General features: G+C 44.9%; 1 protein-coding gene across 1 annotated transcript; it reads right to left on the reverse strand.

Annotated features, from left to right (window-relative positions):
- Positions 1-724: 724 nt before the first annotated feature.
- RHOJ (ras homolog family member J) lies at positions 725-51,118 on the reverse strand. The gene is made up of 5 exons (XM_040412076.1): positions 50,549-51,118; positions 7,845-7,903; positions 3,925-4,089; positions 3,028-3,123; positions 725-1,380 (listed from the first exon to the last, which is right to left on the reverse strand). Exons 1-5 carry the CDS (start codon positions 50,724-50,726, stop codon positions 1,234-1,236), a joined length of 645 nt encoding a protein of 214 aa, XP_040268010.1. The 5' UTR covers positions 50,727-51,118; the 3' UTR covers positions 725-1,233.
- Positions 51,119-72,089: the final 20,971 nt, after the last annotated feature.

Raw genomic sequence — 72,089 nt, forward strand, 5'->3', positions numbered from 1 at the left:
AGGGGTATCCCAATTGTATCACGTTATTTTGCGTTCCCAGAATAGGAGATGGCTATCATCAGTAGAGTGCGACCACCACTGATCACGAGAACAGGGGCCCCGTTTCCCATAGGACATCATCTCTACGGGACTGCCAGAAATAGCAGAGCGCTTGTCCTCAACTGTCCCTGGCAGTCCCATAGAGATGAATGATACTGCAGCTCCATTCATTTCAGGGGTGCGAGTGAGATTTGGGGGTCCTGTTCTTGCTAAGGGTGACAGACTGGTGGAGGGTCCAACTGCTAAGTCGTCAGCTAGCCGCTGGATAGGGGATAACCTGATTAGACCCAGAATACACCTCTGTTACTAAACTGATATTGTCATCATGGCTTATGATAAAATAAATCAATTTTAAGTGCAATTATTTGGACTATTTCTTTATTTCATACTAGGTCAGCAACCTCCGGCACTCCAGCTGCTGTGAAACTACAACTCCCAGAATGCTCGGCTGTTCTTGTAACTCCCATAGAAGTGAACGGAGCACTCTGGGAGTTGTAGTTTTAGAAGAGACGGATGGAGTGCTAAAGTCAGCAACATTGATATGATGCTAGACAGACGCCTCTGGAGGTTTCCTGGCAAGGGGGAAAAATGGAACTAAACCCCTAATTTCATACAATCTCTTGGGTTCTCCATAGTTCTAGATCTTCACCCTAGCTGGACATTCAGCGACTCCACAACATTTTGGTTCAAGGGTTTTATTATTCTTACATATAAATCGGGTAAAGTCAACTACAAATGTATAAAACAGAATCAGAACCGGCTCCGTTCAATGATGTATTACCTCTCCTTGGAGCTCGGCCATCATGTGGGCACCTTGGTACTGACTTCAGTGTTAAGGGCAGATCAGAAGTTCATTATCTAGAAGAGAGCGCTCATTACTAGACCTGGCTGCTTGGAAGTCGTACGCTCAGGGCGTTCACTTTTGCAGTATTAGTCTTAAGCCCATCCTATTGAATACATATTTAGGATGTCCACCGGAAAAGAAGGCACAAATGGTATATAGAGACAGTGAGTTAGATGTTGCGTCGTGGAGGCGTCGCAGATCAAAGGCTCCAGACATGACAGAAGTTCTTCTCTCTGGTCATATCCTCCACTTTGCTTTGTTCGTGAAGGGCCGACCACACATCTGTCCGCGTTCTGTGGTTTTCCTGAGCCCTGTACAATAATAGCACCAGACGTCTTGTAGGAACGAGCTCAGACAATTGTGCAGGAGTTGCGACACTTCCCGCAGCCTTTCTTCTTCTTCTTTGGGTGGAACACGGTGAGGATCGCTTCATCAAACACATTCTTCAGGCCTTTTTGAGTCAGGGCTGAACACTCCAAATAGCATTGTGCTCCGATCTGGGGTACACAAAGATGCACAAAATCAACCCATGATGTCACCGTCAACCATGGTTTCTCACTATTATGTCCTACTAATCCAGCCTTAGGTCCAAGCAATCTCCAGCTGCTATAACACGCCAGTATAGATGCTACTATGATTAATTCTGTCTTATGTTAAATCTAGGGAGCCTCCGCTGTCAGCCCTGCAAGGTAAATGTTGTTGGGGGGGTTGTCCAAAACATGGCCGCTTCTTCCAGAAAGGGCACCACACATGTCCATGGGTCATACCTTGGATTACAACTCTCATCTCTCTTGTCGTGAATAGGGCTGAGCTGTAATACCACACACAACCCATGGTGGACAGGCGCAGTGCAGTTTTTGGAAGAAAGCAGCCATTTTTTTCATATAATGGACAGTTCCTTTAAGGGTAACCAAGCACATATTGTTGAAAGTAGTTTTGAGAAATGGAGTTTTCAGAGATTTCAACTGATGACTTGTCTTAAGACCCTAGTAGGTTTGGAAGAACTGAGAGTCAAGGCCCCTTCATTGCATATTTTAGTATCGCGCCATACAGGCAGGTGTGGTTATGCCTGATCATCCCATAGGTCAAAGCCACATGTGTCTACATGGCGCTGTGCCAGAACATACATCGACTGGTATTGGACCCCGCCAGTGACCCACTAAGGATCTTAGATCATTTAGGTCCCTTTAAGAGAAAGCAGGTCTAAAGGCCATTTTAGGGCGGGGGGGGGGGGGGGGGGGGTTCACAATGGCCCAGATTTCCTAATCCTGTAGATGGTGTAAGCTTAGATGGTCTGACTAGACCTGCACCAGATTTATCACATGGGCTCAGGCCGGATGAGAAATCTGGTGTAGGGACAGATACTTTCTCTGACTCTACACCAACTATTGGTTGGCTTACTTTCAGACAGATCTGTACACCAGAATTGTGGTGCAATTTTTGGCCACCACTCCTTGTCGAGTGCGTCAGAAAAGTGCAGAAACCTTAGATTCTCCAAATGGCACCATTTCTTTAGACTGCTTTTGGCGTATGTGCATTGGTAAATCTTGGCTTTAGGTTTTTGCTGGTGATTATCTGCTTTTTAGTGGCATCTTTTGCGATAAAAAAAAATTACAGCTAAAAGCCTACTGGAAATATAAAAACGCAGAACACACTTTTTTATATGGTTACTAGCGTTCTTGTTAATTAGGCAGTGTTTTTTTTGGGGCTCTCTGGCTTTTTAAAAAGGCACGCGTTTTTTGCATCTTTCACAATTTTTTTTTTTTTGTGGTAAATAAAACACAAATTTGTGCGTGCGTTTACATCAGCAATCACCTTCACTGTAATGGGATGAGCGGACACTCATCCCCATACAGATTCAGAAACAATGATTTTTGATGTCTGCTTAAAAATTTTAAATTCAGATGTGTATATGCTGTGGAATCCGTGGCAGAAACCCCCGACCCTCCTATTTCTGCCACAGATTTGAAATCTGTGGCTGTACGAACGGCAGATGCCCAGCGTGGGATCTGCCCCCGAATCTTCATGAAATGTAAGCCGTGTGAACTGATCTTTGGGACATCCGTACGTTGCTGCAATCTGCGGTCCCATACACTGCTCGGAGGAAGGAGCACAGGCCACACAGTCCTATAACTACCGCTTACCATTTTGGCGAGTTTCATCCCTTGCTCGTAAGTAATTGGTTTTTCTTTCATGTGAAGAAGTCGAGCCAACGTTTTAGGGTCGTCTCGCAAATCAATCTGAGAATTAAAGGTAAGAGGAATCAAATGAAGAACGTTTTTCCTTTTACCAATTTCTTACTTTCATTATGGATATTACATAAAGTAATTATAGCCTTTTAGCGAATTTATGCATCAGATTAGGAAATACGTCATCAGTAATTCCCTCATATGTCCCTATTCTAATATCCGGAAGACAGACGATTTTGAATGCTGCCCAACTTCAACCAGAATCGCCCCTAATGGGGGGCGGATGGTGCATGTGCGGACGCCCTCTATTCATTTCTATGGGAGTGCCCAAAATAATTAAGTGGCACACTCGGCTATTTTCAGGAGTCCCATAGAAATGAATGGGAAGGGTAACTCTGGCCGCCGCTCCATTCACTTCTATGGAGCTGATGGAAATAGCCGAGCCAGTGCTCGGCTATTCTCGGCAAAACCATAGGAATGAATGGAGGCCGGCCGCGCCGCGTGTTTTACTCTCCTTCCTCTGCAGGAATAACATTAGTTTTGCCTTGTGTGTTCCTTTTAGCTTTGGGGGTTTTACGGTCTATTATTAGAAAAACCGGACCGCTTTCTTCCAAAATGAGCGCCACACCTGTCCACAGGTGGTATTGCAGCTGAGACCAGTTTCACTTCAAAGGAGCTGAGCTGCAATACCAGACAACCCATAGACAGGTAGGACGCTGTTTTTGGAAAAAAAATCTGCCATGTTTTTCTCATCTAGTCCAACCCCTTTTAAGATCTGGTAATAGATATCGATAGATGTTCACAATGTGAGAGAGAGCTTATATTAGACAAGGCGATGAGATGACCATTTACCTGTGTACCTATTAGGACATAGGGTACGTGTGGCATACAAGCCCTGAGTTCCGACACCCATTCCTCCTGGACGTTATGGTAGGAGGCTGGATTGACCACTGAGAAGCAAATCAGGAACACGTCTGTGTTGGGGTAGGAGAGAGGCCTGAGCTGGTCATAGTCTTCCTGTAGAGAAGCAAGCAGATTGAGAAATGTCATTTATTCACCTAGCCAGTGTCTACAATTATCTCTGTTACCAGTCTCCATAGGTTAGTTGTGTTCAACTGCTCAGAAAATGGAGATAATGGCTCAATAGAATTTCAGTTTGCAGCAAAGAAAAAATTCAATATCTTGTTTAACCACTAGGTGGCAGCAAATACATAGCCATGTAGTACTAGATCATAAATGATCTGGGAAGCTCAGCTGTCACGGCTTGGTGGTAGTTTGCCATGACACTTTCACCGCGCAGGATGGTTTGGCAACGTGTTTGTTTTGCATGCGTGTGCACTTTCCCTTTAAGACTGTTTCCCTTCCCATTTCTGGTGTGTATGGGGTTAAGGTGTGTGCAAGGTGGAGCTGGGTAGTGGCCTCTTGAGTTGTGAGCCTGAGGTCAGATTGTCTTCAGTGTCTTGAGGAGCTGGTGCTATTCCATCTGCCCAGTCCTTGAAGGCCACCTCACCTCATGGGACATCGATGTCATCTGATGTCACCCCTTTGTGTCTGTTTCAGTTACCCTACCTCACTTGTTGTATGTTTGGTGTGGGTTTATGTTTGGGGGCTTGTTGTTATGTCTTGTTTGGTCTTTCATGTCTGGCCTGTTTGGTGTTTCAGGTCAGCATGGATGCCAGACATATCCTTTGTATGTCCTATACCTCCGGAAAGGGGGTCCCTGGAGTTCCCCGGAGGGAGAACTACAAGCAGCGCAGCATGGTGGTCCAGGTTGTTTCTACTAGATTCTGTGTTTGCTGTTCGTGCTGGGTCCTTGTTTGGGCCTATGCGCATTACCAGGATCCTGTGGTAGCAGCGTGGACGGCTCGAGTTCCTGGTTGCAGTCGTGGCAGGTAGCTGTCCGTGTTGGTCCTGTTGGCAGTGGTGTTTTCTGCCTCAGGACACTTACCTGTCGTGTCGTCCGCTGATGGCTGCTTTCATCCCCTTTGTTGCTAGGCCTGTTGGAGACTCCGGTTCCTCAGTGTCGTGGAGGAATCTGTAGTCCCCACCTTCTGATGCCATATTGCAGGGACCGATAGGGTCAGTAGGGCCCAGGTTCGAGAGTATGAGCCCCCCCTACCATTGAGGGCGGCTCATATAGTCAGGGATAGGATTTAGGGATGCTTAGTTTGTTTTCAGCTCCCTTTACCCTGTTTTCAGGCCTAGCTGCTACCCTATAAGCCCCACATTGTACGGTTTCACCCACTCCCCACCGTGACATCAGCGCTGCCGCAGGGGAATGTAATACTAGTGCTAATATCAGTCCTTATAATTGTGGCCTAGAAGTATTCCATCATCCAGCATGTTGTGGTTAATCTGCCCCATTTTCTGTTGCGATCACCGATATCAACATGTTATATAAATGAGAACAGATGCCGATGGAGTGTTCTTTAGTGCAGCAATTTATATCTATTATAGGTACTATTGTGATAAAATACCCCAACCACTGGTGTAACGCACAGCAGTTGTGGACAGCTACTCTCATCTTGCGGACTCTGTCCTTCCCCGTATTGTAAGTGGCCGTGTCACAATGTGCAGGCAGTGGGATCCTTGGCGCCAGGGTGTCAGTATAATTAGTCTCAGGAAGGAGGACGTGGCGGTGTAATCCAGCCCGAATCAGTTACAGCAATAACCTTCTAACTCCACAGGACACTGTAAAAATGCAGTCTTTGCGTTACAGTGTGCACGGAGCAGGTTGTCCGACTATAGGGAGCGGCCAAGGGCTAGAGCAGACGCCAGCTGTTGTAAAACTACAACTCCCAGGATGCTCCGTTCACTTCTATGGAAGTCTGCATGCTGGGAGATGTAGTGCTGGTGGTTGCCAACGCCTCTTCTAGAGGCTGGATTATTATTCCAGGATAGCAGATAATATTTGTAGCACATTCAGAACCTGACGATCACACAGAGATAAGCAGCATCAACGATGCTGCTTATCTCCGACTGCAGGAAAACTGCTTCCTTCACAGAATGTCAACCATTGACAGACCTGCGGCCCTCCAGCTGTTACAAAACTACAATTCCCAGCATGCCTGGACATCCTACAGCTATAAGGGCATGCCGGGAGTTGTAGTTTTGCATCAGCTGGAGGGCCGCAGGTTGAGCATCCCTGCCCTACACCATGGGTCAAGCAGCTGTTACCAAACTACAATTCCCAGCATGCACACTTGCTCAGCTTGCCTTGAAGCAACCATAGAAGTGAATGGAGCATGCTAAGAGTTGTAGTTTAACAGATGGTGTGCCAGAGGTTCCCGGGCCCCGACACCAGGGATCAGCAACCTCCGCCACTCCAGCTGTTCGGAAACTACATCTCCAAGAATCCTCCTTTCACTTCACAAGAACGACCAAGTAAGTGTACATGCTGGGGGTTGTAGTTTGAAAGCAGCTGGAGTGTCAGCCTTGGATTTCTACCATGAAAAAACTGGTTGTTTGTTCCCAATGCCTTTATCTCTATTAGGCCTCATGCACACGACCGTTGTTCGGGTCCGCATCCGAGCCGCAGTTTTTGCGGCTCGGGTGCGGACCCATTCACTTCAATGGGGCCGCAAAAAATGCGGACAGCACTCCGTTCCGTGGCCCCGCAAAAAAAAATATAGGATGTCCTATTCTTGTCCGTTTTGCGGACAAGAATAGGCATTTCTACAATGGGCCGCCCGTTCCGCAAATTGCGGAAGGCACATGGGCGGCTTCCGTTTTTTGTGGATCTGCGGACCGCAAAAAACGGAACGGTCGTGTGCATGAGGCCTTATACTGTGACCCGTATAGAGTCATGTGGCTGCACAGCCTCAGAACTCCATCATGTACTTTTCATCTACAGTATGGGGTACATCACAAACTCAGCTCTGCTACTCCCATATCTATCCTCCTGCATTCATTTTTTTTTTTCGTATGTTCGTGGTGATTTAGCAAATATATTGTATATCATTTCTTTAGGCTATGTTCACACAGAGGACGTTTGGAGAGGAATTTGCGCCAAAACCCATTGATTTCAAGGGGGAATCCACCGCACGACGGACAAATAAAGGGTCTTGTCCATCCGTGTGGAATCTGCGTCCAGAATTTCCATTGCAAATGGCAAATCCTCACCAAAAGCTGCGTAAAAATTCCTCATCACGTTTCAACCCTCTGTGTGAACATACCCTTAGGAGCATTTGCAATATTCTATTTGGGAACTGCCATTTTTGCAATATTTTGGTAAATTTACCAAAAAATGGAGCCTACGTTTTAAAGTAGTTTTTTTTTTTTTTTTTTCTTCCGGAAATTCAATATTGAAGACTTTATACCCAGGATAGGTCATCAATATTTGACAGGTGGGGGTCTAACTTCTGTAACCCCATCCAATCCGCCGTCAGAAGACAGGAGGAATGGCAGCCCCCCCTCCTCTTGTCAATCATTTGTATACAGAGGAATAACAGAGGAACAGCTCTAAGAAAACAGGGTCCAGACTGGTTCTAGGATGTGGAATCCGAGTGTTTAGCAGCCTGACGTTTTCCCTTGTGGCTGTATAGCGGCACACTGGTATTGAGCGACGTGACATATTGTCTTACAATACTTTAGGTGTCAGAAATGGAAATGCAGTAATTAAACGCGATGGGACTCCGGTACGGATTATTATTATAACTCTGACAGCTCTTTACGCCTTTTACAGAAGAATTTTATTTTTATTTTTTTATATATATTTTTTTCCCTGCTTAATTGACAGTTGTGAAATGAAATATAAAAGCGGCAGCAAATACCTGTCCTGCAGTGTCGTAGAGCCCCAGGAGATACTGCTTCCCTCCGACCGCCACCGTCACTGAAAAACAATACAAGAACAGCCGTCAGCATGGAGGCTTGGAATCTTCTGCTAGTCTCCATGGTTAGAAATGAAGCGACAGAGATCAGGTTTCATCGGAGGCCGCACTTAAAACAGATGGTCCTAGCCAGTGTGCGGGGTGAGAGCGACATGTTCCTCGCTGCCGGCCTCTGATTAGCCGTTTAACACCCTCCAGAGACGACGCCACCACCGCTCATTTGTATCGTACAGAAAGAGCGTTCATTAGTCAGAGGAAAGGCACAGATAAGACGTCCGGGTCCTAATGAGGACAGGGGTTCGGAGCTCTGGATGTGTAGTAACGGCAGTGATATTCTATAACCACACGCTATCGGGGACATATACAAAATAGAGAGCATCTGCCCTATAGAGATGTAGATATGCAGTATATATATATATATTTAGATATTATACAGGAGAATGGATCAGTATCCTGAGGTCTCCACAGAGTCAATGAAAAAAATCTGTCTGCTTCCAGCCACCACTAGGGGGAGATAACTACATAATGAGTTGTAACAGGTCAGCCAGTTTCATAGGTACATGTGCACTTGGCAGCTGAAGACATCTGTGTTGGTCCCATGTTCATATGTGTCCGCATTGCTGAGAAATGATGTTTTATTATATGCAAATGAGCCTCTAGGAGCAACGGGGGCGTTACCATTACACCTAGAGGCTCTGCTCTCTCTGTAACTGCCACACCCTCTGCACATTCATTGACAGGACCAGGTAGTGTAAATGTGATTATGCCCGGTCCTGTCAATTAAAGTGCAGAAAAAGCGGAGCCTCAAGGTGTAATGGTAACGCCCCCGTTGCTCCTAGAGGCTCATTTGCATATATTAAAACATGATTTTTCTCAGTAATGCGGGCTCATATGAACATGGGACCAACACAGATACCTTCAGCTGCCAAGCGCACATGCAACAGGTCAGCCAGTGTCATAGGTACAAATCTGCTGACAGGGTCCATTCACACATCCACAAAATGGGTCCGCATCCGTTTGGCAATTTTGCGGAACAGGTGCGGACTTATTCATTTTCAATGGGGCCAGAATGTGCTGTCCACATCCGCAACTTCCGTTCCACAAAATATAGAACATGTCCTATTCTTGTCCGCAATTGCGGACAAGAAAAGGCATTTTCTATGAGAGTGCCGGCGATGTGCGGTCCGCAAAATGTGGAATGCACATTGTCAGTGTTTTGCGGATTCGCAAAACCCATACAGACATGTGAATGGACCCTTAAAGGGGTTTTCTGGGAGTACAATATCAGATCGGTAGGGGTTTGACTCCCACCACCTCCGCCAACCAGCTGTTTCAGGAGGCCGCAGCGCTGTGTCCTGTATAGTGGTTGTGCTTGGTATTGCAGCTCCATTGACTTGAATGGGACCAAGCAAGGTCATGTGACAGATCAACATGATGTCACTGGCCGAGGAGGAGGACAACTAAATGCTCCCTGGAGCCTCCTTGAGGCAGGGTGCCAGGAATTTAACCCCTACTGGACAGATATCCTGAGGAGAGGTCATCACTATTCCTACTCCCAGAAAAACCCATTAAGGATCTATAGTCTGATTGTGCGCTTGAAGAAATGAATATTTAGGTTTCAGAAAACCCCTTTAAACAGCTCCCCCTGGTGGAAAATGCAGGAAGCCTACTTCCCAACTTTTAGTACGGTCAGAGGGACACTTGGTCTAGGGCTACATGGCGACACTGGTGGCATCACGTGTCGCGGCCGGGATCGCTGAGTAGCGGTGATCCCATAGAAATGAATGGGATTGACGCGACCGTCGCAAGAAATCCAGGTTGCCGAGTAGCTCTAGCCGTAAGGTTCAATGTGTCAAAGTCAGTTTTTTCTGTATATTTATACACTTTACTAGTTTTCAAAAATTATCTGAATATAGAAATTTCTAAAATCCAAATTGCATCAAATAATCTACAAGGCTAAAGCCAAATACACGGAGAGGAACCAAAAACACTTATTTGATCAATATTGTAAATGTAACAAAGAGGGAAATCTAAAGGGGTTTTCCTATCTCAGACAATGGGGGCATATCACTAGGATATGCCCAAATTGTCTGATAGGTTCGGAGGGCGCAGCCGCCGTCCATTCATTTCTATGCGGCTGTCGAAAATAGCAGAGCAATGGCTCGGATATTTCCACCGCTCTGGTGGCCGACTCCGGGAAACCCAGGGTCCTCCTGCCACCACTTTCCCCGCTCCGTTCTCGGTGTGGGACCCGCACCTATCAGACAATGGAGGCATATCCTAGCCATATGCCCCCATTGTCTGAGATGGGAAGATCCCTTTAAGCAGAAAAGCGGGACAGAGGGACACATGGGAGGTCTGCAGGGAGCTAGAATTGTGTAGGTTAGTAAGAAGCATGGCCTGTAGTAGTAACTCCTATCCAGGGGCTGCACGGCCCTCAGTAATCTAGAAGAATGCACAAGTGACTATATAAATGATGCAGATAGGGGGCGCTCACCCGCTGCTATTGGAGAACAGAACCGCAAGAAAATAAATCCTGGGAAGAACATGGCCGTGTATAAACCTTAGGGTTCATCCAGTTGCACAGATTCAATACATTATTAAAAGACCGGTTTGTAGATTTGGTTCCGATTTGCGCGTTCGGTTTTTCCCGGATTCGCACACATTGCGGTCAGATGTTCTCCGTTCCTCACAGCGATTCTCTACAAACCAGCGGCGTTGCCAACTTTTATCGAGCACCTTAAATAACTGTCAGATACGTTTTTTTTATGGCTGTGAAGAATGAGAGGACATCTCCGGTGAAATGTACGCTATAAAAGGACAGTGTTTGTAGGCGCTTACGGCACGAGGCGTTTCCTGGCGGAGAGGACGCTCCCCGCATCTAATGAAAGGATTGGGAAAAAGCATAAAACATGTCATTCTAGGCCTGAAAGGGGCTGTCCCATCACAACACAAAGAAACTCACCAAAAATATAGGATTATTATAGTGCCTGAAAAGCCCTGTGTTCTTACTCCTCCTATTCCTATATTTTATTTATCCTCCACGTTTTCTGCGATTAATACAGCCAGAACCGATTAACGTACGCGTGCCAGTATTCACTACTATTTTATAAGCTGTGTTCTACGATATAGAAACACTTGGTGTCAGTATACACTGCACCTCTAGTACTATATTCAAATAACACACACAAAACGCATTATTAGGCCTCCTGCACACGACTGCATCCGTTTTTGTGGTCCACAAATCACGCATTCACAAAACATAGACACCGACCGCGTGCATTCTGCATTTTGCTGATCGGTACGTTCCATCCTGCCTACTGTTAGAACATGTCCTATTCCTGTTCTTGTTGCAGACGAGAATGGGCATTTCTTTCTTTTTTTGCTGGCCTGCGGAACGAAAATACGGACTTGGACTTGAAAATGAATGGGTTCGCTTCCAATGCATAAAAAATGCTGAAGTGGACGAAACAAGACATGTCGTAGTTTTGTTCCGGCCTCCTCTCGGCATGTTTGCTGTGCTGCCACCGGAACTCCGGCACGCCCCCTATTATAGTCAGTGAGGCCGGAGCGGACCGCCGGCGGCAGCACGGATCTGCCAGAGAACGCTGCCGCTAACAGGTTACTCAGGGTGAAATGTCCACAATGTGAAACAATGGCAACTATTTATTTTTCTATATTTGCAACACAGAAAAATGTATATAAATTACAAAACAGCATTAAAAAAAATGCAACTTATCTCACATAAAACTAGGCTTTATACCGCCATAAAAAAAACTAAAACATTATGGCTGCTTAAACATGTAGAGGAAAAAACTGAAAAATTCTTTAAGAGGTTAAATAGGCTGCATGAGATCAGAACAATACGACTGCTTTCTTCCAGAAACAGCGCCCCTCCAGTTCGTGGGTCATGTCTGGTATTGCAGATCAGATTCATTAATTAAAGTAGATGGAGGAACAGGTAAATAATCTTTCCTTTACAGGTCTGGGAGGGGGGGGGGGTGCCAATTCATGCACAACCCCTTTAAGGCTCTGTACAACTCAGAGGTTGTACTGGGCCTTCGAGGGGTTCTCCCCACAGGATAAAGAATAAGGAGGACATTTATGAAGACCTGCGATTTAGACACCAGTCTTCGTCCCTCCTGTGCTGGCGGTCCATCCTGCGCCGGCCTTCACATAGCTTAGGCGGACTTTACACTTGTCTAAAATGATAAATGAGACCCGCCCACACCCCCTTTTTTTTTTAGACCCGGTCTGAGTGGCAAAAAAAAAAAGTTGCAAATAACCTTTGTGCCACAATCTGCGACTGATCTACGCCAAAAAGTGGCGTATATCTGTTCATAAAGGGCCCCCTAAGTGTCTAATTGCTAGGCCACAGACCACTGGGAACCCCAGCAATCCCCAGGATGGAGGTCCCTGATCTCCCATGTGACTGGAGCGGTCGTGTGCATCTATGGAATGGATGGAGAGGACGCTCATCTTCATCTCATGCACTACCGCGCCATTAAAGGGCTTGTCCAGGATTAGAAAAACATGGCTGCTTTCTTCTTCAAAAAAAAATAAAAAAAAATAAATGGCGCCACCCCTGTCCATGGGTTGTGTGTAGTATCGCAGCTCAGGCCCTGTTCACTTCAGTGGAGATGAGCTGCAATGCCAGATGGGGGTGGTGGTGTCTGATAGAAAGCAGACGTGTTTTTCTAATCCTGGACACCCCCCTTATACTTGGGGAATCGGGGTCTCCATGGTCCTGACCACTCAGAGTCCCCAGCGATCGGACACTTATCCCCTATCCTGTGGCGGCATGCTGGATCCCTTAGCGTTTCTGTTGAGGAGTATCTTCCAAATACCCTACAACAGTATTCTCCGACCTTGCCAGGGCATGCTGGGAGTTGTGGTTGGCGAGCACAGCTCTTCGGTATACTGCGCTTTCCCATCATTGTGAACATCTGATATAAATCCAGTAAATGAAATCGCCGTGAATCCCGGGCGTGGCGGGGCTCCTGTTAAACATTGGAATCTGGGTGTATCACTAACACTACAGATATTTTTTGTATTTTTAGTCGGGCTTAAATACACATATAAGAAGCTGGAGTCCTGACAGCTGCATATTTAACCTGCAGGGGGCGCAAACAGTTAAAAGCTGGAGAAGGTAGGCTGAAAAAAAACAAAAAACATGGAAATAACCATCTGGATGATGAGAGTCACCAGTCTGGACTGTAGCAATGGATATAAAACCTTCTCCTAGCACAACTCCCAATATCCTCAAACATCAAGTAGCCGCATCTTCTGGAGCTTGGGCTGATTTTTTTTTTGGAAGAAAGCAGCCATGTTTTTCTAATCCTGGACAATCCCTTTAACTGACCCGATTCTAATTCCTATATCCTGACATACATTTGGATGACCACTAGAGGGAGCTTGCTGCATACTGTTATACACTAATCTTGCAGTGAGCTCCCTCTAGTGGTGACTGCAGGCTGCTGGGATGTTCTCTGTTATGATGTATGTCTATGTAATGGATTTGGGGCTGTGTTATAGCAAAACAGAGACATGACTGATAACTTAATAAGCACAGAATTTTGGACTAAAAAGTATATGATAAAAAGGTAGAGATTTATTTTAATGCAAGTTATCCTTTTCATTCTTAATGTAACCGGTGAAATAAAACACTCTATATAAAATGTTGCCCAACTCTGCAAATACATGACATTACTAATCTTCTTATCATGAATGATGACCTGCACTCTAGTCCCAGAAATCCTTATGGTTTTGAGGTCTGGGATTCTAGTGAGTTACATTCTGGGAGTGGAATCGTTACTTTGATGTAGCAAATACTAACTTCAGTCCCTGCATCAGGGAACGCGTCTGACAACAAGCTTGCTGACCGTTTCCAATGACAGCCAGCAGAATTGCGAATGCAGCTCTGGACTACAACTTATTATATTTGTTAAGATTTTACTTGTAGTTGTATTTTTTCAATGAGCCCCCCCCCCATTCCCAGGATATGAAGGTCCCCCTTAGTTGGTGCTCTATATGATAATTTACTGTGATTTGAGTGGAGTCTTCCCTGCTTGGTCTCGGGAGATATGGGTAGAGGGATTTCGTGAGACTTCATTGCTGGCACAGCTAAACGGGACATCAGATGGAAATGTCACAAGAGAGAAGATGAAGTGGACAGGAGAGGAGGCAGATGCTGCAGCACAACATCCAGGTAGTTCCCCTGAGATATCACTCAGCCACCGCCAGTCTGACGCTGTCCACAATGAACGAAAAAAAATACGGACTACACCCTAGGACAGTGATGGCTAACCTTGGCACTCCAGCTGTGGTAAAACCACGACTCCCAGCATGCTCTATTTATTTCTATAGAGTTCTGAGAGCAACCAAGCAAGGGGGCATCTTGGGAGTTGTAGTTTTACCACAGCTGGAGTGCCAAGGTTAGCCATCACTGCCCTATGAGAATAGCCGTGATTGCCACCCCATGGCAAACCACAGTCAAGGCGCCACAACTTAATGGGGGGGGGGGGGGGGGGGAATTCAACTGGCCATCAGGAATAAGACTAATTACATTTGATAAACTGATGACATGACCTCTTTAAAGAAGCACTCCCACAAATTTTTTTATTCCCTGACCTGTTATAAAGGAACATGATGTAAACCATAGTGAAGATTATCTTCTTACCAGTGACTTATAACCTCCCTTCTGATCCTCAGCTGTGTCAGGTGACCAACACTCTGGTCTCCAACTGACACAGGGGCGGGAAGTCAGTTACTTCTTTATTCATTCCCATGAGACTGACATTGAGGCTCCCATAGGAAGTCACAGAGAGACTGTCTCTCCAAATAACACAGCTTCTTATTTGTGGACAGGAAGACAGAGTGTTGGTCACATGACACAGCTGAGGATCAGAAGGGAGGTTATAACTCACACCTACAGTTACTTGTAAGGAAATTACCTTCACTACAGTTTACATCATGTAGCTTTCTAAGGCTAAATGCACACAATCAGGATTGCGTGTGGAAAATCCGCACTGTAGGTCATGTATATTTTATTCTATGAGAATTGGAAATTCTAAGTGCACACGATGCTGATTTTTTTTCGGCGCGGATTTTAAAATCTGCAGCATGTCAATTTATTTTATTTTTCCTGACCGGATTTTCTTCATTCACTTAGGAAAATCCGCACCAAATCCGCATGCAAATGTGCAGCAATTGATGCGGATTGACCGCACAGATTTGCCTGCGAACACCTGCGGATTTCGGTGCGGATGCTCCGCACATGAATCCTGAACGTGCATGTACCCTAATAGGGCACAGAAAATATTTTGTGGGAGTGCTTCTTTAAAATGGGGTCATATAGTAAAACAAAAAACAAAACGCAGATTTCGTTATACAATTTCTGATTCAACCGCCCCCTCAGGACAACAAGCTCCTGTTGGGCGAAAGGTCCTCTTGTAGTGGGCTTTATTCTGGGCAATCGCGGGTGACATTTATGGGGGCACTGCGGTATGTGAAGGGGAGACATCTGCAATACATTGCCTTCTCATCTCCTGAACCTCGGATATGCCATATGTAAGTACATCCATACCTGTGTAGGACGACGCTATATCTATATATATGTAGATCCTTTACAAGTTATTCCATAGGGATTGGGATTCCCCATGTGTCTTCTTATGTGGCAGTGATGGCCCCCTCAAGCACCAAATCTGCCACCCGCCTGCCCATTCTGACCAGTATATATCGCTGAAGCTATTGGGCTTGCACCAGTAAATGACCAAGTATTTCCTAGAAAGCGAGATCTTGGATCTTGAGGTCTCTCTCGACATTGAGGGTTAAAAGCATTAGCCTCAGATTTCACAGTTTAGGATACTGGAATTGAGGCGCGCTCCCATGTAACGTATGCCAGACGCTCCCTCCTCAGCTACACGTCTCTCTTGGCGGAGATCCCAGGCTTACTGCATGGTAAAAACACACAGAGGCGTCCAGCACTTTGTGTTGGGCTGGACCCTATAGAACTTAATTGAACAGATTAGTCGTGTGACCTGAAGTCCTGTCCAACCATAAGTCCACCACATATTCAGGTGACACGTATTCCCACGTATTCTGTTACTATGCCAAATTTCTATATTAGAGAATAGGAACACTTCCTATTGACCTCAAAGAGAACCCATCACATTGAACTTGGCGCCCAAGCTGCAGGCAGCTTGTTATAGAGCTGGAGGAGCTGAGCAGCCAGTAAACTCTCCATTACAGCTGCGGACGTAGCTCTAGTATGCACTGTCTACAGTAGGTGACCACATAGGTAGAGGCCCAGTCCTGCTTCAACTAAGGATCCTTGCAAATCATTGCATGATGCATGCAACATATTTACATTACTGCAGGAGAAGGGACACGCCACCCGAGCTGCAGCAGAAGGGACCACGCCACCCGAGCTGCAGCAGAAGGGACCACGCCACCCGAGCTGCAGCAGAAGGGACCACGCCACCCGAGCTGCAGCAGAAGGGACCACGCCACCCGAGCTGCAGCAGAAGGGACCACGCCACCCGAGCTGCAGCAGAAGGGACCACGCCACCCGAGCTGCAGCAGAAGGGACCACGCCACCCGAGCTGCAGCAGAAGGGACCACGCCACCTGAGCTGTCAGCTTGATACATGATGTCCGTTTAATTTCTTTTTATATCAATCATGGCATAGCCTCTTTATAATATTGTAACTTGATGGACCTCTGCATTAAAAAAAAAAATTGTTACATTTTTTGTCACATTTTGACGACTGTATAGCGAAATATGGGAAAACTCCTGAAAAAAATGGCACACCCAGAGAATTCTGTGATTTAAAAAAAAAAAAGAAAACTGTCTTAAAGGGGACCTGTCACATTGAACATGGTGGGTGAAGTGCAGGCAGCATGTTATAGAGCAGGAGGAGCTGAGCAGATTTATATATAAATTTATGGGAAAATATTCAGTATAACCTGTATTTCATTTATTTAAGTTCCTGCTCATTCTGGGCTGTGAAGTCCTGGAGGCGGTCCTATCAGTGATTGACAGCTCTCTCTGTATACACAGGCATAGAGGGAAGGCTGTCAATCACTGATAGGACCGCCTCCTGGACTTCAAAGGCCAGAATAAGCAGGAATATAAATAAATAATATTTTCCCATAAAACTATATATCAATCTGCTCAGCTCCTCCTGCTCTATAACATGTTACCTGCAGCTCAGACATTGTGTTCAATCGGACAGGTTCCCGTTAATATGCCCCTACCATAAAGGAGTGCTTTAAGGAGCTTTTATATTTTCATACTGGCCAGCATGTAACATCCAGCCAGAGACAAAAGTGGGGTTTTTGAAATAAAAAGAAAAACATATTGACACCACCCTAAATGACACGGAAACAAATTTGGAGCCTACAGTATTCATGTTTTTCGTCATGTTCTTATTTAGGTCTACAGACTTTCAGAGGACCACAAAGTGCCATGGTGATGGTGACCTATAAAAATCAGTGGTTGACCAAAGAGTTTCATCTCCATCCACGTCCTAGAGCCGTCATCTATATATCGTCTAAGCTATAGACCATCATGCAGCCTGAGACATCCTAGCCAGGAATGATTGGTGCCAAGGATGGAACCAGTCGTACATGGGAGATCTCACAGATGAAACTGAGAGAACGGCAACCAGCTAATGGGCACCATGCTGTGGATTGTGGCCAACATAAATTTAGCTTATAAAAGGGGTCATCCTGGATTCGAAAAAAAAATTAAAAAATGTCTGCCTTCTTCCAAAAACAGCACCAACCCTGTCCACAGGTTATGTGTAGTATGGCAGGTCTGCCCCATGGTCTCGAATGGAACTGAACTGCAGTACCAGATGCAACCCATGGACAGGGGAGGCGCTGTTTTTTTTTTTTTTTAAAGCAGCTATGTTTTTCTAATCCTGGAAATGTATTTAAAGGGACTGAACATGAAAGTGTTTATATACTTTATACAGTAAGACAAATGCGGCCAAGCCCAGGGACTATGGCAGCTGTCAGGGGGATATATGAGCCGCACTGGACAAGCAGTCCTATTCTTCCCTGCAGATGGATCCGCGCGCCTCGTTTCCTCTGCTTTGTTCTGTGTTTTGTCTGATCAGGTACCTGTATAAACAAATGGGCTTTTATCTGGACGCAGCGTGTGTGCGCGCCGTCAGTGTGTTTACAGACATTTTTCAGCGGTTTCTCGTCTTATTTTAGATGTGTTTTCAAGAAGGATCGAGCCAGAGATCTTTAGGAAGATGCGTCAGGGGGCTGCCAAAGTAATGGCAAAAATTCTCTGAAAAATATGCAAACCCTTCATAATTTACTAAGCAACATTGTAAATAGTCTGCATTGAAAATCTCCTATTGTTTTGTGTTTACAACTCTTGTGCAAACCTTTGCGTCTCCATGGTAACAGACTACAAACAAGCCCTGTGTAGTCGGATCTGTGCAGCCAGGTTTTACTCCATCTAATCTGTCCCCTTCTGAATGTATTTTAGGAAAGGAGTATGGGAAAAAACGGAAAGGGGTATTGATTGCAGGATCAGCGAGGATCCAGAGTGTGAGACAGGACTATCGAGATGTGGACTTGTGACCAATACTGCTGTGGATCTTCACCAGAGTCCACAATCTTGTCTCCTTAATATAATAAGCGCAAGATTGACGGCGCATGAAGGATATGGGAGTCCTGCAGCTATTAGAGGTGCACGAGAAAGAAGGAGATGGCCCCAAGGAACGAATTAACAGCTTCTGGGAGTTGTAGTTTGAAAGCAGCTGGAGTGCGGAAGGTTGCTGATCCATGCCATAGACTATAATGGGATCCAGCCAGAATCTGGGCACTTTTGGGTGAAATGCTGGATATTTGAGATCTTTTGCCCAGCTGAAACCCGGCAGTCATGCCAAAATGTGGCCAGATCCCATAATGGGGGCGGTGAACGGCAGTACTGGTTCCAGTGTTTTTTGCTGGAACAGCCTGCCGGATACGTTTAATGGAGATGTGATCGAAGCCTAGCTCGATCTCCGTGCTCATAGTGTGAACTCGCAGCGAAACTGTTCAGTTTAACCATTCGAATACTGATTGCAGGACCAGATTACACAGGGTTGGATACCATGGAGATACATAGATCTGCAGAGGAAATGTTAACTGAGACTTTTTGCAAAGTTGCTTTTTTGTTTGCAAAGGCGAAGATCATGTTAAAGATATATTATTCTGAAATAACTATTTATGCAAATTCTCCTTATAAATTCCCTATTTAGTCCTAATAGTAACTTCAAGAGCTGGTTATAGATGTGACAGTGTTATACTGTCCCCCAGGGGACATTTTGGACACTGGTTGCAAGTTTGTATATCGACCTGATCTGCGCTGTGATTTGCAGAACCACCTGAATTTCCCACGGCTGCATTATTCTGCATGTAAAGGCTGCAGTATTTAGAGGCCTAATTTAAAGGGGTATCCTGGTTGGTACAAGTTATTCCTTATCCACAGGATGGTGGATAACTATTAGATTGGTGGGGGTCATACTGCTAGGACTTCCACCAATCACGAGAATGGGGGCCCCGTACCCCCTGCAATGACCGGAATAGCCAGTTGCACATATGTGCGGCAGCTCCATTTACAGTTGCAAGAAAAAGTATGTGAACCCTTTGGAATGATATGGATTTCTGCACAAATTCCATATCTGATCTAAGTCACAACAATAGACAATCACAGTCTGCCTAAACTAATAACACACAAATAATTAAATGTTACCATGTTTTTATTGTACACACCATGTAAACATTCACAGTGCAGGGGGGAAAAGTATGTGAACCCCTAGACTAATGACATCTCCAAGAGCTAATTGGAGTGAGGTGTCGGCCAACTGGAGTCAAATCAATGAGATGAGATTGGAGGTGTTGGTTACAGCTGCCCTGCCCTATAAAAAACACACACCAGTTCTGGGTTTGCTTTTCACAAGAAGCATTGCCTGATGTGAATGATGCCTCGCACAAAAGAGCTCTCAGAAGACCTACGATTAAGAATTGTTGACTTGCATAAAGCTGGAAAGGGTTATAAAAGTATCTCCAAAAGCCTTGCTGTTCATCATCAGTCCACGGTAAGACAAATTGTCTATAAATGGAGAAAGTTCCGCACTGCTGCTACTCTCCCTAGGAGTGGCCGTCCTGTAAAGATGACTGCAAGAGCACAGCGCAGACTGCTCAATGAGGTGAAGAAGAATCCTAGAGTGTCAGCTAAAGACTTACAAAAGACTCTGGCATATACTAACATCCCTGTTAGCGAATCTACGATATGTAAAACACTAAACAAGAATGGATTTCATGGGAGGATACCACAGAGGAAGCCACTGCTGTCCAAAAAAAACATTACTGCACGTTTACAGTTTGCACAAGAGCACCTGGATGTTCCGCAGCAGTACTGGCAAAATATTCTGTGGACAGATGAAACCAAAGTTGAGTTGTTTGGAAGAAACACACAGCACTATGTGTGGAGAAAAAGAGGCACAGCACAACAACATCAAAACCTCATCCAACTGTGAAGTATGGTGGTGGGGGCATCGTGGTTTGGGGCTGCTTTACTGCGTCAGGGCCTGGACAGATTGCTATCATCGAAGGAAAAATTAACTCCCAAGTTTATCAAGACATTTTGCAGGAAAATTTAAGTCCATCTGTCCACCAGCTGAAGCTCAACAGAAGATGGGTGTTGCAACAGGACAACGACCTAAAGCATAGAAGTAAATCAACAACAGAATGGCTTAAACAGAAGAAAATACGCCTTCTGGAGTGGCCCAGTCAGAGTCCTGACCTCAACCCGATTGAGATGCTGTGGCATGACCTCAAGAAAGCGATTCACACCAGACATCCCAAGAATATTGCTGAACTGAAACGGTTCTGTAAAGAGGAATGGTCAAGAATTACTCCTGACCGTTGTGCACGTCTGATCTGCAACTACAGGAAACGTTTGGTTGAAGTTATTGCTGCCAAAGGAGGTTCAACCAGTTATTAAATCCAAGGGTTCACATACTTTTTCCACCTGCACTGTGAATGTTTACATGGTGTATTCAGTAAAAACATGGTAACATTTAATTATTTGTGTGTTACTAGTTTAAGCAGACTGTGATTGTCTATTGTTGTGACTGTGATTTTATGACCAATTTGTGCAGAAATCCATATCATTCCAAAGGGTTCACATACTTTTTCTTGCAACTGTATTTCAATGGGAGTTCCATAGATAGCCAAGCGCTGTACTCCCATAGAAATGAATGGAGCGGCCACGCACATGTGCGACCGCCCGCTCTGGTCATTTCAGGGGAGCTGCAGGGGTTATGGGGTGCCAGTATTAGGACCCCCACTGATCTTAAAGTCATCCCCTTTACTAACTGGAATACCCCTTTAAAGTTTCTTGGCCCCAATGCAATCTGTTATGGGACCCCTAGGCTACTGGTGTCCACCTTTGCTGTGGAAGGATTATTGCTCCCCCTAGAGGCTCCAGTTGTCACTGCAACTTGCACACCCCCTGTAGTTACACCCCAGGAGTACCCCAATACGTAATATGTAGGTTCAATGATTTGGGTGTTTTAATGTATGTGTGAGTGTCTAGGAGCAACGGGGGCGTTACTGTTACACCCAGAGGCTCTGCTCTCTCTGTAACGGCCGTGCCCTCTGCACTTTGATTGACAGGGCCAGGCAGCATAAACGTGATCACTGCCTGGCCCTGACTTTTCCTAAAATCAAAGTGCAGATGGCACGACAGTCGCAGAGAGAGCAGAGCCTCTAGGTGTAATGGCAACGCCCCCATTGCTCCTAGAGGCTCATTTGCATATATTAAAACATCATTTTTCTCAGCAATGCGGGCACATATGAACATGGGACCAACACAGATGTCTTCAGCTGCCAAGTGCACATGTAACAGGTCAGCCAGTGTCATAGGTACAAATCTGCTGACAGATGCCCTTTAATAAAATTGTTCTTGAAGGGGAATAAAGGAAGACGTCAGTATGATAAGTGGCAGGTGAGGGGCCCGTTACAGAGTTTGCACTGCGGCTCCAGGACCTTTCATACAATTATTTTTGCCTGCTGATTAGATCACCGTTTCCAAACATAATTGGAGACCAAAGCAGGTTACGTAAGGCGAGCCTCCAGTAATCGCTGGAAAACGTATTCCGGACTGTTCTCAGAAACCCAGAGCTCATTAAACACCTTCACCTCCAGTTTGCAGGAATAGATACGTATTCCAGCTTTTACATGTTCAGCCGCAAGGTATCTCCATTGCCCAAAGGCTAAGCAGATGTTACTTTGGCAGCAAAAGTGAGCAAATCAGGACAGTGTGCCATGATGGGAATAACAGGATTCTAGTATAAAGATGAGAAAATAATATATATCACAGTACATACTGCATATAAGCCATAAATAGGAACCTAGTTAAAGGGATACTCCGAGCTGAGCGGACCAGGTCCTAATGACACAAGGATTCTGTCTCTGGACTAATGTGAATCCCTGTGTCACAATCTACCTGCTCAGGCTTTGCACTTGGCATGACGTTGCGTCAGGTTTACCAGCAGTGCTCCTAAGGGTGAAAAAACACAAGTTAAGGGTCCATTCACACATCCGTGTGTGTTTTGCGGATCCGCAAAACACAGACACCGGCAATGTGCGTTCCGCATTTTGCGGACCGCACATTGCCGACACTAATAGAATATGCCTATTCTTGTCCGCAATTGCGGGCAAGAATAGGGCATGTTCTATATTTTTTTTCAGGAACGGAAATGCGGACCCGGAAGTGCGGGTCCGCATTTCCGGATCGGAGCCGCACACTGTGCGGCCCCATAGAAATGAATGGGTCCGCAATTCCGTTCCGAAAAATGCGGAACGGAATTGCGGATATGTGAATGGAGCCTTAAGGGCTGTCCCATTAGAAGAGTTCCTGTGGATGGGGGATAAGCAGGGGTGCACCACCAATGAGGCCAGGTGAGGTAGCACCAGGTAGGGGCAAGAGGGCGGGGGCACCCGAAGGGTTATGAGCTGAAGGGAAAGGGTTAGGTTAAGAAATTGGCATGGGGGGGGGGGGGGGGGGGGTTGCACTATTCAGTATTCGCATCAGGCAGCAGAAAGGCTAGGTGCACCTCTGGGGATAAGTGTCTGATCGTCATGACTCTGCTGGGGCCCGTGTTCTCCTGTTTATATGGCACAGTGAACACACATGCCAGAGATGGAGCGCTTGTACTGTGCCATCTCCGATAGTCCCATAGAGATGAATGGCGCGGTGGAGGTGCATGCATAGCTGGCGCTCCATTCAGACAGAGGAACATGGGCCCCCAGCAGTCGGACGTGGATAGGGGATAAATTGTAGTAATGGGACAGCCCCTTTAACCTTGTGTGTGACAGTGTTGATCCAGAGGAAAGGGAAAAAAATAAAATGAGGTAGTAGTCAACTTTCCCCAAAATCAAATATGGAAAAAAGAATAAATCCCTGGATCGATGATTCTCCAAATTCATTTAAGGGCTTGTTGGAATTTAGAAAAAATAAAAAATAAATCTCAAGTGAATGAGTTTGAGCTGGCAAGAGAGGCGTCATCTCTAGGGACCCCTTTTCTAATTTCTTGGTGCCGAGACCTCCATTGATCACCTAAGGCCTCATGCAAATGACCATATTTTTTGCAGATCGGATGTGGATTCATTTTAAATGGGGCAGCAAAAGATGCCTCTGTACCTCCATCCCGCGGCTGTGCTGTCCTTTTCTTGCAGACAAAAATAGGCATTTCTGCAATAGTGTGTGACGTGCGGAACTGGAAACGGATACGATCGTACACACTAGGCCTAAATGAAAGGACTTCGGCTGTGATAAGCTTTGGTGGTCTATGGATTTGTATACTGTTGAGTGAATCGAAGTCCACAAAGTGGACTTCGATCCAAATTTCTGGATAAATTCGATTCAGCGCAAAGTCTAATTTCCTCGTACTTCGTGGTAGCGAATTGATTTAACCTGAAATAGTGTAACAAAAATTTTATAAATCATACTTATGTCATACATTTGCTGGCAACTGGCCGGCCGCCGCCATCTTGCTTGAAGATCTGTCAAAATCCTGTGCGCGGTGAGGACTTCATCGCTGGCCATGCGAGATATTGCGCCAGATCTTCCAACAAGATGGCGGCAGCCGGCCCGTCGTGAGCAAATGGATCAGGGAAGTATGATTTTTTTTAATTTTTATTTTCCGCTCTTATTTATATCCGATGCCGCGATCATGTATGAACACGGCATCTGAGGGGTACAATGACGGGGGCGGCGCAATCGCCACTCCCTGTCGTTGCACCCACTACTTACAAAGAAATGCGTTTCGTAACAAAGTAATTAGTCTAGAAGCGAAATTTGGTGAAGCAGCCGAATCAAACTTTTCATTAATTCGCTCATCTCTAGATTTGTACATTGCGTGTGAAGAGGCGTGCAAATCTACCTCTCTGTTTCAGCAGTTGGTCGGGGTCTCGGCACCCGAAACGCCTTCTCAAAAATGTTATTTTTATTGTTCCTTCAAAAAGCTGCACAAAAAGTTAAAAATAAAGTCCTGCGCATCCAAGGACGGAGAAGATGATTTATTTTTAGCGTTGAGCGAACTTGTGTTTTAATGTGGGGGATTGAGTCAGCACAACCCGTATGTAGGTGCACATCACTATGGCGAAATACATATACAAACGGAAAATACAAATGTGATAGCACTCTACATCCAGCATTCTGCCCTGCCTCCATGCTGAATGAGGCATTGGTGTACATTTTGGCCAAAGCGTAATAAGCCACTCACCACGTCAAGGTCGCCTCTATTGAGTGGTCCCTAACACTAGTTCCTACCTGTTCATGGGCCATGACAGCCACACAAAATCCAGGGAATGCAGGTCAGCATGCACGCCAAGACCTGCATTCCCTGGATTTTGTGTGGCTGTCATGGCCCATGAACAGGTAGGAACTAGTGTTAGGGACCACTCAATAGAGGCGACCTTGACGTGGTGAGTGGCTTATTACGCTTTGGCCAAAATGTACACCAATGTCTCATCCAGCATAGAGGCAGGGCAGAATGCTGGATGCAGAGTGCTATCACATTTGTATTTTCTGTTTGTATATGTATTTCGCCATAGTGATGTGCACCTACATACAGGTTGTGTTGACTCAATCCCCCACATTTTTTCTTTGTAGTATATATTGGAGGCGTGGCGATCTCCTTGGAGTCATGCACACCTGACCAGTCAATCTGTCCTGGAGGCTGGTTTTAAAGTCAGTATAAAACTGAGTCTGCTTATATAGAACCTACCAGTAGCCATTTGGCTCCAGGAGAAGTATATGGTGGGCTCAGCGTGCATGTTGGTACTTGCATCCCTGGATCCGATGAAAGCTGTAATGGCACCGGACGGGGTTAAAAGCAGAGTGTGCTTGGCGTGCATGCTGCACCTGCATTCCCTGGACTTTGTGTGGCTGTCATGGCCCATGAACAGGTAGGAACTAGTGTTAGGGACCACTCAATAGAGGCGACCTTGACGTGGTGAGTGGCTTATTACGCTTTGGCCAAAATGTACACCAATGCCTCATCCAGCATGGAGGCAGGGCAGAATGCTGGATGCAGAGTGCTATCACATTTGTATTTTCCGAACTTGTGTTTTAAGTTCGACGTCGGGTTATCAAAGAATCGAGTTATGGATTCCGCTACCACGGACCATAACGGAATTTAGAATCCATAACGCGATACTTCGATAACCCGACCCCGAACTTTAGACGCCGAAGTTAAAACACAAGTTCGCTCAACACTATTTATTTTAGGTCATTGTGCGGAGTTTCCGTTTCGTCACAATCTCGTACAATGTGGGATAATCCCCCCCCCCCCATCCCCACCTCAGCTAGTCATGGAGAAGAGGCTGCAGTGGAGTAGGAGATCCTTTGTGATTGCCCGATCCCACACAGACCCCCTATCATGTGGAAAATCCCAGCTGACACAACACTCTTTGTATTTCTTTAACGGGCAACACAAAGGAGACTCACAGCAGCGAGCCGAGAAATATGACATAACGATAGTGGACGCAGGCTCGCCTCCTGTATTCTCCAGCTGTACATTAACCTATTGTTCATCACAACACAAGAGCGCTTATCCTTCTTATGAAAAGCTTGAGAGAGATGCAAGACTTGGACTCCGTGTCTTCTTCTCAGCCTATAAGCCTGTATGATCACCAGTAATGCTCTCATTATTCCTTTCCATCAACACTCCCCTCCCCTGCTATGAGGTGCAGACGTGGATGTAACTGATGACTTGTCCTCAGAATAGGTCATCAATATCTGATCGGTTGGGGTCCGACACCCGGGACCCCAGCCGATCAGCTGTTTGAGAAGGCACTGGCACTCGCAGGATCACCATGGCCATCTCTCAGCTTTCCCTAGACCAGTGACGACACGTTCATTGGTCACGTGGCCTAGGCGCAGCTCAGCCCCATGGAAGCGAATGGGGTGGAGCGCGATACCAAGCACAGCCGCTATACCATGTACGGCGCTGTGCTTGGTGAGCATGGAAAAGGCTGCAGTGCTACTGCGAACGCGGGTGCCTTCTCAAACAGCTGATTGGAAGGGGTCCCAGGTGTCGGACCCCCATTGATCAGATACTGATGACCTAAGCAGAGGATAGATCAGCTGTAAAAAAAAAAAAAAAAAAAGTCTTTGAAAACCCATTTACTGATGACACACGCTAGACACGATATTGTGAATGACCCAATTTGACTTCTTTAGTTTATAAACATCAGTAAAATAAAAAAATAAGAACCCAAACCCCAAAATCTCAGGATCAGGCAAGTCCAGCTCTAACCAAGAAATTGCCAACCACAAAAGCAAAAAAAAAAATCTGCTCGTGAGTCAACTTTTTCAAGATCATCTAAAACACCAACTGATGCTCCCCCTCCTTCCCATTTACGAGGCAAAAGTTTGACGTTGGTTCCAGTAATATCTCTGAAAGTGTTTGTTTCCCTTTGCAGAGATTAGGAGGACACATGGTGTGAGGCTGGGGATGAACTCGCGCTGGGTGTGGATCTTCCGCACGATGAAGACACCTAGCACATGTAAACAGGGACACTGCCTCTCGCCTATCACTCAGGAAACACATGTCGCTGGAGCTTACTGGTCAAGTGAGGATTCATCTCGCCCTTAGATGAGCAAATACAAAACATCAGAGGGGAAATGACACTGCAACATGGTGACCGCTGCGAGGAGCGAGGTTCAATCCAAATCACAACTGACCTTAAAAGGGTTTTTTACCAAGGTTTTATCCTCTGGATAGGTCATCAGTATCTGATCGGTGGGTGTCCAACACTCAGGACCCCCGCCGATCAGCTATTTCAGAAGGCACTGCGTCCTCCTCCTCGCTCAGCACCGTACATTGTATAGCGGCTGTGCTTGGTATGGCGTTCCACCCCATTCACTTCTATGGGGCTGAACTGCGCCGAGGCCATGTGACCAATGAACAGGACATCACATGGCCTAGGAAAAACTGAGAGATAGCCATGGTGATACTGTGAGTGCCAGTGCCTTCTCAAACAGCTGATCGGCGGGGGTCCCGGGTGTCGGACCCCAACCGATCAGATATTGATGACCTATTCTGAGGACAGGTCATCAGCTGTAAAGTCTCTGAAAAAATCCCTTTAACTTAAAAAAATAAAAAATAAAAAATACTAATTTTGGGAACAAATGTCTGCTTTCTTCGCAAAACCATGCCACACCTGTCCGTGGTATACCCATCCTCAATTATGTGAACATGGCTGAGCTGCGATACCACACAGGACCTGTGAACAAGGGTGGCACTGTTTTTTTGTTTTTGGAAGAAAGCAGCCATATTTTTCCCAATACTGTGTGACCTGAACGTTGCATATATCAATCAAATCCCGCTAATGCGGATTATTATGGAATTAAGCCAACTCTCCTCCTGCATCCCATCAACTAAATCTCTATTAGAAAAAATGTAAAATATAATAAAACTAGATTTCCTGAACGTAAAATCTCTGCAGCTCCGAGATCTGATTAAGGTTCAGTTGATTAAAAAAGCAGTTGATGAATTTTGTGATGTAAAACCTGACATATACAACAACATGGGACTAATTAAACTCCGGCCCGAGGGATCGGATCTTTCTCCGGGCTGCAAAGATTTTTATTTTCATGCAGCCGAACAGCTAGTCAGTAATCGGGACGTGAAGTCACACATAATACACTAATTTCCCTGTTATAACCTAGTTTAATTAAACAATTACTCTTCAGATGCAGTGCATGTGTCTAAGCCAGGAATACCTCTTTAAAAGGGATTGCTAAGAACTAGATAGACTTTCTTCCAAAAACAGTGCCACCCCGTCCATAGGTAATTTGTGGTATTGCAGCTCATCTCCGTTTTCTCCCATGGAGTCCTCAAATGTAACCCATGCACAGGTACGGTACGCAGCTACATTTTTTCGCATCCTGTACAACCCCTTCAAAGGGTCAAATCATCCACTGACAGATGTGTATACCGCCGCAAACTTTTTGATTGCTACTATTTTGGGTATACAGCTCCTATGAAGAGCTATGTGTAGACCTGGAGGGCTGATTTTCAGTTCACATGCAAAAAAATTACTCTCTGCAGCATGCGTCGGACTCCCGGTAAACGCCTATTATGAAAACGGCAGGTAATAGCCTGTTACCACGTATCCTAAAGGGGTAGTACCATCTCAGACATTGGGGGCATATTGCTAGGATATGTCCCCAATGTCTGATAGGTGCGGGTCCCAGAGGGCACACCGAACAGAAGGGAGCTGGTAAAGTCCCGGAGGGCACACCGCGCATGAGTGGCTGCCTTCCATTCTTTCCTATGGGAGCGCTGAAAATAGCCAAGTGCTGGCTCGGCTATTTCCATCAGTTCCATAGAAGTGAATGAAATCATTTAACAAAAGTTCCACATAAGGATCATAGATAAAAATCGCATCTGATTTTGTTATAAAATTCGACTGGTGGTAGTACGATTTTTTTGTTTGTACGTGCGATTTTCCATAAATTATCCCAACACATTCGTTCTCTTTTGTATAGATCCTAAGAACAAATGTGTTGGGATAATTTATGAAAAATCGCACGAACAAACAAAAAAAAAAAATCGTACTACCACCAGTCGAATTTTATAACAAAATCAGATGCGATTTTTATCTACGATCCTTATGTGGAACTTTTGTTCAACGATTTCTATATAAGTTCAACACACGCATGTTGTTCTTATGCATTGGGACAATTCACAAAAATCGCAATAAAATAATCGGATGAACATTGCAACCAACTCGAAGCGATTATTATAGATCATCCATATTGGCATTGAAAAAGTTCCATGTGTGACTTTGTTGAGTTTATCTTGCAGCGGTTATTTGCACAGACGGACTAAATACGTCAGGGCAACTTATGCGTACAAGTGCAATTATCTACATTTTTATTTTGTTATTCATTGTTCATTGTTTTTAGTGCGAATATATTGTACAACTATTATTTTATTTTATTAAAATGCTATCAGCGTGAAACAGGTATTGAGTGCTGATCGATTTTTTCTACTTGAGGTTTTCTATGTACATTACATTTTCCCCACTGTTAGCGCCCCCTGCTGTTTATCCTTCTGGTCCACCTTCTCCTGCATTCATTGGTGGACTAACATGCTCAGTAGCTTCCCTTCCGACATAGCGAGGTGGCCCAGACACCTCCCATTGATTCATCTTTATGTCTAACTTCATAGAAGTATATAGTTTTATCTCTCTCTAGGCAGTGGAGAAGGAAATTGTGGGGGCATTATATAACATCTCTATGGGACTGTTTTGTATACCGGGGAGGAAATGGTTAACAAGAGCTAATTGTAATGCATCCTGAGAGATGCAGGTGCTTGATGAGCTGCTACCTTCCAGCAGAAAGGGTAGAAAGTCCTCCAGATAAGTGAGTAAAAGAGTTTAAAATTTATGGGATAACCTCCTTTAAAAACCTCCTTTAAAGGGATAGTCCAGGACTCAGCCGAATAAAATTCAACCATTGCATAAAATGCAACCACGCAAACCCACTTTAGCGGTGCGACCACATTACTTGTATATTGCCTCTGGAGTGAGATACTTTACAATGGACACTTATTGCTTCTGCATCAATGTCTTCATTCTCTGCGTCCCTCGTGACGTGAAGCCCAAGGTTTTTTTTTCTAGACAAATTAGTAACTTCTCTCTATTCTCTGTCGTACACATGATCTTTCTCAGTGGGTTAAGCATCTCTTCTCTTTTGGCTATTACTCCATAATAAATGCGTCATTCTGTCATTTGTCACCGTAGCACAATACCGCCATTAACACAGGCAGTGGGAGGATTTTGCATACTGATCTGATGCATTCTTGTAGAACAATGGAGCTTATAGAACATGACCATTTGTTACCAGTCCTCACTGTGATTGTGTGAAATACATTAGGGCGGAGCATTTGACTTAAGTACGTCGAAGGCGCCAACATGGGCTTCGTGTGCTCTATATAATGGGACCACGTCAGCCTCCGATAAGAAAATGGAGTTCACTTACATCTCCATTGAACACAGCTGGAGACTTCGGAGTAATCTAGAGTTTATTCCTGAGCTAATGGCATGATGGGTGACCCATGGTGGAGACATTGCAATGTCAAGTGCAAGTGCAGGAACAGTAACTAAAGAAAGCCAAAACTAGATGGGTATAGAGCATGCACCCTGAGGCCTCCAAAACATTCTCCATCATGTCCATAACCAGGGAACAAAAAGTGCCCCTGCGGCTTGCTCTTTTGAGGTCTGTAAATCTGTTCTTCTCTCTAGCGCCACCTATAGGTAGCTACCTTGTAAATCAATGTCCGACCAATAAAAGCCTTGAAACATGACTAGGTATATTATCCAAACTAGACACATATCTGTGAACAGTTGTTTTAGGTTTCTTGCCCTTTGCCATTACAGACCAAGGTGCTGGTTTGGCTGAAGGAGATGCCTTGGGAAGGATGAGGGGCAAGAACCTCAAATCAGCTGTCTACAGAGGGGTTTGGGTTATAGTCTTGTTTCAAGGCACTTATGGGGGGTCACACACTGGCCTTCAGGGTAGCTACCTCTTGGTAGCACTGTAGATAAGATTTTCTTCCTTGTTGCGGAATATTTCTTTCCCAGAAGCATTGCCTGTAAATTTCCAAACATCAGGCAGATCACCTCAATGAGAACAAGTACCCCACCTCTAGATCTAAGAGGGTCTCCCCAACTCCCACAAACTTTAGGGGAGAGTGACAAATGCATGCACAGCCAACTCTTCTATATGTGGCTGTGATAGGGGTCAGGTGAGTGCGAGTCCAAGAGGGGATGATTTTTGTCGAGGTGCCACCATCCGCCATAATCCAGCCCTTTATGGATACCCAAATCCTACTTGATCCAAAACGAAGCCCGACATGAAAAGAGTGGTGGCAACACCGATCGACATTCAATAATTGAACATGGATTGGAACGGTTATTTTTCTCATGGTTCCTGTATGAATCAGCGAGGAAATATCTCTGTATAACTCAGCAGGAATTGGAATTGTTGGCTTTTGCCCCGGTTTTCTTGCTGTGGAGATCACCCCTGTCAAGACTATCAATATATCCTTGAGATGCTCCTGAAATATTCTTTGGTCATTACAGATAGCATGCAATCAAAGACTATAATCAGCTATAAAACACTTGTAAGAGTGCCTTCACACACTGCGGATTTTGTTGCAGAAATTTCTGTGACTGAATGGGACTTGCACAAATCCACTGGCTTGCCGTCCTATTCAAATAAATGGAACGGATTTTCAGTTGTGGAACTTTCTGCCATTAAATCCACCCTAAAAAGTTTCTGCATGAAAATCTTGTTCTACTCACAACCAGCACCTTGGTAATAACCAAAATACGAGGTCACATCAGGAGGAATCTGTCCCGTGTAGGACCAGGTTTAAATATAATGAATAAGGGGTGCGATACACCTACTTCCACAAAATACTGATTGAGGGGTACGATACACCTGCTTCCACCAAATACTGATTGAGGCCTGCGATATACCAGCTTCCACAAAATACTGATTAAGGGGATTGATATACCTGCTTCCACCAAATACTGATTGAGGGGTGCAATATACCTGCTTCCACCAAATACTGATTGAGGCCTGCGATACACCTGCTTCCACAAATACTGCTCTTCTCTAGGGACTTTGGCACAGGGTCATTTTGAAAATGACAGGCAGAGGAAGAGGCAGGCCATTCCGCAGCCGTGGTAGGGGTCGAGCAGGTGCACCAGGCCGGAGCCTAAGTGGGAAGTTGGCGAAGGTGCGTGCGATTACATCAAAGGACGCACCAGAGTTGGTTGAGTGGCTAACTCAGTCTTCCGCTTCTGCAAACTCGTCATCCTCTGTATCTGCACCCCCAAAGACACCACCACCACCACCATAGCCCCTCCACTCGAAGTGCTGGCATCATCATCTGACTGTACGCAGGGCAATATTTTTGGCTGGATCATACAACCGGGCCATGCATAGCTGACTGTTGAGCACTTCTCATTTCCAGATGTGTTCCATCTTAGGCATAACTGGGACCCGATGCAAAATCTGAACAGGGCCACCAGCTCCCATGTGCCATTTATTATAGTTGGTATCTTATGTGACAGTGGGGCCACTGGGCATCTTTTAGGCACCAGGATCCAGGTGAAACTACCATTTCTGCACCCTCTATAGATACACCCCAATCTCATAAGAAGATGTTGCAGATTTCCTTGTGATTATGAGGTCTACCTTGCTTGCAGCTCCCTATGGTCCAATGAAGATGATGCCAGCTCTTCATATGCTGCCCAACTGTCCTTCACATCAACCATGTTGACTTGCATAGAGGTGACCATAGAGGTAGACCGGACCTCTCTGCATGTGTAGCCCACTACAGACACACAGATTATATTCAGGAATTATTATTTCCAGTTATATTGGCTATCAGGCTGACTGTATTAGCTTAGGCTTGAGCATTTTTAAGTGTTTTTGAGGCTTCTTTATGGGTTTGCACAAAGGGCAAATATATGTGCACAATTGTCCTTCACATCAACCAGTCCATGTTGACTTGCACCTTTAAATTTTTGCATCCCCATTTATAAAAATAGCCAGAAAAGGGCTGTATTCTTGCACGCGGGGAGAACACAGGAAACATTGACGACGTCCTGTCCTTAATTCATACACATTCGTTACCCTCGCAGTGACCGGCCATGGACGGAGAGTTAAAAATAAACTTCCTTAAGATGCGTCAGCCTAGAAAGGAGGAATCAATCATCTGACGGCGAAACTTGTTTGTAGCCATGAAAACTGGAGCGGCTGTATATAGTTTTTTAGGATTTAAAATGAAAATCTGTCTTCATCAATTTTGACTACAAGTGATAAGCAGAGAGTTAAATAAAGATTAAAGGCCAAGTGCAAGTCTTTTTATTGTTCTGAGGCAGGGACGCTCAACCTACGGCCCTCCAGCTGTTGCAAAACTACAACTCCCAGCATGCCTTAATAGCTGTAGGCTGTGCAGGCATGCTGGGAGTTGTAGTTTTGCAACAGCTGGAGGGCCGCAGGTTGAGCATCCCTGTATCTAATGCATCTAAAATAAAGCAGCTTTTGCATATCATCTTGATTAAATATATCCACCGTTTTGGGTCTACAGCTCCTATGCAAACCTATGAGTCTCTGTAGCTGGACTACTCACAAGCCTGTATTCAGCCGCTTATCTACTGTGTAGTAATTATCACAAAGCCCTGAGTGCCCCAAGATTATTAAAAGGGGTTATCCTGCATATTATATTGATCCTCAGGATAGGTCATCAATACCAGATCAGCGGGTGTCCGACCCAGAACCCCCGCCGATCAGCTGTTAGAAGTGACTGGTGCTCTGGGAGTGCCGTGGCTTCTTTCTAGGCTATATGATGTCGGTCAAGTGGCCTAGTTGCAGCTCAACCCCATTGAAGTGAATGAGGCTGAGCTGCAGTACCAAGCACAGCCACTATACAATGGGTGGCGCTGTGCTTGGTAAGATACCAGAGCCGGCTGCTCTCACCAGAGCTCTGATGACCGTTGCTGCTCCCTGTAACAGCTGATAGGTGGGGGTGCCAAGACTCGGACCCCACCCAATCTGATAATGATGACCTATTTGGTGGGATCCGCCTACTATGACCCAGCTGTTTGAAGAGGGCGCAGCACATGGGTGAGCGGCACAGCCTCTTCCTAAGCCAGTGACGTCACATTCATCATTTATGTGGCCTCAGTCCTATTCAAGTGAACAGGGCTGAGCTGCGATACCAAGCACAGCCGCTATACAGTGGGTATGCTGCGTGGAGGCTGCAGTGCTCAACGGAGCTCTGTGGTCTCTTCAAACAGCTGATCGGCGGGTTTTCGGGTTGTCAGACCCCCACCAATCAGATACTGATGACTTATCCGGAGGATAGGTCATAACTAGCAAACAATTGGGAAACCCCTTTAAGGCTACTTTCACACCTCTGGTGAATCGGCCGGACATAAACCGCAGCATCCAGAAGTTTGTGTTTGGCTGGTTCTCCGCTTATCTGCCGGAACGCATACGTATCTCCGCCAGACCCCATTATACTTAATGGGGCCAGCGGACATTCTGTCCACATCTGGATACGGAGAATTCCGGCAGGCTGTTCTCTGCCACAAGATTCTGCTGAAATTCTAACCGAGGTGTGAAAGTGGCCTAACAGTGCCAATGACATTGGCGTGCAGTATGCCTAAGAGGAAGTGTCTAACACCCTGTCTAGCAAAATGCACCAAATCTAGAGTCGCAGTGAACCCATAGAAATTAATGGAATTGCCATGCAAGTTGCAAGAAATCCAGCTGTGTCGGATTTCTTGTGACTTGCGTGGCAATCCCATTCCTTTCTATGGGATCACTGCTACTCTGCGATCCTGGCCGCGACAAACAGCCCGGATTGGCACTCTTGCCGATCCTGGCTGTTAGAGCTGGGCCGCGGCTCTCATGTGTGAGCCGGGGACCCGTGCAGCTCTTAGACTGGGCGCCGTAAAAAAGCAGCGGCCCAGCCTAAGGCCCCTTAGTGACCGCCGTGAAAACATGTATGGCTGGTCACTAAGGGGTTAAGATTTCTAAATTTAAAACGATAAACCTTCCCAGATATTTCCATATAAACATGGTATCCAGATGTGGAAATTATTTATAGGAAACCTCTGGTGGTTAAAAGACTCTGTAAAGCCGAAGAGTAGCATATGAATTAACCGATACAAAAGTAAAAAAAGTTAAATAAAATGTAAAATATTTTCCAGAAAATTGAAACAATGTATCCAGGTTAGAGCCATGTGATTGAACAGTTCAGACCAGCGAATAAGCGGGACTTGCCTCATCTGCATGACTGGTACCAGCGCTGCACAGTAACCACTCCTAGGGTACTGATCAACACATCAGAGCCCGATCCTTAGGGCTAATGCACACGACCGTATGTATTTTGCGGTCTGCAAAACATAAATACAGATGACGTCTGTGCGCATTCCGTATTTTGCGGAATGGAACATCTGGCCCCTAATAGAACAGTCCTATCCTTGTCCGCAATGCGGAGAATAATAGGACATGTTCTATTATTTTTTTCGGAAAAGAGAAATACAGACATATGGAAACAGAATACACACGGAGAAACTTGGGCCCCCCCCCAAAAAAAAAGAATGGACACAGAAAGAAAATATGTTTGTGTGCATGAGCCCTTAATAGAAAATTTAAAGGGTATTCCGGTTGGTTAAAGTTATCCCCTATGCACAGGACCTGTACTCGGCTATCTCTAACTCCCATAGAATTGAATGGAGTGACCACGCGCATGTGCGACTGGCCGCTCTGTTCTTTTCAGGGGGGCTGCAGGGGGTATGGGGCCCCTGTTCTGGTGATCAGTGGGGGTCTCAGCGGTAGGACCCCCACCAATATAATAATTATCCCCCATCCGGTGGATAGGGGATAACTTTAACCATCCAGAATACCCCTTTAAATTATTGTTAAAGGGATTGTCCATCTTTTTGTAACTTTTTTTTTTTTACTTTCACTAGTACTCTTTCATACCCTCACCTGCTCCTCGCTCCGTTCAGCTGTCTTCCAATCCTCATCCTGGAAATTTACGGACTGATGGGGGTCACATGCGCCGTTGCAGCTAATGACCGGTGGTGACGCATCCCCAAGCAGCATATGATCCGGGAAGCCAGAGACATGGACCGGGGAGCAGAGGAGTATGTTTTTTTTTTTTCAACAAGTACAAAGGAGTGCTAGTGAAAGCTAACGTACAAAAATCTGGATAATCCCGTTAAGAATAATTAAAAGGGCATCTGTCACCACATATCAGTTGGTAAAACGACTGCTGTAGGTCTGCGCTTGTCAGCAGAGTCTCATGGTATCTTTGGTACCTCCATGTGTGCCGGCAATCCAGAGAAAAGGGACTTTGTGGTGTGCAAATTACCCCCTAGGTGCAACAAGGGCAGTGCCGTTGCACCTTGCTGCACTTAGATAAGCACAAATTTACAGCGGCTGACCGTTTTATCTACTGGTATGCCGTGACAGATGCCCTTTAATGTCCTATCATGAAATGGTTGTCAAATAGCAGCAAATTATAAGATAGGGTAAGGGTGGGCTGGTTTTAGGGGTGTTAGACCAATGTGGTCTCATTATATAGTGCCCTTTGCCAAATGCTGACCAGTCCTCATAAGCACAAGTAGTCAGGTCACTGCCCCCCGGGGTCTTCAGACTGAAGATACATAGAGAAGCAGCAGATGACTGTGATATTGAATAGGAGACCTGTCCTTGGCCCCTTTAATTTGTACACTTCATCTCTAATGAGGGGGGGGGGGGGTCTTGTTTAGGTAAGTGCTGATATTCAGAGATTCCGGAGCTGCAATCGAAGAGAACTTTTAACCCAAGTCTTGCCATAACTAATATGAACGGCTCGATGATGTATACGGCTGTTTTCATTGAGGCTCCTTCGAGTGTGCAGCCCGAGAATTGATGCCTCAATCCTGATAAATGAACCGTTGTGCTCCATAAAGGAGTTTCTCGCCGCCGCCACTTTACACAGAAATGCATTATGAAAAGGATCTGCTTCCATTTTCCTCTCCATTGATCTCCACGTTGAGGAAAATCCATCAGCTCGTAACGTTCGCGCCTCGCCATCTGTTTGGAGAAAGTAATGGATATTTCACGTTCACAAGCCGATTGCTTAATTGTGGCTGGGAACGTTTTGCAAATTGGCTCATCCCCGATTAATGTAACGGGGGTGCAGACCAACGAATAGACCCTCTAGATGACAGGGCTGTAGGTGATATACTGGAATGGGTATTGTACTAGGAGGGAGATTTATATGACTGTAAACGGTGAGGAAGCTGAAGTGTAAATGGATAATGGCTAGTAAATAGATGATAACCCCTCCCCCCCCTATAAAAGAGTCAAGACCCTCTTAAATCCACTGGTTCTGCAAAGTGCATAAGCATCAACTCCCCGACATATGAGCAGGACCCCAGACCAGGGTACACGCCAACTGTTCTTACTATTTAATGTTGTTCCATGTTATCTTATCTGTTAACGCCTTGTCATGTGCCCAGTATAGCTTTTGTATAGCTCGGTCGGGGTTAACTATCCTGATTCAGGTGTGGGACTTCACTTCACCCCTAGCTCGGTTAGTTGTGTGCCAGTGGAGGAAGTGTGAGAAGCTACATGTGCTCACTCCTCACAGTACCAGGCCTGATTTCCAGAGAATCATCACCTCTCAGCAAGAAAGCCGTTTCTACTCTAATGGTACTCCACGAAAAGAGAAGGTGTAGAATTATCATGGCCGAGCACTGGAGTCAGTCAGTAAGGTATTGGCGGCTTAAGGCTCATAGAGACTTTACTGCAGTGAGGGGGGACATTGCTCAGACACCCTCCACAGTTGGACCCGGTCTATCCCACCGTATCCTAATCCTGTACCTCTCAGCTGGGAATTAGAGCCACCATTGTAAGATTAATATGGCCAGCCATAGATTCTGCAGAGGGAGAAAGAGGGAAGGAGTACTACAGTTCCCATCCTTGCTCAAATCCATACACTGCTATCTGGGAAGATTTTAAGTATGAATTATTTGGATGTACTACAACTCCCATTCTGCACTTTAATTAAAAGAGACATTTATTTTCTACAACTGGCTGGTTACTGACTCCAGCACCTACATCTCCTGCCTTGCACTTTGTACAATCCCATCCACTTTGCTGGTACTGTAAGGGAACCATCAATAGGCCAAAAGGGGATCTCCAAAGTAGACAACTGCTTTTGACTCCACATACACCGTAAATAATATTTTAATGGCGCACACAGTATTCTTTAGGATCCTGCAGCTCTATTACGAGGGTCACTTCCGAGCCCAGGGCAGAAACCACACACTGTCTATGGGAAGAGCCTGTTCTTCACTGCCTGGTCTGGTAAAACATGTGGCTAATCTCACAATGTAACCTGAGGACATCCACATCCCGTGAAAGAGCGTGACTGATGATGTCATGGGATCCTGGTCCGAACTCTGGGCGGCTTAAAAGGGAAAGCTGAAGATTTTGGAAATCAAAAGCAGTTGTCTATAGGTTTTAATGGAGTTGCTCACTCCTGGAAATAATCACTCCCCCCCTCATTTCTATACAGGACGTAACACCCTAATGTACATTCAAACCATATAGAATAAGGCAGAGGAGTCAATGCTCTGAACCCCCAGAATTCTGCATTCAGGTTGATGCACATCAGTTTTAAATAGGGTAATACCCTAGTAGGGAACTCTAGCCAGGTTTCCCCTATTACTGCAAGATTGGAGAGCCCATCGCTTTCTAAAGGAAAAAGTTCTGCTGGTTTCCAGAGCACAATTAGCAACCATGGGACCCCATAGCAAAAATTGGGATAGGGTCCAATTCAACCATGACCATATACAACAAAAGGTTCGGAACATGAAAAATGTATGATGATTTTGGTACACAGTAATGTCACACTACAGGGATAATGCACACAGTCATGTAACCACACAGGGATAACACAGAGACGTCACCATACAGGGGTAGTGCGCACACATACACACGTCATACTACAAGGATAATGCACACAGTGATGTCACCATACAGGGATAACCAGAGACGTCATCATACATGGGTAATACACACACTACCAGGATAATGCACATAGTGATTTCACAATGCAGGGATAATGTGAAAAGTGAAGCCATAGTACAGGAATAATGCACATAGTGATGTAATAGTACAGGAATAATGCACACAGTGATGTCACAGCACAGGAATAATGCACACAGTGATGTCACAATACAGGAATAATGCACACAGTGATGTCACAGCACAGGAATAATGCACACAGTGATGTCACAGCACAGGAATAATGCACACAGTGATGTCACAATACAGGAATAATGCACACAGTGATGTCACAGCACAGGAATAATGCACACAGTGATGTCACAGCACAGGAATAATGCACACAGTGAGGTCACAGCACAGGGATCATCTATACTGCGATATGTCGTCACTACACATCTACGGTGTGACAGCAAAGGAAAACCGATGATGTCACACGCTGGTATAATGAACACATGATGGCACAACATTGAAACAGTGCAAAAAGTAATGCTGCAGAGAAGAGATTGGCGGGGGTCTGACTCCTGGGACTTCTGACGATCAGCTGTTAGAAGAGGCAGCTCCGGTGAGTGCTGCGGTCTCTTCACAGCGCCATCCATTGTATAATGGTTGTGCTTGGTATGGCAGCTCAGCACCATTCACTTGAATAGGACCGAGCTATGCGTAGGTCAAATAACTGATGAACGTGACATCACATGGCCTAGGAAGAGGCTTAAAGGGGTTATCCCATGACTAATGTAAAAAATCAGACATCATATAGTACATGGCAACTTCTGTCTAATAAAGCTAGAACCATCCCTGTACCTCACATGGATCCAGAGATCTCCCCATTCATTGCTCTGCTAGATTTATATCAAGCTGACAGCTCAAGGGGAGTGTCTTTTCTGCTGCAGCTAAAGGGGAGTGTCCATGCTCTCCCTATCACAGCTCAAGGGGAGTGTCTTTTCTGCTGCAGCTAAAGGGGAGTGTCCATGCTCTCCCTATCACAGCTCAAGGGGAGTGTCTTTTCTGCTGCAGCTCAGGGGGCGTGTCTGTGCTCTGCCTATCACAGCTCAAGGGGAGTGTCTTTTCTGCTGCAGCTCAGGGGGCGTGTCCGTGCTCTGCCTATCACAGCTCAGGAGGCAGCTCAGAAGGATGAAACTGAGCATGTGCGACCATCTTTGTGAGCAGGTCAAAGAAATAAGGAAAAGAACAAACAGCAGGTGGCGCTATACAGATACATTTTATTGAATATCTCAGTGCTTATAATTCATTTTTAATTCCATACAATTACAAAAGTATTCAGATCCAGGTGCTGGTTTGAAAACTGTAGAATATTTTTCGTGGGACAACCCCTTTAAATACTCACGGAGCACCGAGGCCTCTTCATACAGCTAATTGGTGGGGTTCCCGGTACCCCCGCTGAGGATAGACCATCAATATTAAATTCCCAGAAAACCCCTTTAAGGTTGTCTATTTTTCAAAACTTTTTAAGCACCCAGGGCCCCTCTAGCTCATGTTGCTGATCAAACTGAAAAGGGGTGAAGGCCAGGTCCTCCTGCAGCTGTTACATTACGCACTTGCCACACTTCTCAAAAAATTCATTAACTCAGTAGAAAAATATATAGGGCCCATGGCGAACATGTCTCGAGGGACCTTTTTGGCTTACAAAATCAAGGCGGCAAGTACATGTCTGTTCCCCAAGAACCGCTTTTGGTCTGCCGCTGTCCTGTCAATCATCTGGTTGTAGTTTACATCACTGTAAAGAGACGGATTCATCAGGAACCCATGGCGGGGAGCTGCAGACATTCACCAGCATAATAATCCCAGGCACAGCAGTCAGCCCCCGCCATCATCAACTCCCTAAATATGTTCCTCGCTAATTAGACAACTGGAAAAGCAGAAGATAAAACAAACAACATGAAAAGACCAAAGTATGACAAATCTCTAGAACATTTTGTACAAAGTTTGACCAAATGTTTAAAATAGAGCAAAACCTCTGCCGCCCCCTCCAAATGATTGGCAGCCATCAGTTTGCCATCTCCTCCTTCTTAGGCCTCTTTCAGACGGGCGTCCCGGATTTGCTCCGGATGCGTCCCGGGTGCATTGCGAGCGTGCACACAATTCATTGCGTTGTTCAGTTTTTATCGCGTTTTGCATGCGCGTGATAAAAAAACTGAATGTGGTACTCAGACCCGAACTTCAGTGATGTGTTGTGTAGATGTTATTATTTCACCTTATAACATGGTTAGAAGGGAAAATAATAGCATTCTTAATACAGAATGCAAAGTAAAATGTTGCTTGAGGGGTTAAAAAAATAAAATAAAAACATAACTCACCTCATCCACTTGATCACGCAGCCGGCATCGTCTTCTTTCTTCTTCTTTGAGGACCTGCAAAAGGACCTTTGATGACATAATCGCGTTCGCCACGTCAGCGCAGGTCCTGCTGAATGAAGATAGTAGATCCTTTTATCTTCATTCAGCAGGACCTGCGCTGACGTCACCATGCTAATGCAGGTCTATTTGCAAGTCCTCAAAGAAGAAGAAAGAAGACTTGCTGTCCGCATCTTTTGCGGCCCCATTAAAAGTAAATGGGTCCGCATCCGAGCCGCAAAAACTGCGGCTCGGATGCGGACCAAAACAACGGTCGTGTGCAAGAGGGCTAAATATGCAGCAAAATCCCTTACATAGCTTCCAGCACCAATTCTAAATGTAAGACAGCTTCCTTGCTACTTACATTTAGACCATTTTTACACCTAAAACAGGCGCAGAAAATGATGAATGAGACGGGCCTGCCGGTCCGTCCCCTTCCCCGCCACCAGGTGCGAGTTGGAAAAAGTCTCAGATTGCGGCGCAATGTGTGCCAGAAATGCGCCTAATATAGGCGTAGTTCTCGATAATAAATGTTTGCAATGTTAATGCTATGTACTTGACACTCATGGTCAGAGTTAACTATCCTGGCCCAGTCCTCTCCGGAGGTTAAGGTTTGGGCTGGCACCACCCCTAGTTCCAGATGATTCCAATCAGTAAAGCTGTAGAAAGGGAGGAGATAGGGAGCAGTCTCCATGTGCTCCTCTTCTACAGACTGCAGCCTTCGGCACCTCCATGTGCGCGAGGAGATGTAAGAGAGGAAGATCTGAAGGAGGATTTGCATGGCTACAGTGTGAGAGTCAGCAAGGTAACCAAGCTTAAAGTATTTCAGACCCTGCTGCTGCAAAGGGGAAACAAGTTAAGACACCCTATGCACCCAGAATACTGGACACTACAGCCACAGTTGCCAGATTGCAGTTGCTAGCCAGAGATCCCAGTAACAGAGTTTAGCAACAGAAGGAGTAACCAGGGGGCCACAGCTGCATCAAACTGCCTAGCTCATGCTTGGACATCTGGGAGAACGTTGCACTGTGTAGAGATTTGCTGGATGTACTTCAACTTCTGCCCCGCACACAGTAAAGAGAGACTTTTGTTAAGTTCAATTTGGCCTAGTCTCCGACTCCCTTAAGCTACATGCTGGCCTTTGCATTTCCATCACGTTCCCTGCCTTGCATCCACATGGACATTTAACACCCAAGGCAAACCCAAAATACCATCAGGGAGTCTAGGCTACTGGGAGTGCACTAAAAGGAACAAATGATGCCCCTCTTTCACTAGACAGACCCCTGGGAGCGATGGCCTGAGGGAGTACACTGACACATCATGACCAGGGCCAATACCACTCCCATCCTCTGCTTCAGCTCCTCAGGGGCTCGCTGTACTAATTCAAGAATGGGATTCCACCGTGAATGGAAAGGGATGTTACACATGAAGAGCCAGAGCAGGTCCCATAGCAGTGAATAGTGAAAGCTGCAGCTTTCCATTCACTGAGGGGCACCATTCTTGAGACAGGAGGCGAGAACCACACCTATCGGATATTTACGCCATATCCTATCGAGAGGCAATAAATTTCAGATGGGACAACCTCTTTAAGGTCAATTATGAATCAAGCCACATGCAACAGACCCTAGTGCTAGGCTCCAAAGTCAAAACTAAATGGGGTTGTCTTCTGCTTGATCTTTGGGACCCATCATGGTGTCATCGTCTGGGCTCACCAGAACATCTGTTACCTTGAGTTCAACCAGATAAGCCAACCAGGACTTCAATGTTGCAAGACCTTCTTTATTAACCATGGCAAGTTTAGCAGGTTCTTTAAAATTTGGTGGCCTATCCATCAACACAACTCATGGCACCATGGCCATTCAGTATCCCTCCACTGTTTTCCAGACACAGCTCTGTAGTTTTTGTAGCGGCTGCACCTGGTATTGTAGTTTACTACAACGTCAACCTGTTCAAATACTATTGATCTGCATGGACATTGCTAAAAGTATGGAGTTGTGGCTGTTAAACCACAATGGCACTTGCCAGAACACTACAGGCCCTTCAAACAGCAGGGGTGCCGAGATTTGGACCTCCCCTGATCGAATTGTGAAAACCTCTTTAGAGGAGGGTGACAATAATGACTATTTAGCACCAGAATACTACTAATACTCCGGGCATACAAATGCATTTTTTGTCCATGTTAGTCATGTGCAATCACCAAACCTGGTTGTCCATTATAATAAAAAAACTCACATTATAACATGATTCTCAAGTTTATGAGAAATTAAACCGCCAATTTCCCTACTGGACTAGGAAATACAACCCTAACAGCATGACTAATAGGTTTAAAGGGACAACGCCAGATCTTATTCCAGAGAAACCTCTAGAAAGTTTTTTGAATTTCAAGGAAATCGTAAATTGAACCAAAGAACGCAGCTTGTTCTGTATCCTCACCCAGATTAACAACCACAAAAATCTGAGGTCTGGCCACTAAATATCTTCACTTACTGTAATGTGAAACTAATCCGCTTATAAAGGTTGTTACAGTATAAACGTGCAAAGGTAGTCATCTCCTTTAGGCAAGTATTAAGTTTGCAAAAGGGCACATTTTTGTACCCATATTGACTGTATTAGGGAATAAAAGGGCACCTATCAGCAGATTTGCACCTATGACACTGGCTGACCTGTTATATGTGTGCTCGGCAGCTGAAGGCATCTGTGTTGGTTCCATGTTCATATGTGTCCGCATTTCTGAGAAAAATGATGTTTTAATATATGCAAATGAGCCTTTAGGAGCAATGGGGCTGTTGCCTTTGCACCTAGAGGCTCTGCTCTCTTGGCAACTGCTGCGCCTTCTCCACTTTGATTGACAGGACCAGGCATCATAACATCTGGCCCTGTCAATCAAAGTGGAGAGGGCGCGTTAATTACACCTAGAGGCTCTGCTCTCTCTGCAACAGCAATGCCCCCATTGCTCCTAGAGACTCATTTGCATATATTAAAACGTAATTTTTCTCAGCAACGTGGGCATCTATAAACATGGGACCAACACAGATGTCTTCAGCTGCCAAGCGCACATGTAACAGGTCAGCCAGTGTCATAGGTACAAATCTGCAGACAGCTGCCCTTTAAATTCCAGCACAACTGCCAGTCAATTGATCCTGACTAACCGCGTCACAGGGATTTCAGGCCTCAGAATAAGGCTTTACTTGTATTGACTACAACAATAAATCCCAAGATGCTGACCTCCTGTAGCAAAATATCACAAAAAAGTTTGGTTGCTAATTTTTAATCAAAGAGCATCTGTCAGAATGATCACTCCTATAAAACCAGGTATATTGCCTGGTAGGATTGATCACGCTATTAATATTAATATATGCGATATATTAATATTTATATTTATAAAGAGTAGCTATTTGGGGCACCAAGGGTCTATACATAGCGCTGGGAGCACCACTGGCGCAACACTCCCTGGGCTCTCTGTGCTCCCCCATCCTCTTTGATTTGAAGGGCTACACCTTTTGTCTATGTTCTCGCACCACGCTGAGGTTCAGTGACTATGGTCTAGTAGTCCTTTGTTTTTTTTTCAATTTGGGCATATTTGTTGCTTTTTTTTTTTTTTATGCAGCATGTTACAGCACTATGAGAGTACAGCTCCGTACAGTAGACCCGCGGTTGAGCAGGAGCACACAGCCTCATAAGTCATTATGATCCTATGAGTTCATAAGTTCGGTTCGAGAAATGCTTTCATCACACGAAGCCCATCTTCCAGACAAAACATGCTCCTCTGAAACTGGCCATTAGCTAGATGTCAAGCCGATCAGGCATCTTCCAATTTGACTACCAATTTAACCAGTATCGGGAGGCAACAACTGGAAACTCTTTATCTTACTAGCAACGTCATGAATGATGATCACATCTTACATCGCCTTTATGTACAATACTTCTCTATGTATGAAAATAAGCATATAATTCCATATTCTGCACTCGTGCCATGTCGTACTGCGGCGTAGAAACCAGAGTAGGAGGAAAAAGTTGAACTTTTAGGAGAAAGTCAACAGAAAACAATATTCGTAAAATGAATGAGAAATTAATTATACGGTGATTAACACCATGACGGTGCTCTCACCCACGCTGCTTATTATGCTTTGTGACCCGGGTGTCGTGTGTCATTACAAGAACAAAAATATGCTTGGCCGGGTTTTGAATGACCGTCATACAGACAAGCACTTATTCATCTTTCTGAAGACCAGCGGCAAAGAGGGAAAAGAAAAGTAAGACTATGCATACGTGATTCTAAAAGTATGTCTGTCTCCGAATGTAAAGGACATCTCTATGCAACTAATGAGTCCTCCCTCTTGCCACTCTTTGTCTCTGTGGTATTTCCCTTGGCTGGAGCAACAGTTTGTTCTCTAGAACGGATTACCCATAGTCAGCCATTTGAAAATCTCTGGAGAAATGTTTTTGGTCATCCAGTCACCCATCCAAATGAGTATTGCTCTTCAGGGTTAAAGTGATCCTTCATAGTATCAGAGGATCCTTGGTGATCCCAAATTATAAGAGAATGATGTGCCCCAAAGGTCAAGCAGAAGACAACCCCATTTAGCGCAGATATAGAGCCCATCACTGCTATGGACAATAATTATGACTCTATGATAATATGACCTGCAAGTACAAAGGTAACCCCACAACTTAGGTCCTAAAAGTAATGTCTTATGGTGAGGCCAAGGTCATGCCACTTGTCACATAGTCAGACCCTTATAACAAATTGGTGGTACATAAGAAGGTGGCACTTAGCTTATGTATTCCAAATAGCAAGCCCTGAGAAAGGTCCAACTTGACAAATGTCTTTACCTGTGAATGATTATGGACCACTACTATGGACTACTATAACCTAGAGGTTAGTATAAGGGGCCATGACTAGTGCACATGTGACAACTCAACTCTATGGATAGCATGTCATCAAGCAGAAATGTAACCAGATGTGGTGGGACCAGGGATACTGAAAATTATTATTTTTTTAGTCCATGTTAAAGGCACATGTGCAAGAAATCAAAAATACAGAACTGCACCTATGATTCAATAGGAAGGCAATGATAAGGCAGAAAACAATAAGTGCAGTTTCCATAAAGACCAAGCTGACGGCCACGGTAGGTGGCAATGACAATTCTGGTTGGCTTGGAGTCCTCTGCTCTGGACTACCCTATTAGATATAGGAAAGACACACTTCAATTGGTTGACTAAAATGATTTATCTGAACTATGTAGCCCCATTTTATGACAAGAACAGGGTTTTCAGAAGTTCTTGACCTAAGAAGCCAATGAAGGTATAACTGTAAGATAAGGACCTCAAACACAAATGGGTCCTTTAAAGATGGACGTGCATGCAATATGAATACGGGGGAAGGGATTGAGCCGTTGAAATCTAACGGCCCAATCCTCTGCTGTCAGGGAGAGAGTCAGGAGGCTTACATATACATTAGACGATTGGCTGATCCCATGAAAATTGGCGGGTCCAGATGACATTAATGTAATGTGAATAGCCAACTTAAATGGGGTTTCCAGACTCCTGATATTGATGACCTATCCTCAGAATAGATCATCAATATCCGATCAGTAGGGTACGACACCCAGCACCCTCACCGATCCAGCCCCCGATGCTGGAACTAGCCCTTTGAATGAAGCACAGCTCCATTCAAAGTATAATGGCCGTGCTGGGTTACTGCAGCTCAGCATCCATTGACGTGAATGAGAGCTGAGCTGCAGTCATCCAACAAGAGTTACAGTGCTGGAGGCTGCAGGGAACAGCTGATCGGTGGAGGTACAGGGTGTAAAACCCTCACCATTTCAGATATTAATGACCTATCCTGAGGATAAGTCATCAATATAAAAGAGCCTGGAAAACCCCTTTAATAAATGTTAGCCACTAATATTTTATGCATAGAAATGCTGTATGGTAGGACACATGGCTCTGCCATGCATTGAGAACCTATGTGGTGGCACCCAAAGATCCTATGGCTCTGTACTATGGAGCTGTAGGCAACCCATGTGCCTCCACGCAGCAGCATATTCCAGAGATATTCACGCCTAGAAGCAATTCTTCTAGCAGAAACTATTTGGTAATATGGTATCCAATGGAAAATGGCACAAAAAGTGGAGGAATAGGCAGTTACATCGTAGGCTTGGAGCTGGAATACATCCATTTGCATGAGACCTGAGGAGAGGACAAAGGCGTGGTGTTATTTTAGAAGTAGTCGAGCCCCAGCCAGGAGGTGGACAGCATTCTCCTACAGTAGCACATTTCACCACCCCCTCTATATGATGGAAAAGTTAATGATATATTAAGGGAAACTACATAGGAAGGAAGGAGGGGGAATACGGCTGAATGGGACATTATTTTTCTTTTAACACTGGTCAAGAGATGCATGAAAGGAGGTTACAGAGTTCAGAGTCAGGTCTTGGTTACAAAGGCGCTCATTGCTGCTTTATGTAACCTAAAAGTACAGTATTTGGAATATTTTTTAAATTAACAATTCAGCTTTTTAGCTGAATACTTATGTACAGGGTTTGTCTGCGGCTGTAATGATGCCAAAAGCCTCCAGCATGGACAGGACATTCTATATGAAGGGGTTCTCCAGGACTTCTCAAGATAATCAATATCAGACAGGTGAGGATCTGACACTGGGCAGCCCCACAGGTCAGCTGTTTCGGGCACCCTAAAATATACAGTGTACAATGCTGGAAGTAGAAGGCTCCATCCACTGTGTAGTGGTCATACTGGAGTACTGAAAAGTCTATGGAGCCTTCCATTTCCACTCCGTACAATTTATAGTTTCCACCAGGGGCTTCCTGAAACAGCTGATCCATGGGGGGTGTCGGATCTCACCAATCTGATATTGATAATGTATCCTGAGGATAGGTCATCAATATCAAAGACCTGGAAAACACCTTCATTGTACTCGCCTTGGTCTCTGCATGGTCAATTTCCAGTTGTGTGCCAGCAGGTGAGATTTGTGCACATATAGGGACAGTTTATTGTGGCTTTAGGAAGATTATTATTTTTCAAATTTTTTATTTTTTTTTAAAACAGTTTAACTTTTTTTTTAAACTAAGGGACTAGACCATGCAATTGCTTGATGCTTCTGTATGGCAGCATGTAATGTCAGTGTTAGAGCCCCCGTTCACATTAGTGTTTGTCAGGGGAGTGAAGGATTGGGTGACCTGAATTTTTTCACGTGATCTTTTTGTGTCTGGCAGCAGATATTCTCCTTTCTCCCCACAGACGACACTTACGCTCCTGGCTGAACCGAAAGTGTATGTGTACGGGGGGAGTCAGGAGAGAGAACTAGCCCCCATCTTTGATAGTCCCACGGAGTTGAATGGAGGGCATCACAAATGTCTGACTTCTGCACCATTTAGGAGGGGGAAAAGCGGGGCATCTCTCACGTGATCGGTGGACCCTTGCAGATCAGACAATTATTCTCTAGCCTGTGGATAGCAGACAAATGCTTGTCATGGGACAACCCGATTTAAAGGGGTTGTCCACTTTGATAGAAAGGTTCCTTTTCGACAAGCTGATCACAATGTACAAGGCCGCTGTGCCCACCAGCAATCCGTTGTATTCTGTGGGGGAATTTCAAAAACAAGTGTTAAATACCCCTGTAGCGCCAGCACAGGGGAAATGAGGTAATACACTGGGGACAGAACCCTAAAAAAAGTTTCAAAACTTTGCGCAAGCGTGGCATGCGCCAAACTTTGTGACTTTTTGATGGACGTTTTCTTGCGTAAAAGGGGTTGATAAATGTCCTTAATTTCGTGTCAAGCTGGCCATACACTAGAAATATCAGAAGGCTGCTTTCTGAATGACCATCCGAAAGCTCTAGGGTATGGACAGCTTAGAGGGGATATCTTAAGAGATGCCATCAATGTCTCGCTGGCTTACGACCGATGTGACCCCTTTCTGATAAGAACAATAAAATGGCAGCTGCACAAAAGCACCGTACCTCGCGGAGCTGAGGGGAGACACATCATTTAGACCTGGTGACATATTCTATTGATACAGCACCCATACCTATCCAGAGACGAGACATTTAAAAGGGGTTTTCCGGGATTTTCAGGATAGGTCATCAATATGAGATCAGCAGGGGTCTGACTCCCGGCCCCCTGCTGATCAGCTCTATGAAGACGCTGCGGCACTCAGTGGGCGTTTAGGCCTCTTTCTAGGCCAAGTGACATCACGTTCATTGGTCACATGGCGTTGGCGCAGCTCAGTCCCATTTAAGTAAATGGGGCTGAGCTGTGATACCAAGCAAAGTGTGAGGAGGCCGTGGAGCTCACCCTCAGTAAGGGGTGCTGAGAATTGGACCCTGCCGGTCTCCTATTAATGACCTATCCCGAGGATGAGACCTCACGCACACGGGCCATTGCTCGGCCGTTCCATGCATTGGGGACATCAATTTGCGGTCCCCAATGCACGGGCAACATCCGTGTGAGGATTTCGCAGACGGATCCAGACCCATTCAACTTCAATGGGTCTGTGGTCTGTCCGCACAACAAAAAAAATGCAACAAGTTCTATTTTTTAGCGGCATTGAGAGAAACCCCACAGAAGCGCTCCGTAATGCTTCCGTAGCATTTCGTGCCTCCGTTCCGCACCGCACCTTCTGGATCCGTTATTTGGGGTGCACACGGCTGGTGCCTGCATATTGCGGACCCGCTGTTTGCGGGCCACAATACGAGCATGGCCGTGTGCCTGTGGCCTAAGAGATTAAATATGAAAATCCTAGAAAACCCTTTTAAGCCTCTAGGCGCGATGGTAGCTTTCAGTGCTTCCTGTAAAGATAAAATGGGCACGGGTGATCGTTAACTTGGGTTACATTAAAGCGCAAAAAAATAAAAATAACAAAAGCAAAACAAAAAACCCAAAAACAAACAAAAAAGCAAATACAAAAACACAAAAAAAGAAACCCCCAAACACACTGTTGTCCGCGGCAAGTATAATAAATTGAACATAAAGTTACCACATATGTATGGATGCCGACATAAGATGCCGCTACATTGCCCTCAAATACTCATGCATAGAATAGGAGTCATATTTAAGAAGGAAATAGTTAATGAAGCTACGCAGAGCGCCCCCTTACCTGCATAGTGATCGAACACAGTGGGCACATACTGCTCCGGGAAGGCATCATTGGCATAACTCATCACCAGACAAGTCTTCCCGACCGCGCCGTCGCCAACCACCACACACTTCAGCATCCTCTTCATGCTGTTCGTGATGCCAGAGCCGCTGCCGTCACTTTCGTCTCTCTTATCCATGCCTGGCCGACTGCAAACTCCTTTCAGCAACTAGAGAACAGTTCTGGGATACAAATTCCTTTTTCTCTCTTTTTTTTTATTTCTACTGTCCCCCCGAGAAGCTGGAAATCATAACGCGCCCCTCATTCCGCTGCAGCGTCCTCCGGCGATCATACTTTGCTACTTGGTTTGCCTGCAGGGTCGGTATTTTGCATGCAAGTGTCTGAGCCTCTCATTGCTCCAATTCACAGACTTCCCAGACTTTCCCTCATCCTGACACAACACAAGCTCAGTGTTTGTGCATCGCAGGAGGGGGAATTAGTCGTGTGGACGTCACTTGTCCCTCCAGTAGGCTGACCACAGAAATCAGAGCTCGCTGCTAATCCTTTTCCCAGCCTCCACTCTTTTCCAGTATCTACTATAGAAGGGAGGGCTTGGAGGATGGAGATTTTTTTTATTTTTTTTCTCCATAATCTTGCATTTTGGACTTGCTCGGTGTCAGGAAATCATGAGTTTCCTGCTGAATTCCATATTAGGATCAATGGGCTGGAGAACAGTGAAGAACAATGGGAGCTCTGTGTGTGTTTGAACTGTACAGGAACTTTGCCAACGCTGAGAGTTACAATAACACTAGAGGTCCCACTGCAGGCTCTACACTTCCTTCTTCTCCTGGCTGGAGAGAGGCGGATGATGTCACTGCTGTGCTGTAATCAAACTATTACACTGACGGGAGAGCAGAACCAGTTCTCATTAACTGCTTTGCTTCCAGCCATCATGTTAATGTACAGTAGACCTCCCAAGTGTTTCTCTTTTTGAGGGACAGTCCCTATTTTGGACCCAAGTCTCTCTGTCCTACTTTTCTCCTTAAATGTCCCTCATTTTGACCTGAGGTATAGATTTGCATTGTTACATTTACAATATTGATCAAGAAGGTGTCTGGTTCCTATTTGTATATTTGACCCCACCTTGTATTTCATTATTTGGAATATTTCGAAATTTCTATATTCAGATAATTTTAGCGCTAGGAAAACATGTGTAAATATGCAGGAAAAATGAACTTTCATACAATGAACCATAAGTGTTCCTCTTTGACGGTCCAAAAAGTTAAGAGGTATGGTACAGTAACTACTTCCTGTTATGAGCTACCTCACCCAACGCAGTGGTCTCTTGCAAAACTACGACTCTCAGCATTCCCTGACAGTCTTCACTGGTAGCTGTTTTTTGTACAACAGCTGCAGAGCCACCCGTTGGAGATCCTCCACATTCTGCATTAGGTTTATTATAATCAATACTTGCTAACTTTTACAACGCGCCGCCAGAATTTTTTTTTCAGCACTTATGGAATAGCCTGCCCTTATATTGAAGCAACCCCCACCCGTTTACTACCTCTCTTTGTGTATTTGGATGCCAGGATAACATCTGATGAGGCCACTCATAAGTAGGGCAGCTCTCTAGGAGATGCCTGGTAGGCTTTCCCAACACCCAGGAGATTTTCCAACTCCTCCGGGAGTCTCCAGATATTCCAATCATCAATGATCGTGTGGTAGTGATCAGAAGATAGAGTAGGGGAGTAAAGATGGGTATTTCGGTTTGTCTTAGGTTCTCTAATTCGCCCAAAATGAATCAAAATAATTTGGGTTTGTTAAAATTTGAAACTTTTTGGGCAATTTAGGACAAATTTTGTGTAGGTGTAATCAATTCACTCATCCTTATTGGGGAACAAATGGACTGTGATGTAGATAGGGTATCGGTTTAGTTCATGGTCCTAGAATTGTATCTGAATACCCTGGCCAAGGCAAAGAAGATTGTTGCCATACCCCTCCATCCCGCGCTATGTCCCTACATATTATACCCCCTTAAACTCTAGATGTTATGACTGTAATATCTTAGTATTATATGTGGTGTAACTATAGGTAGTATATAAACTAAGGCTGTGGAATGGCCAAAGGTGTTGCACGAGATGGCAGTTGCAACTGGGCTTTTGCTTTCTGAGACTCTATAGCAGGGATGCTCAACCTGTGGCCCACCAGCTGTTGCAAAACTACAACTCCCAGCATGCTATAATAGCTGTAGGCTGTCCAGGCACGTTGGGAATTGTAGATCTGCAACTGCTGGAGGGATGCAGGTTGGGCATCTCTGCTCTATAGGCTCTGCATGCTAGGACTAGGCAAAGTTGTAGTTGGGTTTTCCTTCACCCGGGCACAAGGATTCAGTTTGTTGCCCTGGATCTAAATACCCTGATTAAAGCCTCTTTAACATGACAGTGGGTCATGGACAACACACATATTTATTGACTTTCATGTGTGTATTTACACGTCAGTGGTTTTCCATGGACTGTGGGTATGTGATGACACCACGGAAGCATGTCCTGTTTTTCCTCACACATGTTAGCAGAAGATCCTTTATAGACCAACTGTCAATTCAGGTGATTAGCTGTCATTAGGAATAGCAGTATCCCAAGCCATGATATGACTTGTATCTTGCATTTTCCACTTCTTCAGGCTCTATTTCTAATTCTTAGTTTTCTCTGAGCTCAGCTCTAGAGTGGATGGAGGCTAGCTACAATGATGTCTCCTATGCACTGCACACGCAGAAGAGGAGATTTTGTTGACCTCCCTCTATAAAGCACACACAGAAACAGCAGCATGGAGGACAGTATACAGCAGTAGTAAGCAATGTTGCTGTGAATCCAGCACCGAGGTGAGATTTAGATGTAGGGGAGCCAGCAATAGTGCCAGCTCTCTCTACCTGTGCATCTGCTCGCTCCTCTTTCTCCACTTTTCTTCTTAATAGACTTCTATGAACAGCAGCTGTAAGTGAGCTGATAATCCACTTCTCTGCAAACAGATTTTGACATTGAGTGCATTGAGAGTTAGTCACCAGTGTTGGAGGCTTTGCCATTTTATTATTTTTATTTTTTGGGGGGGGGGGGGGGGGGGGGGCGGTTTGATTATAGTTAAGCCACAACCAGGACTGGAGCCTCCACAGACATGAGGTATAAGGGAAAGATCTGCACCTGTTCTGTGTTTAGAGCCGCGCCTGGTTTTGACTCAAAATCTCTGATGGAAATCACTGACCAAAACACTGACGTGTGAATGAGGCTTTACTCCAAGTCCTCTACATTGTGAGGTGTATCTCCATGGATATAGCTTGTTTTTCCAGCATATCCTACTGAAGCCTGATTGGATTGAGATCTCAAAAGCTTTGTGGAAAGCTTTGAGGCCAAGTCAACACCTGAAAGAGGCTGCTGCCATTAGGAAATACCACTACCATGAAGGTGGGAATTTGTGTAAGTGGTATGAGTCGGAGTAACATTCGAATGAATGCCAGGACTCCAGGTTTCCCAGCAGAGCATTATCTAAAGCATGATGCTGTCTTCTTCCCACAGTGCACCCCAAGGCATTCTTTTCCCCTGGTAAGAGATGCACATGCATCCAATAATCCATATAAAAAAGTGATTCATCAAAGCAGGCCACCTTCCTTTGCTCCATGGCCCACTTCTGATGCTCAAGTGTCCATTGGCCAGCGACAGGATTCAGAATGAGCACCCTGACTGCTATGTGGGGAAGCAGCTATACAATGTATGTCCTGACACCTTTCAGCATGGATCTTTTTTTAGCATTTCTTGCCACAGCAATTAGCAACTTTTCTGTAGGATCAAACCAGGCTAGCTAGTCTTTAATCCATCAATGTTGGGAGCTTATGAGCCTACTGCCAGTTCACTCATTGTCTATTACACCATTTGTTCACAAGACTGGCGAATAGTAAGTCACCTCACAAATTCATGGTCACAAAAATCACAGAATAAAGCACGTAGGATCACTGGCAGGTAAATATACAGAATCAGAAACTCATCAATAGATAAAAGGTACTAAATGATGATGGTAAACAGAGGAAGGCACAACTGGATGGAGGAGATGTCAGTCAGGTAATTAGAAGGAAGAGGATGATGATGATGGTATTCAGATTGGGATGAATGATAGTTAACAGAAATAAATGACACTGACGGAAACTGACCCTCATCTAACTACCACTAAAACGTTCCCTAGATCTATCCCTAACAGAAGAACTACCAACCCTCACAAAGAATTCAAGTCTAGGCAAGGCAAGCAGATACAAAACAAGGAAAAATACCAACCACAAACTAGAAGACCAAGAAGAGAGGGCTGAACCAGAAAAATCACAAGAACCAAACTGCACAGACATGGAACAACTAGAGGCCAGGGATGCCCAACCTGCAGCCCTCCAGCTGTTGCAAAACTACAACTCCCAGCATTCATGGACAGGCTACAGATATGAAGGCATGCTGGGAGTTGTAGTTTTGCAACAGCTGGAGGCCCACAGGTTGGGCATCCCTGGACTAGACACTAGATACATTAAATTTACTGGACACAAGTGCACAGAGCTTACGCTATCATCAGCGAGTTCCAGCAATGACCATACATGTTTTAACGGCTATGACCACCTTCTGGGGCAATTTTGTTTTTTTGTAATCTTTGCATTTTACTAATCTTGGGCTAAAAATCACTTTTTCAATTGGTCTCTATTAAAACTTTTCATCAGTTTTTGTTCTACAGCCTTCACTTTCAGTTTATCTGCAGACCATCTTGCTTTCTGCTTTACAGTGAATTTGTCAGGCAGCTGCTCTGATGGCATCAATCTGTAGCCCTCATATCTGAACTCCTGATAGCTTATAAACACTCATTCAAAGAACACCTGCCTCCTCTCCGTCAATTTTAGTAACAATTCTGGAGCATCTGTTCTTATGGCTATATGTTGTACCAATAAATTGCCAGCAGTCTGCAGTAAAGATATTGCTGAGCGTTACCAGTAGCGAAAGGGCCCGACTCTGTCCAATCAGTGCTGCTAGTGTTAGACTGTGCAGGGACACCCCCCCCCAACTGGTAACACCCATCTGTGCCTTTACTGCAAGATGATGGCAATTCATGCATAACGTCTAGCAGGAATAATAAAGGAATGGCACATCATACAGTCATAAGAATATATGTTCCAGAAACTTTTCCTAAAACTATGGCCTCCATCAACTGTCAACTGTCCCATAGTAATGGATCGGATGCGAGACAGTTACACAGCAATTGCACCAAACACACACAAAAATAAACTTGCTGGCCGTAACATTGTCCTTCCTTGGGCCACTATTGGTAGGTACTAACTGCATATGGTGTACCTATAGAGTGGTAGGCAGTCCATATATTGCTGTATGAAATTCCATGTGTCACGGATATTCTTCCCTAGATACAAAACATTTTAGGAGAGCATATCTACATTATACGGCACCCAAGGGTGCTACCAAACCACCTGTGCAGTTTCAAGGGGGGATGAATGGATGAAGGTCCATTCTACCACTACATGACGTGTATAGGAGGTGGCTGTTTCTGTGGGAACACTACAGTGGTGTAAGGATTCAGCACCATGCAGAAGAACTAGAAAAGAAGCTTGGAAGATGTACGTGTAATGATGTCTATCACTTTAAGGAAGCAAAATATTCACTACCGAGAAAGCAGTGATTTCCTGCGCATATTCGAAGAATAAATATACATTTTGCTCACATAATGTTCTGATTTTAGCCTAAATCTAATTAAGGTCAATAACACATTCTGGATCTAATTATACTTTACATTACATACTTTGTTTTACTTGGTGGACTTATAACCTAATGGTAGCTAAGATAAAAGATATGTCAGTTCCCCTCCGATTGCTACATTTTCTTAGCTGTAATAAGCGAAGATTCCAGGTTGCAGAATCGTTATGAAGTGTAAAGGAAGATTAGGTCTATAAGTGACTTTAACATCTGCTACAGAACGGTGTTGAAGATATTAGAACACTGTCAATTAAGTTGACAGTGTTTTGGCACATGTAGATATGGCAGTGATTTTGACCTCTGCGTGAAAGAGTAGGATGTGGACCGAATGGAAATTACAAAGGATGAGAGAAAAGTTGCGAGGAGAAGATCACACATCATAGTAGAGTGGAGGAGACAGAAAAGCACACATCATAGTAGAGTGGAGGAGACAGAAAAGTACACATCATAGTAGAGTGGGAGAGAGAAAAGCACACACATTGTAGAGCAAAAGAGGAGAGCGCACATAGTAGAGCAGAAGAGGGAGGAGAGCACATACACATCATAGTAGAGCGGGAGAGAGGAGAGCACACATCATATTACAGAGGAGAGCACACATAGTATAGCGGGAGAGAGGAGAGCACACATAGTATAGCGGGAGAGAGGAGAGCACACATCATAGTAAAGCGGAAGGTAGAGGAGAAGAGGGCACACATCATAGCATGTCAGCAAGCAGAGGAGACATGGCCCAATGGGAAAGTGCTGATGAACTGCACAGTGAGAGACATAGCTCAACTCTCCCTGTTTAGCTGTATATTTCCCCAGGGGGAGGATAACATGGACTTCTGTGCATGTTATCAACCCTCTTCACCCATCAATCAAACAGCATACTTGCTCTTTGATTGTCACATATGGGGGTCTTTTTTCCAGAAAAGAAATAAGAGCGCTTGTGCTCTCTGTACGTAGTTAGGCTATTTATTGATGCAAGGACCCAGATGTTTATCATCATCTGAATCACATCTCCAATCTCCCGATTCAATTTTCAAATTTTTTTTTTTTTTTTACTACCCGCCTTCCAAGAGCCATAACTTTTTTTTATTTTTCCAATCACAGACATATGCAGGCTTGTTTTCTACAGGACAAGTTGTACTTTCTAATGGCACCATTTACTATCGCATAAAACGTAGTGGAAAGCTAGATTTGGAAAATTCCAAATAGGGTGAAATAAAAAAAAATTTAAAAAAACAACTCCACCATAGTTTTATGGGTTTTCATTTTTATGGCGTTCCCTATGCAGCAAAACTGACCAGTTATGTTTATTCTCTGGGTTGTGGGACAATCAGTAGTTTTCATTGATGGCATTTTGGAGTGTGTTAGAATTTTTGATCAGTTTTTTTAGGAGAGGTGAAGCAGTGAAAAAAATGGCAGATCGGCCATTTTCATTTTTTTACTTTCCATTACAGCGTTCACTGTATGGGATAGCTACATTTATATTTTAATAGAATTGGAGTTTGGGGACTCAGCTATGCCGATGAACTTTATTTTTTTATTGTTTTATTTTATTTATTTTTATGGAGAAAAGGGGGTAATTTGAATTACCTATTACCTAACCCTATTAACCACGCAGGACTATTACTACTATTATTCCACGATTTCTGTAGATCACATTGACTGCATATTTTTATTTATTTTTTTACAGTATATTGTGATTGTAATCTTGAGAAAACTTGCACATAACGGGACCAAGGAAGTCTTAGTACTTACTAAATGATGAATATGTTGTCCTCTATATGACCTACTGTAAATTCCTCAGTAAGGTGTGTGGTGGGGCTGGTCATCATACAGAATCCAAAGAAAAAAAAAGATTCCACTCCATATACTTTGCTGCCAAGAGCTCCCCCACCTCAATGATTATCTACAGGGGAACCGCTATGAGGGCAGTATTGAGAGTGCTGTGTGGCCATTAACAATGCAGACCGACTAAACAGTGCGGTCTTGGTTAATAAGACTCCGTTGCGGCTCATACAGCCAGGCAGTACTCAACCTGGTCAGACCCTAAAATGCTAGTGCTGTGGTGCAGGATACACTTCTATGGTGCTCCATGAGAGCAATTACTGAAATTAGTGGGTTGTACGAGATTAGAAAAATGGCTCTATTCCAGAACCATTAAATATTAGCACATAAATCAGATTATAGGTATTTCAAGGTCCAAATTGCAGCAAATAATGAAGTTCTGGTCTAATATACAGGTAGAAACCAAACAGATACTTTACTAAGGAGCAATTTAGTAAATTTATTAATGCACATTTATGCATTAATTCCAATCCTTAGGTCAAAAAGAGGGACATTTAAACATTAAAGAGGAACAGAGGGACTTGGGTCAAAAAGAGGGACTGTCCCTCCAACAGAGGGACACTTGGGAGGCATGACACCGTAATGTCACAGTACAGGGACAGTCACAGTGTATATGGTGATATCACAGTACAGGGACAGTGTATATGGTGATGTCACAGTACAGGGACAGTGTATATGGTGATGTCACAGTACAGGGACAGTGTATATGGTGATGTCACAGTACAGGGACAGTGTATATGGTGATGTCACAGTACAGGGACAGTCACAGTGTATATGGTGATGTCACAGTACAGGGACAGTGTATATGGTGATGTCACAGTACAGGGACAGTCACAGTGTATATGGTGATGTCACAGTACAGGGACAGTGTATATGGTGATGTCACAGTACAGGGACAGTGTATATGGTGATGTCACAGTACAGGGACAGTGTATATGGTGATGTCACAGTACAGGGACAGTGTATATGGTGATGTCACAGTACAGGGACAGTGTATATGGTGATGTCACAGTACAGGGACAGTGTATATGGTGATGTCACAGTACAGGGACAGTGTATATGGTGATGTCACAGTACAGGGACAGTGTATATGGTGATGTCACAGTACAGGGACAGTCACAGTGTATATGGTGATGTCACAGTACAGGGACAGTGTATATGGTGATGTCACAGTACAGGGACAGTCACAGTGTATATGGTGATGTCACAGTACAGGGACAGTGTATATGGTGATATCACAGTACAGGGACAGTGTATATGGTGATGTCACAGTACAGGGACAGTGTATATGGTGATGTCACAGTACAGGGACAGTGTATATGGTGATGTCACAGTACAGGGACAGTGTATATGGTGATGTCACAGTACAGGGACAGTGTATATGGTGATGTCACAGTACAGGGACAGTGTATATGGTGATGTCACAGTACAGGGACAGTGTATATGGTGATGTCACAGTACAGGGGAAATGCTAAATGCCTGAATTATGCCTCAGGCCTCATGCACACGACCGTTGTTGTGTTCCGTTCCGCATAAAATGGGGTTCAGTTGTTCCGTGATCCGTTTCCGTTTTTGATTCCGTGTGTCTTCCTTTATTTTCGGAGGATCACCAAACATGAAGGAAAGTAAAAAAAAAAGGCTGTCAAGTTTGCCATGCAAATGATAGGAAAAATCGGACACGGACGCGTGGGTGCCAATCTTGTGTGCCTCCGCGTTTTTTCACAGTCCCATTGACTTGAATGGGTCCGCGAACCGTTTTCCGTGAAAAAAATAGGACAGGTTATATTTTTTTGACGAACTGGAACCACGGATCACGGACACGGATGACAAACGGTGCATTAGCCGAGTTTTCAACGGACCCATTGAAAGTCAATAGGTCCGCAGAAAATCACAAAAAACGGAACAACGAACACGGAATAAAACAACGGTCGTGTGCATGAGGCCTTATGCACACAACAGTTGTTTTTATCTGTCCGCAAATCGGGGTTCCGTTGTTCCGTGATCCGTTTCCGTTTTGTGTGTCTTTCTTTATTTTCGGAGGACCACCAGACATAAAGGAAAGTAAAAAAAATTCGAAGACATTGTTTGCCATGCAAATGATAGGAAAAAAACGGACGCGGAGGACAATCTTGTGTGCCTCCGCGTTTTTTAGCGGTCCCATTGACTTGAATGGGTCCGCGAACAGTTTTCCGTGAAAATAATAGGACAGGTTATATTTTTTTGACGGACTGGAACCACGGATCACGGACGCGGATGGCAAACGGTGCATTAGCCGAGTTTTCAACGGACCCATTGAAAGTCAATGGGTCCGCAGAAAATCACAAAAAACGGCGCAACGGACACGGAATAAAACAACGGTCGTGTGCATGAGGCCTTATGCACAATGTCGTTAGATTGTTAGGGCGGATTTACACGACCATGGTCGGCGCGTCTCCCGAGCCGACAGCGCTTCTATTGTACTAAACTCAAGTCATCCTTATTAGTGCAGTACAGTAGACCTGCGATCAGATAGAAACCGACTATTATAAATCGCTATGATGAAGCTCGGTCCGATACACGGGCTGCGTTTCCTGTCCACGGTTGTGTGAATCATTAAGGCCAATAATAAATTGCTTTTAGCGGAAATTACTTTGCAAGCCGTGCCCATCAGCGTATTGGCCCAATGACAAAAGATGATCATATCAATCAAATCAGAAAAAAATTATATATACTGTTCTGTGAGAGTAAATAACAGGTGTTAGGAATTTCTCGCCAATTCTGTTTAACGGGATCCAAACTTCTGAAAGGTTTCATTATTTCAGCTTTTATACAGAGCTATAAATATACAACCGCTGTCGTCTGTAGTCTCTACATCAAGGATATAAAGAGGTTCTCCCTCCTATTGGCTCATGCACACGGCCGTAAGTGTTTTGCTGTCCGCAAATTGTGGATCTGCAAAACACAGATAACGGCGAGTGCATGCCGCCATTTTGCCCTATCCTTGTCTGCAAACTGGACAAGTTCAAATTTTTTTTTGGAACAGACTTGCAGATGCATTTAGCACACGGGTGTGCTCTCTGTCCACTTTCTTTGTGGCCCCATCGAGATGAATAGATCTGCATCCAATCTGGAAAAAAAACGGACTGAAACTACGGCCGTGTGCATCAGCGGGGTTCACGGGTCACTGAAAATACCGCAGAAAAATCCTCTGCATTTCTGCAGCAAAAAGACACGTGCATTGCATACTGTACCTCCCAACTTTTTGGATAGTCAAAGAGGCACACTAATAGTTTATTGTTTGAAAGGTCCACTTTTCTTGCATATTTATATACTTCAATAATTTTGGCGCTATTGTAAAAAATAAATAAATTATTTTTAAATCTAAATTGCATCAAATAATGAAGTAATATATAGACAGGAACCAGGGGAACACATTATTGATCAATATTGTAAATGTAATAATACAAAACTATACCTCAGATCAAAAAGAGGGACATTTAAAGAGCAAAGAGGGATAGAGGGTCAAAAAGAGGGACACTTGGGAGGTATGGCCTTGCATTTTTTCCTTGGAATAGTCAGCGGCCGGCATCCTCTCCATGGCAAAGTGAGAAATCCGCTGGGGAGACCCGCAGCGTACGCTGACATGATCCGGATTTTAAATCTGAACTGCAGGTCAATTTACATACTGTTTTTGTATGCAGGGTGTGGATGAGATTCTTTCAGAAGCAGCGAAGTGAATGAGTTTTTCGCCATTCACATCACACACACTTTGCTGGCACTGTATTACGCTGTGGTTTTTCTGCACGAAAACCTGTGCGTAATCCGCAACGTGTGCAGCCACCCTTAGGATATGGCAGACTGTATTCTTCCTATGAAACAGGTACAAAGCACTGTAGAACAATGGCCTTGGCCTGCCGACAGGCGCACACAAATATGTAGAAATCTATGGGCTCATACTGTACCTTAATGGGCGGGTGCACCTGGTAGTTCCCGAGCCCCCTCCTTCCATGTGTCACTTGTAACACTAGAGCCTTCCTATGTGGTAGAGGCGTCAGCTGCAACCCCATGACTATGCTACTTCTAAATGGAGACTAACAAATTCCTTAAAAAATGCGTGCCCTGTTACTGGGAATTTCTCCCTCACTACATGTATGTGCTTTATGGGCCTCTAGTGCACTCCTGAACCATCCTACAAATGACTGCTCATATGACACACATCCTATGTACATGATGGCAGAGCAGTGTATACGCAGTTTATTATACCTACTAGTTGGCTTACTTTTCATCAGAATGTCAGACAAGTAAAAAAAAAAAAAAAGAGTCTAAGGCCCCTTGCAGACGAGCGTGTCCGGATTACTGGCTGTGGTACCCAGACCCGAACCCGGACTTCTTCACAGAAGTTCTGATTTGGGTTAAGTGTTCTGTATATTTGATTATTTTCCCTTATAACATGGTTATAAGGGAAAATAATAGCGTTCTTAATACAGAATGCTTACTAAAATGTGGCTTTAGGGGTTAAAAAAATAAATGAAAATTAACTCACCTCATCCTGTTGTTCGCGCAGCCGGCATCGTCTTCTTTCTTCTTCTTTCAGCCAATGTCCGTCCTGCCAATGGACCTTCGATGACGTAATTGCGCTCTTCATTCAGCAGGACCTGCGCTGACGTCATCAAAGGTCCTTTGGCAGGTCCTGAAAGAAGAAGAAAGAAGAAAGAAGACGATGCCGGCTGCGCGAACAACAGGATGAGGTGAGTTAATTTTATTTTTTAACCCCTAAAGCCACATTTTAGTAAGCATTCTGTATTAAGAGCGCTATTATTTTCCCTTATAACCATGTTATAAGGGAAAATAATACAATCTATACAACACCGAACCCAGGGGCGTAGCTAAAAGCTCATGGGCACTGGTGCAAGAGTTCAGCTTGGGCCCCCGTCCCTCAGGGGCAGGGGAGCACATAGCCTTCCTGCTGCCTGAGGCAAACATTGAAAGGGCACCCCTCATGCCAAATTCTTAACCTAACCCCTTCCCTCCAGCCAGAGGTGTAAATTGACCAGCATGCACTTTCTATAATGCCAGTGTCCTATGTGGCACAAGGGTCTTTGGGCCCCCTCAGGCTCCTGGGCCCGGTAGCGACTGCTACCTCTGCACCCCCTATAGCTACGCCCCTGACCGAACCCAAACCCGAACTTCAGTGAAGAAGTCTGGGTTCGGGTCTGGGTACCACAGTCAGTTTTTTATCACGTGCGTGCAAAGCGCATTGCACCCGCGCAATAAAAACTGAACATCGGAACGCAATCGCAGTCAAAACTGACTGCAATTGCGTACCTACTCGCACGATTTTCCCTGAACACACTAGTGTGTTGGCCGTGGGGAATTTTCCAATGGCTTCCATATTAGCCCTTCACCATACTGTAGATTTTATGTCTATTTAGTCCTGTATAGAGTTGAGCGAACCCGAACTGTAAAGTTCGGGTTTGTACCGAACTTTAGGTTTTTCGGCACCCGGACATTTCCGTAAAAGTTCGGGTTCAGTGTTTTCTTGCCGCTTTTTGAAAGGCTGCACAGCAGCCAATCAACAAGCGTCATACTACTTGCCCCAAAAGGCCATCACAGCCTTGCCTACTATTGGCATGGCTGTGATTGGCCAACTGCAGCATGTGACCCAGCCTCTATTTAAGCTGGAGTCACGTAGCGCCGCCCGTCACTCTGCTCGGATTAGTGTAGGGATAGGCTGCAGCTGCTGTGATGGAGAAATCAGGGAGAAATCTTATCAAGAACTGCTTCTTTACTCAGCGATCTACAGCAAATGTGTTTTGTGGGTGCAGTGCACAATTGTTTTAAGCCTGCCCTGAGCCAACTTCTACTGAAAACGAACTTTTCTTTACTTCAGTTTGTCAATATCAATACATAATCGGCAACCATTTTATGCAACGATAGTGCACCAGCACAGGCTATCTGCAAGTATGCAAGTCCAGAAATACAGCGTTTTGCTTACCGTGCTTAAAAAAACCTTTTTTTCATATATTGCACATCTGTGATTACACTTGCATAGGTGACCGTCACATTTAGGCCACAAATAAGGCTTTTAGGATACTGTGGTAAAAAATCCCTCTGATACTGCACATCTAGGATTACACGTGCATAAGTGACTGTCACATTTAGGCCACAAATACCGCTGTCATATAGAGTTAAAAAAAAAAAGTGCAATACCCTACATCAGGGTTTATATTGGCGGTTAATTATTTTTAACATACTTAACCACTTTTTACTTTGCTTTGTGAACGCAAATACGGAGGGGATACGGAGGACGCAGACGATACGCCTCCCACAGAGGACAGCTTGTCCTTACCTCTGGGCAGCCTGGCACACATGAGCGACTACATGCTGCAGTGCTCGCGCAACGACTGCAGAGTTGCCCACATTTTAAAGTGTGCTGACTACTGGGTGGCCACCCTGCTGGATCCCCGTTACAAAGACAATGTGCCGTCCTTAATTCCCTCACTGGAGCGTGATCGGAAGATGCGCGACTACAGGCGCACGCTGGTAGACGCGCTCCTGAGAGCATTCCTGACTGACGCCGGGGGACAAGTAGAAGCACAAGGCGAAGGCAGGGGAGGAGGAAGAGGTCGCCAACGCAGCTGTGTCAGCGCCAGCACCTCAGAAAGCAGGGTTAGCATGGCCGACATGTGGAAAAGCTTTGTCACCTCGCCGCAACAACCGGCCCCAACTGCTGATATGGAGCGTGTTAGCAGTAGGCAGCATTTGAACAACATGGTGGAACAGTACCTGTGCACGCAACTACACATACTGACTGATGGTTCTGCCCCATTCAACTTCTGGGTCTCCAAATTGTCCACATGGCCAGAGCTTGCCCTGTATGCCTTGGAGGTGCTGGCCTGCCCTGCAGCCAGTGTACTCTCTGAACGTGTATTTAGCACGGCAGGAGGCGTCATCACAGACAGACGCAGCCGCCTGTCCACAGCCAACGTGGACAAGCTCACGTTCATTAAAATAAACCAGGCCTGGATCCCACAAGACTTGTCTGTACCTTGTGCAGAATAGACAGTTCTAACAGCCTCAACCATCCATCCTTGTACTCAAGTCAAGTGCAATGATTCTTTGTTTTCTTTTTTTATTTTATTTGTCCCAATATTTTGGGGGCTACCTACCCCAATAAAAAAATTATAAAAAAAAAACATTGTTGGCTACCTCCTCCTCCTCCATTGCTGCCTCCACCTACAACACCACATTCACCGCCTCCTCAACCTCCGACTCCATATCCACCTCCTTCTCTGAGTTGCAGGTTAATAATTTGCAATTTTTAGTTATTTTATTTTAAGTTATTTCCCATTTGTTTGCAGAGCAGTTGCCATCCTCTTAAGCACATTTTACTGCCTTTTACATCTCTCTAGCCTTTTCAAGGACTATTTTAGAGCCATTTTAATGCAAAAAAGTGCCAATTTTAGTGCCCTCAATTGAAAAAAATCTTATTTTCAATTGTCGGGTGACATTTTACAATTTTTGGCGTATACAAACCCCTGCTGTGCCTGGGTGACAGGGGCCTAAATCTCTCAAAATCCTCTGTTCTATTGCTGGGTGACATGAACCCCCTTTTGCCGTGAATGAACCCCTGCTCTAATGCAGAGAGCTGACAGAGAACTAAATTTAGTGAAAACATATGTTTCTGATCAGAAGATGTGCGACTACAAGCGCACGCTGATGATGGCATTCCCACTTGACAGCGGGGCACAGTAGAAGCACAAGGCGAAGGCAGAGGAGGAGGAAGAGGTCGCCAACGCAGCTGGGGCACCGCCAGCACCTGAGAAGGCAGGGTTAGCATGGCCAAAATGTGGAAAAGCTTTGTCAGCCTTGGAGGTGCTGACCTGCCCTGCAGCCAGTGTATAGTGTGAACGTGTGTTTAGCACGGCAGAGAGCATTATCACAGGCTGCAGCCAATGTGGACAAGCTTACGTTTATTAAAATGAACCAGGCATGGATCCCACAGGACTTGTCCGTACCATGTGCAGAATAGACATTAATACCAGCCTCACCCATCCATTCTTGTACTCAAGTGCACTTATTCTTTGTTTTATTTTGTTATATGTCCCAATATTTTGGGGTATACCCCAATTTAAAAATAAAAAATAACACAAATCAGTGTTGGCTACCTATTCCTCCTTCACCGCCGCTTCCACCTACACCGCCACGTCAATCTACACCGCCACATCCACCCATCCACCGCCTCCTCAACCTCCTACTCCTAGATCCAGATTGTTATTTTAATTTTTTTTTGTATTTTCTGTTATTTTAAGTCATTTCCCTATCTACATTTGTTTGCAGAACAGTTGCCATGCTCTTAAGCACATGTTGATGCCTTTTGCAGCCCTCTAGCCCTTTCCAGGACTATTTTAGAGCTATTTTAGTTGCCAAAAGTTCAGGTCCCCATTGACTTCAATGGGGTTCGGGTTCAAGTTCGGGTCCCGGACCCGAACTTTTTTTTCAAGTTCGGCCGAACCTGCCGAACCCGAACATCCAGGTGTCCGCTCAACTCTAGTCCTGTATGTTTAAGGGCATTTTTAAAGACCAAGAATATCCTTCTTACATTTTTTTCATTTTTTTTAAATAAATTTCAATACAAGAAAAGTACACAATAAAAAAAAACAACATGGCTACATTTTGAAGTTCATTAAAGAAATTCCATAAATCTACGGCACGGCGCTGCATGCACAAGTCACAGTTGCAGATTTTACACATTTTATTTATACCACGGATTTCCATGTATTCTGTGGAATGTAGCCCCATAGGAACACTTAAAACGGGCCCTCATTCTACCATGACTAATGCCCAGTGATGCCACAGGCTAGCGATGATTCACATTATGATATAGTGCAGATATAATGTATACAATGTAGATACAGTATGGGCGCCGCAGCGCAGGGGCCGGGCACGTCCAGGGGCTTTCCATGCTAAACTCAGAAAGCAGCTGGACAGAAATATTGGGGGTCATCAACAAACAGTTTTATGCCTCTTTTTGGTGTAAAATTGTCACATGAACCCTTTTTGTGATTTTTTTAAAAAGCCTGTGTGATAATATTTGTCACATTGACATTTTTATGCTGCATTTGACACATAGGACGTCACGGTGCAGGGGCAGCGCACAAGTTAATATTACAGTACAGGAATAATATATTTTCCTTGGTCCGAGTGATCCATATTCAATTCTCCATGTCTCCTTTCCATTATGTAAACTGTTACTTACCTTGGAGTGGGGGTGTCCCTTTAATGATCCCCAGAACAGTTCACGTGTCCGCGACCCTGGGAGTTATACTCATGGAAGACCTGCAAATTACAAAATAAAAATCCTTCAAATTCTATTGTTTCCTTGTGCAATATATGTATTAGGCCTCATGCACACGACCGTTGTGCGTTTTGCGGTCCGCAAACCGTGAAACACGGATGGCTTCCGTGTGGGTTCCGCAATTTGCGGAACGGCACGGACATCCATTAATATAACTGCCTATTCTTGTCCGCAGAATGCGGACAAGAATAGGACAGGTTATATCTTTTGCGGCCCCATTGAAGTGAATGGGTCCACATATAAGCCGCCAAAACTGCGGCTCGGATACGGACCAAAACAACGGCCGTGTGCACGACCGTTGTTTTATTCCCTGATTTTCTGCGGACCCATTGATTTTCAACGGGTCCGTTGAAAACTCGGCTAATGCACCGTTTGCCATCCGCGTCCGTGATCCGGGGTTCCAGTCCGTCAAAAAAATATAACCTGTCCGATTATTTTCACGGAAAACGGTTCGCGGACCCATTTAAGTCAATGGGACCGCTAAAAAACGCGGAGGCACACAAGATTGTCGTCCGCGTCCGTTTTTTTCCTATCGTTTGCATGGCAAACCTGTCTTAGACTTTTTTTTACATTCCTTTATGTCTGGTGATCCTCCAAAAATAAACGAAGACACACGGAAACAAATCACGGAACAACGGAACCCCATTTTGCGGAACGGAACACAACAACGGTCGTGTGCATGAGGCCTTAGTGCGATAAAATCTCAGCTGGACCAAATTAATATCAGAAAGTATGTTCACATGCAGCAGATTTGTTGCCGAAATCTCTGCGACTGAAAATCTGTTCCATCCATCTGATTGGCGCTTTTCTGCAGCACGTGGCCAGATTTAGATGAATGGGACAGTTGCAGTGATTTCTGTCACACGTGAATGTATCCCAATCCCACGTTTCTTCTTCAGAACGCCCTCTTATACAGCGGTAACAGCTCGTACCATTCATCTCCAGCGGTATGGACGCTCCCCCATTAGACCATTTTAACACTGGGTTAGTAGGACATTACGTTTCTCCGTTTTCTCCTCTGATTTACAGTCTATCGCTCTCAAATAATATACAAACTGCGGCAATCGTTGCTTTAATTATTAGGAGAATTCTGGAGAGTGATCCATCAGGTGACATCATTAAAACACAATTTGTGGAGCACATCTGCTGGATAAGTTAGTGCCGCACTGAATCACCGCGCCAAGTATGAAATCACCCGACAGACAGCTCCAGAGCGGCCAGATGTTACTTCATGGAGAGACCATTTCATGATTTGGACGACAGAAAAAAATAATAATTACAGCTGTCTTGTATATTTTCCCTGCATTTCTTTGTGGATTTTAAACCAGTAAAATTGTCAAAATAGCCCAAAAAATATTATTAAAAATAATCAAATTTGCTTAAGTTTTCATGCACACGACCGTGTCCGTATTGCAGTTCCGAAACCACGCATACGCAAAATCCCTTCCCAGTGCAATCTGCATTTTTCTCACCGCCATCACTAGAAAGGACATGTCCTAGAAAAAAGATGCAAAAATGTGGTCATGTGCATGAGCCCGGAAAGTGTATAGATATTGATGATCTATCCTCAGGAAGTATTAGGCCTCATGCACAAAACCGTATCCATTTTGAAGGCGCACAAATCGCGGATCCGCAAAACATAAACACCGGCCGAGTGCATGCTGCCATTTCTTTTTTTTAACCCTTGTAGAATTGTCCTATCCTTGTCCACAAAACAGGTAAGTATAGAGGACATGTTCCATCTTTTTTGCGGGTCCGCATCATTTGTAGCCCCCCCAAAAATGCGGATCGGAAGCGGCCCGAACATGCGGTCATGTGTTTTACAACCTGGCATTTATTCATGGTGGGGTTTTTTTTGTACGTCATGCATGTTTTTTTTGTTTTTGTTTTCTATAAGAAAGTCTGCACAACCCTGTGATGGAGGAAAATAGATTGATACAAATAGCGCCATGCAAAATGGACGCGGACCATACATACGGTTGTGTGCATGAGCCTTTACTTTAATGGAGCGAGGGAAATGTATCAAAAGTGATGCAAAGAAAAAAAAGTGGTGCAGTCGCCCATAGCCACCAGACTCCAGCTTTATTTTATTTTTATTTTTTTAAGAGGGGTTATCCAAGAATGATAAATGATGATATAAGATCGATGGGGGCCGCGGCGCTCACTAAGGCAACATTCACACGTCCGTGGTGTGTTGCGGACCCGCCACACACCCGCCCGGCACCCCTATAGAAATGCCTATTCCTGTCCGCAAGCTGCGGACAAGAATAGGACATGCTCTATCTTTTGCGGAGCTGCTGACCTGAAGGTCGGGGCCGCGCTCCGCAAATGCGGATGCTGACAGCACGCTGTGTGCTGTCCGCATCCATTCCGTCCCCATAGAAAATGAATGGGTCCGCGCCTGTTCCGCAAAATTGCGGAACGGATGCGGACCCATTTGCGGACGTGTGAATGGAGCCTTAATATTATTTCCCCTTTAATGAAAGCTGCAAACCGACTTGTTGCTATGGTCGATTGCTTCACTTTTCCTTTGCTGTAGAAGTTTTCATAAATCTTCCACAATCACTTGCACATTTGTTGCACTGGAATTCCATAAGAATAAATTGGGGGAAATGAATCAAAGAAAAGCAGTTACCCATGACAACCAGTGACATTTTGCACAGAACCTTTGAGAAATAAAAGCTGCCTGGTGACTATGGGGCAACTACGCCACTTTTCCTTTATAGCAGTTTGGATACTTCTCCCCTATTGAGTTGTGTGAGGCTTCCCTTCACAGGTAACAATACAATAGCAAGAAAAAAACAACACAAGAATAAATAAAAGTCACTAAAAGTTGCACAACAAATACTAAGGAAGTAAATAAACATCTGCATAGAAGTCCAGACATCGAGCTTGTACTGGAGGAGAGAAATCTCACCAGGATTGCAGGTCAGAGATACACTCCACATAATCTGACAGTATATAGGACTCAGCCCAAGATACACTGCAGCCGCCCCCTCCCCCAGCTGCTGATTATAATTAATTGCACAACTTCAGTGCCTGGAACAAGGAGGTACATCATGGGATGGAGCAAGGAAGGTAAAACATGTCACGGAGCAAAGGAGGTAAAATATGGGATAGAACAAGGCAAGTAAAACATGGGAAAGAACAAGGAGGTAAAACATGTGCAGTGTCCCACTTATGTGTGTAAGGGCCACTCCAAATTGCTATATGCCCTTTCTTGTCATATTGCATAAAATCACAGTAATTTCCTTTGTAAATGCTGCTGAATTCCTATCACAGGCTGTTACAATGCATTACACTCTACCAACACTAGAGGTCACTATAACATCATTTATATAGGTCAGCCACAGGAGGTTTAGGGCTCTTTCACACTTGCGTTGTCCGGATCCGTCGTGTACTCCACTTGCCGGAATTACACGCCGGATCCGGAAAAACGCAAGTGTACTGAAAGCATTTGAAGACGGAGCCGTCTTCAAAATGCTTTCAGTGTTACTATGGCACCCAGGACGCTATTAAAGTCCTGGTTGCCATAGTAGGAGCGGGGAGCGGGGGAGCGGTATACTTACAGTCCGTGTGGCTCCCCGGGGCGCTCCAGAATGATGTCAGAGCGCCCCATGCGCATGGATGACGTGTCATGCGATCACATGATCCATGCGCTTGGGGCGCCCTGACGTCACTCTGGAGCGCCCGGGGAGCCGCACGGACGGTAAGTACACTGCTCCCCGCTCCCCACTACACTTTACCATGGCTGCCAGGACTTTAGCGTCCTGGCAGCCATGGTAACCATTCAGAAAAAGCTAAACGTCGGATCCGGCAATGCGCCGAAACGACGTTTAGCTTAAGGCCGGATCCGGATCAATGCCTTTCAATGGGCATTGATCCCGGATCCGGCCTTGCGGCAAGTCTTCAGGATTTTTGGCCGGAGCAAAAAGCGCAGCATGCTGCGGTATTTTCTCCGGCCAAAAAACGTTACGTTCCGGAACTGAAGACATCCTGATGCATCCTGAACGGATTTCACTCCATTCAGAATGCATTAGGATAATCCTGATCAGGATTCTTCCGGCATAGAGCCCCGACGACGGAACTCTATGCCTTTACCACCTGGCATTTATTCATGGTGGGTTTTTTTTTGTACGTCATGCATGTTTTTTTTGTTTTTTTTCTAAGAAAGTATGCACAACCCTGTGATGGAGGAAAATAGATTGATACAAAAAGTGCCATGCAAAATGGATGCGGACCATACTTACGGTTGTGTGCATGAGCCTTTACTTTAATGGAGCGAGGGAAATGTATCAAAAGTGATGCAAAGAAAAAAAAGTGGTGCAGTCGCCCATAGCCACCAGACTCCAGCTTTATTTTTTTTTTAATTTTTTTTAAGAGGGGTTATCCAAAAATGATAAATGATGATATAAGATCGATGCGGGCCGCGGCGCTCACTAAGGCTCCATTCACATGTTCGTGGTGTGTTGCAGACCCGCAACACACCAGCCCGGCACCCCCATTGAAATGCCTATTCTTGTCCGCAAGCTGCGGACAAGAATAGGACATGTTCTATCTTGTGAAGGTTAGAGCAGTCCCAGCTTATTGACCGGGCGAAGCCTAAAAGCAC

Source organism: Bufo bufo, chromosome 11, assembly GCF_905171765.1.
Source record: "Bufo bufo chromosome 11, aBufBuf1.1, whole genome shotgun sequence".
Lineage (NCBI taxonomy): Eukaryota > Metazoa > Chordata > Amphibia > Anura > Bufonidae > Bufo > Bufo bufo.

Excerpts from the sequence above, each read along its gene's own strand:
- RHOJ (XM_040412076.1), bottom strand. The coding sequence starts at position 50,726 with ATGGATAAGAGAGACGAAAGTGACGGCAGCGGCTCTGGCATCACGAAC. Across the intron at positions 7,904-50,548 it reads TGTGTTCGATCACTATGCAG|TGACGGTGGCGGTCGGAGGG; the intron begins GTAAGGGGGCGC and ends ATTGTTTTTCAG. Across the intron at positions 1,381-3,027 it reads GGATGAAACTCGCCAAAATG|ATCGGAGCACAATGCTATTT; the intron begins GTAAGCGGTAGT and ends TGTGTACCCCAG.